General features: G+C 42.1%; 1 protein-coding gene across 3 annotated transcripts; it reads right to left on the minus strand.

Annotated features, from left to right (window-relative positions):
• Positions 1-954: 954 nt before the first annotated feature.
• hdac7a (histone deacetylase 7a) lies at positions 955-57,699 on the minus strand. Of its 3 annotated transcripts, none has more exons than XM_062391891.1 (26): positions 57,520-57,699; positions 41,047-41,115; positions 23,425-23,615; positions 23,199-23,289; positions 22,276-22,396; positions 21,653-21,753; positions 20,320-20,442; positions 20,017-20,126; positions 19,335-19,436; positions 18,780-18,945; positions 17,977-18,182; positions 17,084-17,287; positions 16,282-16,507; positions 15,660-15,793; positions 15,380-15,500; positions 15,157-15,206; positions 14,377-14,484; positions 12,583-12,638; positions 11,821-11,908; positions 11,545-11,664; positions 11,361-11,458; positions 5,869-5,987; positions 5,568-5,701; positions 5,057-5,138; positions 4,402-4,540; positions 955-4,299 (listed from the first exon to the last, which is right to left on the minus strand). In XM_062391891.1, exons 1-26 carry the CDS (start codon positions 57,536-57,538, stop codon positions 4,257-4,259), a joined length of 3,021 nt encoding a protein of 1,006 aa, XP_062247875.1. In that variant the 5' UTR covers positions 57,539-57,699; the 3' UTR covers positions 955-4,256. The 3 variants fall into 3 exon arrangements, with proteins under 3 accessions (XP_062247875.1, XP_062247876.1, XP_062247878.1); XM_062391892.1 differs by lacking the exon at positions 57,520-57,699 and adding an exon at positions 42,386-42,580; XM_062391894.1 differs by lacking the exon at positions 57,520-57,699 and adding an exon at positions 42,350-42,580.
• Between the last annotated feature and the right edge of the window lie 2,132 nt (positions 57,700-59,831).

Consider the following 59,831-nt stretch of genomic DNA (forward strand, 5'->3'; position numbering starts at 1 on the left):
CGTGAACTGAAATTGACTGTCTGACTTGTATTATGCATGATATATTTGTTGTTTTTTCCAGACATTTCTGCATTCAAGTTTTTAAGTTAGGATGCGTGTCGATTTTAACTTCAGGAGTTTGAGCCAGTTAGCAGCTACTAAGGCCGGAGATGTAGCTTTGCTGTTTTTAACTTTGCATATGTGTCCAGTGTTTTTAATTATAACTAAAACCTGGGAGTTGTGGTTCTGTGGTGTGCCCTCTGGTGGAATAATTTATTACATATTAGATATATATCAAAACTGGATGTAACTTCCGGCTTTGTTGTGGAAGAGCTTGAAATTGCAATGCCAAGGACGCCAACATAGTATCATAGCAAGCATGTGAACACTTCACATCATGATGCATTTGTTTCATCGACTCCGTTGCTAAACATCAAGTTCACCTCCAACCTCAGCATGTTGGTAAGTTAACATGCCATGGCAGCATTACCTCACTGAAAATGCTAGCAAAATACTGGTTTGTAATTTGTATGCTACGTCTCTAGCAAGCATGTAATGATCAGGTTGACCGTGTCTAAAGAGATTGAATTGAAACAGTTACTCACAGCTTGCAAGATGGAAAATGTCACTTAAAACACAAATAGTCTAGATCCAGGTGACTTTATCTACCTGGGATGCTTGTCCAATTTTTACTTTTTAGCCAAAACCCATTTCATACATTACATTATCTGAAAGAGGAAAATTGCTTCAGATTTGTTTCAACACTAACATAATAATACCCACTTAATAGTAATACCAATAACAATATTATTAATATTAATCAATAACAATAATAAACCCAATGCTCGATTAAATGCCCATCTATCTGGTAACTTTCTCTATTTATAGAAATATTGCTAACATTAAAATATAATCCAGTTTCCATTATTTAATTTTGTGATAGTTGGACAAGGAAATATAAAAAACAGGCTCATACAAGAAGTTATTTCTTTTAATCACGAGTAAAGAGAAAAATAACAATACAAAATAGAGAATCTTTCTATACATATACATGGTAGGAAAAGTGAAAGAGAAATAACACATACAGGTAAATACTAAAGAGTAGCATGAAACAACGATTTCAAAGTCATGTTCATACATACAGAGTTACCGTAAGTCCAGTTAGTTAAGAGTTACCAATACACACACTACTGAATGCATCAAGGCACATGTGTGACATGTGTATTTTGGTCTTGAAGTTTCTATTTACAGTGTCTTTCTTTAAGAAGAAGGTACACATGACATCATTAATAAAGGGAATTAAGAGTTGAGGCGGTAGTGGCCTCTTCATAAGACAAAAACTGGGAATATAATACAGGAGGTCACTTACAGTATTCAACAGGCACACACACAGAAACACAGACTAACACTTGTGGATGCATACACAAAACACATGATAGAAGTTTACATATAAACTAGTGCACATACAATCAGACACTCTATTTCTATCTCTCTCACAAACACACACAAACACACGCACACACACATACACACAGTCGTCGACATGGACATTTACTTCAAAGACATCACAGGCACCTGCTGGGCACGCTGTGTAAAACCGACACAGCATATTGTTCCTGCCACTTGTTGACAACACTATGAACAAAATGAAAAGAGTGACACACTTGTTTCAGTTGCATTCCTTTAAAGAGCATCAATCCTCCAGGCAACATGTCCTCGATAGCTCCGACTGTCATGGAGCAGTGGTGACAGAGGACCTGTGGTCATTTTGTCTAATGTAAAAAACTCGGAGACCTTCTGTTGGGCAGACGCTGCCCAGGGTCTGATTAAAGCAAGCTCAACACTACAATACATTTCCCTACCTGGAAGCTGAACTGACAATAATTCCTTCAGCCAGTCACATGAACTGCACATTGTCCTGATTTCAGTCGAGATTTTACAAAAGCTGCATCAAATCAGGTCTCCTTTCACCAAATCTCTGCCAACATGAGCTGCTTTAAATCCAATTATGGATGTACGAACCGCTTTCAGATAAAGGAGTGTAGTCAAATATGAATTTCATTTGTCCAAGTTTTAAATTTAAGAAATCTGGAATAAAAATGTAAATTTTGCAAAATCTCATGATACTGCAGCTTTAATCTAAAAAAAAGAAAAGCCTAAATTGGACCTAATGTGCATCAACACACGTAACTTTGCTACATAACAACTTAAGAGACACAATAAACTAAGAAACATGAATCTTGTTAGTTCTAGGAGGCAGAGCCCTTCCACGCCCCTACAGCAGGGCAGTCAGAAAAATTCCTCACATCAATGATCAACACGAGCACTACTACAAAGATGACGGATGTTTAGCATGGCGTTGTGTGCAGCTCGAAGAAGTGCAGATGCTAAGTTCACATACAAACAAAACACAAAGCATCAGGTTCCTTAATTAGATTGTGAATCACGAACATAGCATTCAAACGAGGCCATTATCAAAAGTCTGCATATATGATGTTCACTTAAATCCACAGGTTCAAATGTCGTCCTTTACAAATTAAGAGTCTCTGTGAGACCACTATCCATGCTGGTCCCTCGAGCTGCTTGCACACACAGCTCTGTTGCCAGACGCAGGCGGATTTAAGGCAGTTTTCTTTGGGTGATGTCCATTAAGTGCATTAACATTATTGCCACTACAGAACAATACAATGGTCCTCAGTGGTGCCACAGTGGAATGAATGCTCCTTTAGTCTCAAATATTAACAATAACATACAGTATTCAATAATAGTGGAACATCAAGAGTTCATCTTTGCATGTGTGTGTGTGTAGGTATGTATAAAGAGTGTGTGTTTGTGTGTAAGACTCTGAAGACGAGTTCATTTTAAATCTTGCCTACTTTTCAGACCTACTTCACAGGAACTACAGCTGTACAGTATTTCGGCCGATGCGTGTCCTAAGAATGAGTAACAGGCTTCATAAGACATCTCATGACGAGTGGGGAAAAAAATAATAGCAAACACCATTTCATCCAGATCTTCAAAAAAGAAACATTAAATAACCTAGAGAGAGGAGTTGTTTTTTTTTTTCCCCAGAGCTTTGGAATTTCTTATGGTTCACATTACGGAATGAACAGTGCAATTTAACAACAAGGACATTTTGCCCTTTTCTTTGTTTCTACAAAAACCACAGTGGTCCACTTTGTGTCTTCATCTTCTCTATTTCCCTCGTCTTCTTTTAGTGGTTATGACATCATTTAAACAGACCATTCGTGTCCTCTCTTGCGGTCTCTTCTCATTTCATGTGGTCACTTTTCATGTGGAATTTTTTTTTGCATCTTATCGATTAGGCCTGTATGTGTGTGAGTACAAGTGATGCGTGTATTTGCCGCTCATTCCCACGGCTGCAGCTCCTTGCAAATGGAATCTTGTGCATTCCTGCAATGCGCTGCAAGGGAGCGTTCATTTAGCGCAGCCGGGTGCATCATTGAGGAGAGTCGGAGTCGCCATAATCCTGGCACAATGGATGCTTCTTAATTTTTGGAATGTTCATGCGGTTGCAGGTCTCTAAATTGGCCAAAAAACGAGTCCTTTGGGTGGGTGATGGGTGGATGAGTGAAGCATACATCCGGATTAGGACGTCAGAGCCGATCCGCGCATCTCTTATGTGTACACTTCTTGATTTCACCTGATGTCATACAGTAGGTAGGTTCCGTGTCAGCCATTTTGGATCCCATTTGGTTGACAGCTGCTTCTAATACGGGAAGCAACGTGGCACGAGAGAAAACCTTTTAGAATCCAAAGTTGTCCCCTTTTAAAAAACAGTTGTCGGTCCTTTCGTTAAGGCAAAGGTAAGGCACCAAAACAGCTGCTGGTAGATAGTGCTTCAAGAAGAATCAGAGCTGGACTCTGTCACTTCCTGTAAGGTTAGAGGTCACAGGGCTCGGCCCTCTGAACGTACAAACAGCCCAATGTTAATCAGGAGATATGAAAAGTCCATAAAAGCTCATGTGTATTGCTCTTTGGTGAGGTTCCAGAAGGTTTCCAAGCTGCATGTTGTGCTGCTGGCTTCATCTGAGTGGTTACCAGCATTGAGGTGTTCACGTGGCAGATCCGTAGAGGTTCAGCATTGAGAGTCAGTGGATGTGCATGTGTGTGTTTGTGAATAAGGCGCATGGGGCTCAGTGGCATTACAAACGCGCTCCCCCCTTCATGGTGATGTGACCGCGCAAGAGAGCCGGGGACACGAGTTGGGCCCAACTCCTTAAAGCGAGTTCTGTGAGGTGATTGGTCGGATTCTTCTACATGGAGTCGCAGTCGTGCTCCATTGGCTCATCAGGACCGCTGGAAAGTAAGGTGTAAAATAGATGTGAGTGGAGAGTTGGTGCAAAAATGAAGCGTGATCTTGTGTGTTTGTGTGTGTGTATGTGTGTGTGTTTTCTGTACCTCTTGCTGGAGAGGACTCCCACAGAGAGCGAGGCCAAAGCATTGACAGCATCTGTTTCCTCACAGTCTCTTGTCTGAGCAGACAGGTGGGACAGACCCACTGATCCACTGTTAGCCTTCACACTCTGCCAGTACTGACCTGTAACATCCACAAACCATCACAGGTCACACCACAGGGAGATGGCTCTGGCTCTGATAGGCCACACTAGCTCATTGATCTCAAAAGAACGGTTGCGACATGTGACTCGCTGAAATATTTGCTTGAAAGGCAAAATGCATTATGGGAAATATTAGTTAAGTAATATAGTTTTTTTCACTTAGCATGTAAAAATGTTTTTAAAGAAGCGTTTCATAGAATGGCTCACAATGTAAGCAAGGGAAGCGATATGTAACAGTAGAGTTTTGTTGATGACAACAACGATGAAAATTACATTGAAGAAGTTTTAGTTGGAAGAAGATCTTAGGAAATTTGTCAGGATTTAAAAAAAACGTTTCAGGTTTCAGTTGATTTGTTTTCAAATGTCTCGATAGCTTGTATTGGCTCTATTGGTCTTAATAAGTTCAAATGGTAAGCAAACAGCAAAGGAGGAGAATGAACTCAGTTAACTTTCGACAGGTGACGGTCAAAACAACAACTTGAATAAATAATACTCACTTTGTATCTGTATCACAGTCTGCAGCGATTTGACTGCGTTAGCGTTGGGCTTCTGAAGAAGGACTTCTTCTGACAGTGGCTCCTACAGGACAGACAGGATTCAGTGGTTAAATGGTTAGTGACTAAAGAGATATGAAATATTTACATGATTATTTTCATGAGGAATCGCTTTCTACCGATACTGTCTAAAAACATACTGAATCCACAGATGTTAGTCAAAAAAATACACATTTGACTATATATGCTACAAACAGGCTCAATGACTTTGCTTGTATGCTTAGTTTTCATTCAATAATTGTCTTCAGATTTGTGAATACCCCAACCTTAATTGTACTTATTAAGGAGAAAGGTATATGAAATGCAGAGTTCCCAGGCCTGTCTTCCCTAACCGCCCTATTATCTACATATTCATATTCCACAAATTCTGTACAGCATTCCAGCATTGAACAGACATGTTATTCACAGATAATCTCGGATCAGGCAAACAATTCCATGACCCAGCATGCCTTACCTCTATGCCCAGGAGTGCACTGACGCAGGCTTCAGACGCGTCGCAGATAGCTGTAAGGTCGTGACCTCCCTCGAGGGCCAAAACCACACGACCTCCTGCTAGAGACATCAGCTGGTGGGTCAGGAAACTGAAACCTGAGGTACACAAAGGTACACATACAAAGTGTGAGTTCCAAGCAAAAGCCAAAAATAAAGCTTGGCTGGGAGGTACAGTTGCAATTTTGACACCACATATTGTAAAAAGTAGGCTTAATTACAGTTATAACATGAGAATCAAGTATGATGGCGAGGGCTATGCTCACATTTAGCGGACACCTTGTACCCTCCCAGAGGAGCCGGGTTTCCCTCTGCAGCATCGAATCCAGCTGACACCAGCACGACGTCCGGGGAGAACTCCTGAGCGATGGGCATCACCACAGACCTGCAGACACACAAACACAGACCACTGTTACTGACAAAACAGACCATAAAGAGATGTCTGTGTTTATGCAGTTCCTACTGGTTACCAGTTGCGGTTTATACAGTGACGCAAGTGCTATTCAACTTGACTTTTTTACCACTAAAATAATTGGTGATCATTTAAGATTGTGTTACACTTCAAGGAGGTTAGAAATGCACTTTTGCATAAAAAACTCCAATCCATTCTTTGAAATTTTGTATTGCTGTCTTTTGTCCAGATATGGAGCCTTAATTATACAGTACAGCTGCTCCAAGAATAGAAAGAGAGGAAATAGGCTTTTTTCTTTAGTCACATGCAAACCAATAACAAGTCTCAGAAATCACTCATGAAACTTGGATTCTGATATCTGACATGTCAGTGCCACAACAAGTTCAAAATCCAGAGAGCATTAACATTAGCAATTGGCTCAGATAGTTTACTTTCTATTTACACTGTATATATTATTTCCACTATATTTTTATATTTCCTTGTTTTGATTTTTTTCATGTCAATTCATTTTAGAGTCGGACTGACTTTCAGTTTGATGCTCAATGTGCAGGAGGGTGAAAGGACATCGGACAGTTGGAATTAATTCCTGACATGTCAGTGTGAGGTGAATTTAACACATAAGTACATTTCTAAAGTCTCACTGCTCCAGTCCAGTTTCAGGTATCACTGAGTGGAGTTGTTTTGACATCCTAACAAAACAGCAGAGTGAAATCACTATACGCATGAGAAAATGCATTTGTGTTGGAATGAACAAATCACTCACAAAGGCACATTTCAACACAATGTGCAAACCATGAATATTTACTTTCACAACCTGACTTGTTGCCCACATGTCAGGTGATGCACAGCTTAAAAAAATCAACCCTAACCCTAACCCTAACCCTTCATTTCATAACTAAGTTCCTAATATTTAGTAAATAGTAGCTGTTTAATTAGGGATTTCAAAACTGGACCAAACCCCCTGACATGACTAATATTTATGATCAAGTCTAAAAAGAGAATTTACATAAAAAGTGGAGCAAAGGTTTGGCTGATCCCAGACTCAGCAGCTTAGGCAGAACTGACAAAGGACCATTGTTTCTCCGGTGAGGCCGCAGCAGAGTGTGTGTGACAGAGTCATATTGTTTGGTCAGCTCTCGGAGCTGCACAGTGTTGTTTGTGAACTTCAAACACGTGAACGTTTCCTTAATGCTATTGTTGTTAAGAAGAGAGCGGAGCTGGCCCGAAATGGAAAGAGGCTCAACTCGGCTGTTCGATGCTGTCGGCGGAGTTCAAAGTCGGAGTGTGCGAGTCTGTTTCCCATTAGAGGCTTGTCACTCGCCTCACGTCATTGACAACACAGAGAAAAGAGGAAAAACTGCCCATCTGGGATCCATTTAACTTCATTATTCTGCCTGGGGACTTTGGAGACCTCCCTCCCTACCTCCCCTTCACACACAGCACACCAGCACACACGCACATATTCAAACACATACTGCTGTCATGACTGCATGCAGATGGACAACATGAGCTCACACACAAAAATGAGCCCACATACGTAAAACACTAACACACTTCAAGCATATACACGCAAATACACAACACAAAGACAAAGGCGGCACATGGATGAAATTTCATGCACACACTGACGCAAACACACAACGCGGAAGTGGTTTTACTGTGTCACACTTTTACAACGCTGTGTGTTGCATGTTGGGGTTGAATTACGCTTTAATTGGATGAATAATTACGATCCATTAAGCAGACCTACCCTTCATCATAAACATGCGGATATGAAGCAGAGCATGCACACACACTCCTCACACATAAACACACACACACACACACACACACACACACACACACACACACAAACACACACACACACACACACACACACCTTACCACAAAACCCGACCCCACCTCTCCTGTAGACCCATTAAAACTCCTGCGTTCCCCCCAGACAGTAACTACAGACAAACTAATGGAAAGATGGAGGGAAGGAGGGAATGTGGATGAAGGGGGGCGCTTATTAAAGATCAATCAAGGGAGGAGAAATAGAGTTTGGAGAACCTGTGTGTGTGTGTGTGTGTGTGTGTGTGTGTGTGTGTGTGTGTGTGTGTGTAGGGTGGTGAGGGTCAGGGTGATGGAAAAGAAGGGGGGGTGGGGTTGAAGGATAAAGTGAAAAAGCACCAAAACCCCCTCTCTGAAGTCGCAGCACTCAGACTTTACCTATTAAAACCTCTTCTTCTACTCTTTACCTCAGAGCGTTCAACACTTGCAAACTGAATTAATTACACAGAGATGCATGGTAAGTAAGTGATTGCATGAAAATGTTTGGGTTGTTAGACCTCAAACTCACGGGCTATTCATAAAACCTAAGAAATGTTCCTCTTGCTTCTCAGTGAGTTCAGTGCAGTTATTAACTTTCTCGGCACATTTACTCATTAGAAAATCCGGATCCCTCCCTGATCCAGATCAAAGTTTAAGGGGAACTTTATCGGAAACAGCGTATCTGGCATCCTGGAGGCCTCTGTATCTTAGATACTGACCGGTTCAATGTTCAAGTCCACTTTGTTGCATGCCTTCCTCTGTCCCTTTTCCCACCATGTCTCATTTTATAGTTCCTAATAGAAAAACGCTTTATCTGGAAACAGGGATTCGTATTCACATCACCTACCAAAATTAAACGATTCTCTATAACTGAGTGGGCAATCATCTGGAAATATTTGTCTCATCATCTGGGGCTACAGGCAGACTGACACAAATCAAATCATTACGTAGAACTTATATTAGGTCCAGATCTGAAGAGAAGGCCATACAAGTGGCATGATGTAATAAATATGATTCTTTGAAAAAGTTTGGTTAGCGTCCTTGATCATGAGGAGGAACTTCAATCTTAATTCTGGCAGATTGGTTCCACTCAATTTTGTAACTTGATCCTTTTTTTTCTTTTAAACTCTGATTCTCTGTTTTCTTCGTGTGAGTGAGCTGCAGCAGGTCCACACCTTCCTCTGTGAATACTGTTCTTGGACAACACAGAAGCTCTTCCACATCCAAACACTGAAGACGGTCTGTCACAGGAAAACAAAACACTGCAGCCAGCATTACATCGTTCACTGCACACACAACTTCTCCTGTGCAAACAGGGAGGAACACATTCTAAATTCTAAGCAGATGGATATGAAAGTATCAAATATCGAGCAGTTCAAAGCTGCAGTAAATTGTTTTCTACAGACTCCAGAAGGAGGGCACCATTTTAAGGTTTCAACTAAATCAAATATCTGGTTGAAAAACATTTCTCCACATGAAATACCATGCCACATTATGGAATACCATAAAATAAAATACAATATTCACACTGCAGGCAGGACATCTGCGGCCAGATTAACGTTTTGTCTTATAACAGCTCTCACTACCCTTCATGTCTATTGTCAGGTTCATGTCACTGCCTCGGAGGTGAACTGCTCCCTCTCAAAAGTACTGGGTGCACAAACCCCCACATACAAATGATTCTCATGGGTAAATCTGTCTTTCTGTTGCTCTGCGCCAAACAAAGGTCAGAGGTCAGGTTCACACTACTAGGAGGCAGGTCCTGGAGCAGCCTCTTATGGCCAAGGGCGCCTTTGCCTTGTTATCTTCTCAATCTTGAATCAATCTGTATGTGGAACTGTTCATCTCCACACTTGTGTATTGTTAAGAACCCCAAAAAGTGCATTGTCGATTTTGGTGTCGAGCTCTGAATAAAGAGGCGTCCTGCACTCCAGCAGTGAGTGGGTGTGCAGCTCAGACTAATCATCGCAACCGATCACAACAACAGCGTGTGTACAACAGTGGGCAAATTCACGACAACGGAAAACACCACTGATCCTTTAGTTTGGGCTTCTGAGTCGAGTTTCACAGGACTTTGAATAATAAGGTGAACAGGTCTTTATGCAGCAGCGGTGGTGCAGCTTCAGGGTCCCACAGCAGGCCTTCACTTTTAGAGTTTCAGAAGGACAGGTCATGCAAACACACTGCACTAGTATTTAAATATTTTCAAATGAGCAGAAATCAGCATGACAGGAACTTAATGCACTGAGGCAAATCATTGCTGTCTGGGCCTGTCTGCTTATTTTGTCAGTTTACTAATGTTCCGATCGCAGCCCACCCACCTGATGGGCGCTTGTGCGAGTGCGTGTTTGATTTTGTGTGTTTGTGCTGCATATAAACATATGCATGCTTGTGTGTATGGGTGCAGGTTCCCCCCCCCTGTCATGTCTGCGACTTTGCCACTCTTCCCCTTTTACAGTAACCGTGTGGTTACGGCAGTTCCCTTGGGGTTTGCTGCACCAGACAACCAAAAAGCCCACACTACTGAAGCTTTACTGGTGCCAAACACCCACCGACAACAATTACCCAACCCGCGAGCAGGAAGTAACAAGCTGTAGTCTGTCAAACACAAGACCTGGGCGCCATTTGCTGTAAAGCATCTGAAGTTACTGGAAACAGGCACCGGCCGACACATGCTCTCCAAATGACAAGGATTATTAACTACGCAAGAAGTACGTCAGAGGCGATGTGAGGCCGAGCTTCTGATCAGCTTCAGCGTGTTTGTTGTGGCTCAGTGTAGAGGAAGTGAGAGGGGTTGTTTGATTACAGCGCCACTTAATGTCCTTATCCTGATCAATAAAACAGCTGGTGGCAAAACTATCGTTGGCTTTTTTTTGCCAATACGACTAGATTTCACCTCCCGGACACTAATGAAAGCCAGAGGGACAGAAAAACGATTTGCATTCCTTGTGTCCTGGTCTTACTTTGTGAGCATGCTGATACAATGACAACAGGAAGAGCTATTGTGGCTCAATGTCTCCGGCGGCTTTTTGGGTCCAGATCTTAATAAACAAGAGCTGCAGTGACAAACACATACAAGATTTACAACTTTTAAAACTCATCTCGAAATAAGTTTAAGGAGGTTTTCTTAATGTACTCAATCTGAGAACTTCTACATCTCTACAACGTAACGATGGGCGACTAAATAACGAACAGAATATGAATAAGCGAAAACATATGCCTCCATAAAGGACACATGGGGTCAGTGAATACTTTGATGAGTATCAAAGTTATATGAATCACATGCTATGTCCTTCACAGTAACCAGATCTTTGCCAAACCTATGAACTACAGTCGATTTTGGATGAATATAGGATGTTGTTTCGTCCCCGCGGCGGACAGTGCTCCCACAGACAAGGAGGATCTGAATCAGGGAGCCCTCTCGCTCAGCTCAGACACTTTGTGCCAGTTTTTCCCCTTTGATTTGTCACCCATCTGTATGCATGTTGTCAGTTTGTGTTGCAGTGTATAAGACAGAGCAGTAGCCGTTTCTACCTGAATGCGGCGAGGTACTCAGCATCTCCCATGGGCGGGTTCAGTCCTCCCGTCCACGCCACGTTAACATTGAAGCCCTCACCTGCTCCAGAACCAACCTGAAACCAAAGACATGTATATTTAGAATTTAGCTTAATTCTTGTGATTCACAAAAGGGCTACAGAGGATTGTGGATGTCACACACCTCAGCCGGTGACCCACTGCCGGGAAAGAAGTTCCCGTCGTCGTAGCGATGAAGCGAGATGTAGAGAACGCTGGGGTCGCTGTAGAACACTTCCTGGGTTCCGTTACCATGGTGAACATCCTAGCAGCAGAACGAAGGATGACATGTAGAAATCAGCACCACAGGATGCAACTTCCCGTCAGAGTTTCACAGACACGCTCACACCAAATATCACATTAAAATAATTAACAATGGTGGAAATACCTAGGAGGAGTGAGAGTAAAGAAACCATCTTACCCAGTCAACAATGAGGACCTTGCCGACGCTGAGCTTGTGCTGGAGTTGCTTGGCTGCTATTGCCACTGAATTGAAGTAACAAAAGCCCCTGTAGAAGAAAACACAGTGGATACATATGAATATTCACAAGTAGTTTTCATTGAGCTCTCCCATAGATAGTTTATTATTGTTTGTTATGTGAGTGTTATACAGTCATTAAAGGTTCAAAAAGCCTCTGGTCAGACAGTGCCTAAGTTGACATGGACATCAATGTCCCAATATAAACCCCATTAATAAATAATAACACTGGCCGCAAACAGCATTTTATGATTGACCTAACCTGAACAAGATCAAACTCAGAATAATCAATAATCAAATAAAGACATGTGGAGTATTGCAACCTTGGTCACATTATGTAGACAGTATATATCTTAATCTTACTGTATTGCTACTTTTCATATCATTTTGCTACATCGACATATCGTAGTTACCAACTGCTTTGTGATGCTACCCTGGGTGTAAACAAGATGGAAAAAATAAATAGCATCCTACATCAAATTATTCCAGGTTGGGGTTTTAAAACTAGTGGAATAACATATAAATTGTTAATCTTACTTAATGTTTCCTTTTTCTTAAATATCCTTCAAAGAGAAGCTGCTGACCGTGCAGCACTCTCTGTGGTCAGGCTGAGCATGTGTCTGACTGACACACACCCACACACACACACACACACACAGACACACACACACACACACACACACAGACACACACACAAACACTTACATTGGATTGGAGGGGTCTGCGTGATGCCCTGGCGGCCTGACCACAGCAAAGCCGTTCTGTGCAGATGAAGAAGAGACTATTAATCACTGTGTGACTGGAACTTTAAATAAACCGTCTTAATCTGACTTTTATTATGGTACAGGAATTAAACAGAAAAGTTAAATTCTTCCTCAAAGGCGCAATACCGCTACCGAAATTCAAAAACCACAAAAAACAGACAACAACCATTTGCTTTTTGCTCCGTGTAGGGTTTGTTTACATCAGTGCCAAGTGTTATGATCTTAATCTTAAATTATATGACAGAAAATCCCTGTAATGTATATGAACACAGCTTCCTTCCTGTGGCCTCAACTCACAGCTCCTCACAGCAGCAGCACAGGGACACACTAGAGCCCATGAGCACTACCGAAAGACTTTCATGGTGCTTATTGTAAATTAATATATACAGTGGTAGCAGTGTAGTGGTTGTGTGTAACAATGGCTCATCATAGGTTGCCGTTTATTGTTTTGCACAGTTTGTTGTTGCTTTATTTTAGGGTTGAAACGTTTGGAATGAAGCTGCCGTCTTTGAAACGCTTTTAGCCGGTTGTATATTTACATTTGATTTCATGTTTCTCCCAGACTATAAAATCGTTGTGAGGAGGAGAATGAGGAAATGGAGGCATTTTCATAACAAGCAAAACTGAAACCCAGTCGTCTTTGAAGTGGCCTCTTAAGGCAGAGGGAGGCACACTTTTCAATTTGAAGTCTCTCTCAGAGTCTATAGTTTTCATTCAAAGACAAAGCATCGTTAGCTGTGGACACACATACTCCAGAATGACTTCAAAATGTTTTTAACGTTGGTTATGTCCCATTGCCCAGTGCCATGAAATAAGAACTTTGAATGTGGGAGTGTAACATCATTTTCATGTCTCTGCAAAATAATAAAATCACTTTCACACAATGTGACTCAATGTTTGGTGTGGAAGTAGATCCACCTTGTGTTTGAGTCCCTTGCGTTATGGCAGGAGCAAATTACAATATTGAAACTAGCTGTTTACATCCTTCAGATACTGGAGCAGTCCCTGTTCGGAATGGTCTGTTCTCTTGTCCTGTGTTAAAGCTCCTGAGCTACTTCAGAAGGATTCCTTGTCATTAGCGAGTCCTCCTCAAACAGTTCTAACATATACTGTCTGTTTTGTGAGGAGAGCTTCTTGTAAACAGTCTATGGTGCAGAGTGAAGTTAGAACACTTTGTGTTCATCCTACCTGTCCTACTGTTCATGTGTGTGTTTCATATATTCGTTTGAATGATTGAACTGTTGTTATCTTTCATACATATTGTGCCAGTTATTTTAGAGGTGTGTTAAGCAACCTATGCAAACTTCAGACCCAGGTTGCAAGACCATTTGCCTCAAAAGAAAGTGATCCCATTATTGTTGTTGCCCTGATGGTCGCCTGTTTATGTAAAGTGAACCTGATGTGAACACAGTGCATTTCCAAATTGTACCAAATTCAACAATGCACCTTTTCAGACCACTACGATCACACTTGCCAAGTGTTAAGCCAATAAGATGGTTTGAGGTTAAGTAAATGGAGACACTTACATACTCTCCTGTGGGGTGCACCCTTTTATATGCTAATGTAGATATCTGTGGTAAGTTTTGACATAATTTTTTATATGTAAACATAATTTATTACTTCAAAGTGAGGTAGGAAACATGCAGAACAATTCCAACAAGCTGCCTGTGATGGAGTTGACAGAGTTACTTCTGGTGCCCTTGTCCGTCTCTTTGAGGCGAGTTTAGTTTCTGACCTTCAGTTCTCCTTTGGCCACTCTGCTTGCCAGCTCCACCACGCTCCCCGCCGCCATGCGTGCCGCCGTAGAGGTGTGCGACTCGTTCCATATTGTGTCATTATCAACCTGCCGATCAACAGACAAATGGTGAAGGTCATTAATCTATTGATTGAAAAGAAATATCCGCACATATCCAAAAGTGGGGAACTATTATTATATGTGTTAATTATTGTTTAGAACTGTCGATAATCCAGACCTCAGACAGACCTCCACACTGATTCTAAATATGATTTCCACCTGTACATAATATATGCAGGACATGGAAGTAAAGTGAAGAATTTCTCTGGGGCAAGGATGACCCAACTTACAGCTCACTCTCTAATGTTGTGGTCAGACTCATATTTACAACTAATTTTATTTTCCTTTCTCTCTGCTGTTTGGTCACGGGCTGCCATTACTGTCCATCAGGCTTGAGCAAAGAAATTCCAGGCATTTCTTTTATCCTGGTCGTGGACATGTTGTTCCAGTTAGTCTGACTTGTCATGGTCTGACGCGGAGTGTCAGACCCACCTTAGCCTTTGGCCCAGCCAGCCCTCTTTTCCTCTTTAATATCCTGTCTTCCTCTCTGTCCTTCTTGTAATCCTTTTACTCTTCTTTGTTGCTTTTCTTTGAAAAAATGTCATCACTCATGAGTGAAATGAATGTGGTATATTGTATAGCTTTTATTAGGAGCTTTGTTGAATTATGATCAAAAATAGGGTTATGAGTGCTTGTGTGTGTGAGCATCTTTTCTCTTACCCCTACTCCTCTACATGGCAACATCACAAACATTCTCTGAGAGAGTATTCCTGAGGAAACAGAAATTAGTGTTATATTTTCAGAAATATATATATTTGTAAGTAGTTTTTTACTTTTTAGTATAGCTACTTTATGCCACAAAATGACTCGATAGGCATGAAGTTGAGTTCACCTTTATCGTTTTTAGATTTTATAAATCCATCACTGTGAGGTTTATACATACCGGCCAGTTTGCGGTTATCCAGCTTGAGTCTGTTGAGAGGATTTGTGCCATAGAGCAACACATGGCGCTCTGTGTGGACTGACTGCAGCTCCTCCAGAGTGGCTTTACGACCACGAATAGTCTGTTTGGACACAAAGGTATTATTTGACTCTCTTATTGTTAGAACTTGATGGTGCACAAAGATATGTTATTATTGATTTATTTTTTACAAATCAGTGTCTGCATCTTTCTCAATGTTATGCCACACATAATCTATGTGTGTGCGCGCTCATACTCATACCTCGCACTCTGCCCTTAGGCCTCTCTCCTGTAGTCGAGACCAGATGCTCTGTATCCTGCCAGCATGCTCCGGGTGACTGCTGTTGTCCCCACATGTACACTGGTGCTTCAGCATTTGAGAATCATATACCAGACCTGTGCACAAACACACACACGCTTCACATAGACATTTTCAATTTCCCACAGTTGTGACTGATCGATGACCTAACTTCAGGAAGTTCTCCCTCCTTTACAGAGATTGACATTTAAGGAAATACACGTATTGGCAATTAGCAACTAGGGGTAACCCCTGTGTGAGTGATGTTAATCTTATCCTTTTACTCTCGACTGCAATATAAATATGTGTATTTACTATCACTTCAAACTACTTATTTAAAAAAATAAATGGCACAGTTTGACTCCGGCCTTAAACCAAACTACACTGCTTGTAAACTTGATAATTTCACATAGGAGCAAGATGGCTGACAACATGCATCAAAGTTCACAAGCTTTATTCCAACCATGAGGTTGTGGTCGTTTAGTCAGGATCTTCACCCCCAAAAGCCATAGCACAATTTTAAATATAATTAATACAATTACAAAAATTTACCAATTTTAACATGTTACAGTCATGTCTGACTCACCAGTGGTGAAGCGTGGTTTGCTGCTGGTCTCCTGTGGAGCCAAGCTCAGGGTCTTCTCGGGCAGAGTGAGAGAGGTGGAGGCCGGGGATGACTGTGCCCGAGACAGGGGACGATGGATGCCCAGCCCGCTACCAACCCCGCTGCCGCCGCGCAGCATCGGCACTGCCAGCGTCTCCATCTGTCGATGCAGCTGCTGCAGCTGCTTCTGCTGCTCCCATAGCAACGACTACAGGAAGAGTTGGGGTGATGAGGACGGAACGCATTCACATTATGCATCAATTCAAAATAGATATAACACACATAAGAGAAGGACGTAGAACTGACGATATGATCTGTATATATCACTGCTCATAACAATCATTAAAGTTTGCAACATTACTGGTATTGTGGCTGATATTGTGTGATGGAGGTTGCAGAGCTTCTCTAGCCTAATATCATTAAACTTCAGCTGACATGAACCATCACGAGCAGTCTTCTCAATCTGTGCGTCATTTATGATTCTGATCTCTTCCTTAACTTTTAATACTTAAAACTCTCAGCTGTGTGCCTTGCGTTGTTTGCAGCTTCCACATAGGCTCAGCATTTACGTGCACTAGGTTATCTCATCATGCTGAAATTATCACTTTAAGGTAAAGAGCAGTTGTAAAAAAAACGATGTGGCTGCAACTAGAAACATGCAAGTGCAGGTGTTACGCTGCCATCTGCAGGACAATAGGATAAAGTCATATAGGTTTGACTCCATCTGTTGCTCGCTTGCATTGTTTAGCTACCACATGTATCACAATATACAATGTTTTCCAACCTGATTGAGTATGAGTGCATGTTGCAGGTTCAGCTGCTCCTCATGGCTATTGGATGTTGTTGGCTCCGCCTCCCTCAGTGACTCTGCCCGCGCTCTGCTCTGAGAGGTCGGCTCTGTGGGCGACATCCCACCACCGTCCTCTGAGTCCATGTCCTCAGAGGGGATCTGATGCAGTCTGGGCTTCTCGCTGGACTTAGACATCAGCTGCACACGCACACACACACAAAAACATTTAAGCATTTAAATTGGCATGAAAAACACGTGCAGATCATTTTGTGTAAATGCAGATGAAGACATTATCTAATGATAGTGAACACATTGAAATATACAAACACAGACCCATGCATAAGATTTACCATGCACATAAATCTGAAGAGCTTGATCGAAATAAAACGTTGCTGTGGTCACAACAATCATCATTAGCGGGTGCTGTTTATATACACAGTAGACATCACATTTAAGACTGCAGCCTTGAGATTATTATTGTTGTCAGAATGTAATAAATGTAATAAGTAGTGGCTCTTCTATAATTTCTCTTGCTCCTAATTATAATAATAGATGTTGGAGATAATGATATCCTCCATCAGTTTCACACTCTCAATGTGTGTAATATGTCTGTGTTCAAACTGGATCGTGTTAAGACTTTGAAAAGGTTTTTTTTCATGTTGTCTGTGAGACGCTATTGGAGAGGTGCAGCTCAGTTTGACAAAGCCTGCATTGAATCAATATCTTCTAAAATATATTCACAAGCTAAGTTAGTTTCCTACATTTATTTGGTTCCACAATTTGTCATTTAAAAGTCTGCAAAAGACAAGCTATAAGTTTCAATCAGATGCAAATGTGGAATAAGGCAGTGATAGTATGATTCCATTGTCCTAACTGAGATCCTATACCTTGCCCAGGTGGGTCTGCTGTTTGAGCCTCTCCAGGAGTTGTGTGTTATGATGTTGCTGAAGGAGGTGTGTATGAAGGGTCCTTTGGCTCTGGGGTAATGGTTCCGAGCGTGTCCGGCTCAAGGGCTTGTGGGGATGAGAGCCTCCAGGAGACAGGTGCTCTAACTGGGTGGCAAACTGCAGCTGGACGGGGTCTAGGCCCGGAACTGGGAAAAACAGGAAGAAAAAGGAGGAGAAAGTGTGTTACTCTGTGAGAGACAGACAGACATGCACGCACACAAACACATTCAATATTGATTGGTAAATTAATTGGATAATGTCTATAGTTTATCATTCTGTGAATTATGACGTGTCAAACAAAGTAAAGCCTCTGACAGAGAAACAGGAGGTGGATGTGTATTAAAACAGTCTGAAGTTTATATTATATTAGTACTGTAGTTTATTTACAGAAATAATCTGAATGTAGCCACTGGGTGGTGCTCTAGCCCTTAATAAAATACAATGAAAAGCCCTTCAATTTAAAAGTGACTGCTTCCCCTAGTGGTTCAAGTTAATGAATCTAAACTGTGCGTGTCCATGTGTATATATTTGTGTATTGTGCAGCCTTGTAAATGTTTGTCGGTGCAGCCAAGTCTGAGAAGTTAATTGGTAAAAAAGAGTAAAACCCAAAACTCTGCTTCCTTATCAGTGTTTCAACATGAATAAAATGTGGAGCTCTTTGTCTGTGTGCACAGTCACTGAGACTGTTTATGCAGGAACAACTGTCTGCAGTGTGTGCATCAGTGTGTGTGTGTTCGCCTCACCACTGAGTAGCGGAGTGTGCGGTAGTCCAGAGGACTCCAGGATGATGACGGGCAGGTGAGGGTGCCCGGCCTGATCCTCTCTGCTCAGGGACAGGAAGACGGACGAGCCCCCGGCTGTGACCACCGGCAGCCGGCCGACCTTCAGAGAGGACATCTCTCCTTCACCCTGCACACAACCGGAACAACTCAGCATCTTCGATCCCAACTCATTCTCATCATGAGATATTTGTGTTCCTGTTTAGCATCTGTCTTCAACATTCTCTCTCAGTCGCTGTGAACTTCTGGACATTTTCCTGCCGTGTTTCCAAATGGGTTCACGGTGACATGTTCCCGGTATTTTACATGGGTGCTGGCAAGAAAGTTTCCAGAAAATGTCCAGAGCAGCTGACATTTGGATTTTTACATCCAGCCCCCTTTGGAATATTTCAGGAAAATATCCAGACCTCAGCAGCTCTCAGCCTATTCAGCAGCTCCTCCCACTTGTTTTAGGGAAAGAAGATAATGTAAGACTAATCGAGTTGTTATGACAGACGTGTGGTGCAGCTCAGTGTTTACCCTGGCGTTGGCTGGTAGTCCCAGTGTGATGGTGGGCAGAGTGGAGGGGCTCTGGATGGTGAAGTTAGCCAGGGTGCCGTCTCTGAGCAACAGCTTCTGGGCCTGGAAATTCCAAACATATTTTCTATTAAAAAAACATCACATTTATTCTCACATCAGAGGAACTCTCCTCCATCGCTGCTCTGCTCTCGTTACATCAGCTGTCTTTGCCGTGTGCTCTGAATATGATTGAATGTCACATGTAGAGTAACCTAAACCCACGTCGTCTAATTAAACCTGAGCTAATGTTCTGTCCTGAGCTGAATCATGAATCAGACATGTGAAGCAGGTGTGGCAGAGGCTGCTGTTCGTATTCTGTGATTAAATGAATTATGCATAAACGGCTGACCCTCATTGTTCCTGTACTCTTGTGTCACTGCTTTAAACATGTCATTACTCAAGGGCTCGGCACAGTTCATGTTCATGAAACAAATTTTTAATCAAACCTTGTGATCATATGTTTAAATGTCTAAGAGGCTAAAAAGTATATGCTTCTATTTATCGTTGGTCTTTTATATTGTCTTAATCGTATTTATCATAAAACTTCAATGTTATTTCTTAGCTAATGTCACCGGAGCAAGACGCCTTCGCTTTACATCAACATGTTAATACTCTGAAGGTGTGTGTGTATATGCACGCTGACCTCATGTGAGAGGCCGCCTGCAGATGGCAGTAGTCCATTTTCATTGGGCAGACTGTCATTGGGTGAACTGCAGCCAGAGACTGGAGTACTGCTGCTGCTGGGGGACGAGTCTGGAGAGAGACAGAGACAGACAGTGGGAGAGTGTAAATACAATTAGGTATCGGGATCATAGTGTAATTACAGTAGATTATATTACGTCTGTGAAACAATTAATTAAGCTCCTAATTTATGGTGTATTCACAATCCTGCTCATTCGTGTGTGTGTGTTTGTGTGTGTGGGGGGAGGTTTGTGTGTGATCTTACCCAGTGTGTCAGGTACTCTGTGTCTGACACAGGGCGGGGCACTCTCTTTGCGGGTGAGCGGGCTCTTGCGGGTGTTCAGGTGTTTCTTCAGCTTGTGTTTCACCTTCAGATTGGGCTCGGATGCTGACAATTTAAAACAACAGCAGGAAAGTTACGTAATGTGATCGTGTTTAACTGGTTTACTTTATTCTATTTCAGAGTGTTAGGTCCTAACAAAGATTTAACATAAACATTGACTTGTCACAGCAGATATATATACAGGTATTAACATTATATTGTTTGGTTGCATTCATTTCTCCCAGTCAGTCAAGGTTCACAAAACAATCCTGTACTGATTGTTTACATTTGTCTAAATCTCATCTGTGAAAAAGGCAGTGGTTGGACACGTTGTCAACAAAGTAGAAGAGGTGGTTACAATGTATTACTTTGGAATACAAAGGTAAAGTATTTCGCTCCCTGGTATACTGCATGAAGTCATACTTCTTCGGGTTCTACAATATAACAGTAAAACCTTGTAAAAACTAAACTGGAGTGCGTTTACTTTAATTTGCAAATATTTATTTTTGTAACTTATTCGACAGATACAGATTTTCATTTTTACGTCTATTTGCTGTGAACTTAATGCGGGCACACTGAGAAAGTAGTTGAGGCTGCGACACGCCTGAGACGTAGACAGTGTGGCCACTCTAGAGAAATACATGATCCTGTCTTACTCCCAGTCATTCATGCATTGTGTCCCCTCTTAACTCTTTTGTGAGACAAATGCCTGGTCCACACTGCGTTGTTGAGTGTCTTCGTGTTAGTCATTGCAGAATGCAAACATCCTAATTTATAGTAATTTGTCACTTAATCTTGAAATACAAATTTTATTATGAGCACCCTAAACATTACGAATATACTTTTTCAGACCCTGTCTTTTTATAAATGACAACAAGCTAGTTCCAACCAGCGTTTGTTTAAATACCAGATGCACTGACACACAAAGAGTCGGTCTGCCTGTGTACGAAGTTAAAGTGTTTCCCCTGCAGAGAAGTGTTCTATCTTACTACCTCAAAAATAACGAAAATAATCCAACAATGTGTACAGGCACTGGGCTTTTAAAGGGAATAAAAGAGCTCGCTGATAAGTTTAGAGTTTGATACGCCCAAAACTCAACCATGATTAATTGAGATACAAAGTGCAACCCTTTCAAACCATGAGCCTCTCACCGCAATCTTTTCTTTCACCTGTTAGCAGGTGGTTTTTGACACACCCTCATTGCACCTGCACCATGTACTTATATCATAAAAAATTAAGCTCAAAGTGTGATGTGAGTATCAGATGATGGATTTACCTGCTCTGCGTAGCGGCGTCCTTTCTGAGCCCTCCGGGGGCGGCTGTGACGGTGACGACACCAGAGGTTGGGAGGATGCACTCGGGTCTGGACCCAGATTTCTGAGGAAACACACAGACACAAATAGATCAGAGTTAAATTATAAACTTAAAGGGCATTTTAAATACAGATGTTATTAACAAATAAAGCATTCTGTTAAAGAGAGTTTGCTGTAAAGGCTGATTTTGTATCTGTTGTCCTTATAGACTTATTGATATCATCCAAACTAACTGTACAACAAAGTAATGATTAAAACACTGCAGCTGCACATCAAACAAAACAATGCCAGATACACTACAAAACTACTAATATGCTTTTTAAACCATCATGGTCCATCATAATGGTGTTATTGTAAAGTGTAATGATGAACACATCATCACAAGTTGTTGCTGTTTAAAGCCATTTCTTTAATTTGCATTTAAACGTCAGAAAATTACTACTGTCAATAAGTAAATCATTTTTATAGCTGGAACTGTGACCTAGACATCTGTTTGCCCAAATATATTTTGAGTTTTGTTATTTCCCTTTCCTGCTCATTGAAAGTTTGTGTGTTCATGTGTGTATGTTGTGTGTATTTTTGTCACCTGTACGCTACAGGAGCTGCAGGCAGAGTGTTGGAGTTTGTTCTCTCCTGCGCCGCCTGTTTCCGCTTCTTAAGAATCACCTCCTGCAGTTTCTGTTTTACCAGGGAACTGGCCACCGCGCCTGTCAATCAACAGCACCACCGATTAAAATAAAATAATGACTCACAAACCGTTTCATCGTGAGAAGGAGGAGCGGCCAAGCCAAAGGCACAGGACGCACAACCAGCCGTTGTTGCATATTTGTGCAACACATAATCAGTGACTAATAGTAAATCATATAACAGAGACAGCTCAACAAAACTGTGGTTGACTTTAATGGCAAACATGCAGTGTGAGAGTATGGATGTTTTGTTGAGTATGAGACCGGGAGTTTACCAGTTTGAGATTAAGTTTGCTATTTCTGTTTGCATGTGTGTGTGAGTGTGTGTGTGTGTGTGTGTGTGTGTGTGTGTGTGTGTGTGTGTGTGTGTGTTTGTGTGTGTGTGTGTGTGTGTGTGTGTGCGTGTGTGTGTGCGTGCCTGTTAATGTGTGCACGCGCACAAGTGTGAAAATGTGTGCACACAGAGGTGATGAGAAGTCAATATTGACCGAGTGACTTTATGTGCACAGACCTGCAGCTATATTTGACTCCACTGTTGCAGCTCCACTTGTCAGGTTATATTTAGCTCTCATATCAAAGCAAACAGCCTTGAAAGTCGAGAAACACAGTTGACTAAAGATGAAATAAAGATCTCTCACGGGGACTTTCCTCTCCACCCATGATCAGCACTCTGGGCCATAATTATTATAACAGACGCAGAAATAATTGAAAATGAAGAAAAAAAATACAACAATGTGAACAGAGACTTGCAGCAACATGTTAGTAAAGAGTGTTTGTGTGTGTGTGTGTGTGTGTGTGTGTGTGTGTGTGTGTGTGGACTCACTTTGTTGACTCTTGTCTTTGTGTTTTAGCTGCTGCAACTCCTGCTGCTTCTCATGGTGCTCCTGCTCTCGTCTCCTCTGCTCCACATTAAACTGAAACCACACACACACATTAACATGCATGAAACAAGTGGCTTGTACCATCAACATGAAGGAAAAATATAATGAACAGTATTGTTTTCTTCATTCAAACAATTCTCTTTTTTTCATGTTCTTAATATCCGTTACCCGGATTTGCTGGTGCAGTTGCTGCTGGGAGAAGGAGGTGCAGGGCTGAGAGGAGAACTGGGTGAGGAGTATAGGTGGGTGCAGCGGCGTGAAGAGCGCCGTGTCCGAGCCGGGGCGCATCCCCCGCTCTCCCACCCTGAGGTCCATGGGAAACAAGGCGGCACACAACACTGGCACGGCCACCGAAGGATCTGGGAAAAGAAAGGAGGGAGGGGGAGGAAGAGGGGGGAGGTGTTCATTTAATTCATCCCCGCAAAGAACAACTGATTTACCAAAACACCTGTTAGATCCTAAACAAATATCTTACTTCTGGATACACAAAAACAAAAATGTAATTTGGAACATTGTTGGACTTTGGCTTTTAAAACTGTGTATTTCAGTTTGTGCTGGGATTTTGTAGTATACACTGGAGGAGGATGTCAAGCAAAGTAATAATATGCAGTTCAAAAAGAGGCAAATACAATTGTTTTCAAAAGGTACAGTAATGAGGAAGGAGAATGATGTTAATGGTGACAATGTAATCGATTATTTCTATGCATTTCATTGTTTGTGTTGGGTTTCATGGACAAGGACGAGGATCATTGTATTGGGTGAATATAGAATTTGAATAATTGTTGGGGCTCCAGCTCCTTTTTGGACAAGCAATGTTTACTGTTTACTTAACGAGGGTCTGTTGGGTATTCATTAGGGATGTATGTGTGCATGCCTGTGTAATTATGAATTGTGAATGTGTATGAATATCAGCATATAAACAGGCCTACAATGCCATAATCATTTGATTGAATAAGGTTATCTATCTGTCTGTCTGTCTGTCTAATTGCGTATGACTACAGGTTCAGTATATTAAATGAAGAACTCTGGTTTTAGATCACTCGGGCTCTGCAGTACCAACAGACAATGGGTGTGCCATGCACGACACTGGACCACACACTGCCCCAGAAAAAAATGATCCACAACTCAAAATGAAACCAACCAACACCAGTAAAACCCTCTGCTGATAGAGATGCTGAAAATATGAGACGGGGGTAAAAAAAAAAAAGAGCTGACATGTAAACTAATAATAACACAGACAACACACAGTCTTTGTTTTCTTTTAAAGTGCTGCACATGAACTCATACCATCTCTCACTCTCTCGCTGTCTGTGTGTGTCTAACACAGACACACAAGCATACACACTCATTTCCATGCTCTTTGCATGCTTCTGTGGCTATTTGCATTGCAGGGCTGAGTCAATGGGAAAGATTGCCTCATGCGGCACTAAAAACAGGATTCAGGAAGGAAACATCTTGGGAAAAGGCTGGAGGGGGTTTCTGTCTCTGAGACACATAAACAAGTATTAGTGCACACACACAGACACATACACACGTGCACTTGCATATTCAGACAAAAATGCACACTTACTCACAAAGAAACACAGCTGTAATCACATGCCGACATTCACCAAATAAACCTGATGATAAAATAGAGTGTGGGACACGTTCAACTGCAGAAAAACAGCTGCATACAAAAGTCTGTGAGCACTTTCCTAACTGTGGTCTCAGACTAAATCGAATTAAACCCACAAACACAAACTATCACAGATACTCACTTACACATTCACAGGTCGGACATTTATTCACAACTAATAATTCAAACATAACTTCAAAGATAGAAGTAATGAATTACATTATTCTTTGTTTGTTTCGTGTATGTATTTATCTAATCGGAGGTTTAACGCAAGTAGTTTTGGATTCAAGTATTTTACTTTGTTTCGATTAAAGTAGAAAACGTTAAGAACATTAGAAGAAGCTGCTGATTTGATGCACCAGCAGGAGAACACGTCTCTGTCCCAAAGCAATCACCCCAGCCTGCGGTTGTGTGACCCACAGGTGCATGCTGGTTCTGGCTTAAAACTAAATGCTAAAATAGTGGATCCCTCTGAATAGATATCTTCATCCACTGCTACTGTCAGGGGGTGTGAACCACCTCTGTGCTGTGAGTGCAGAGTTCACTCCGATCAGCACATGGAAAGGAGACAGTGAGACTGAGGTCGACTGGTTGTGCTTCACACTCAGAAGGAAGAAGCAGAGAAGTTGGATCTGACGCAGATTCTGGAGGACTTTGCATCACGGCAATGTCACCTTAACTCAAATGGTGATGCTTATGAGACTTATGTGTGTGTGTGTGTGTGTGTTTGTGTATGTGTGTGGATAGTGTCAGTACTCCTCCATATTAGGAGGCACGAATGCAGAGTCTGCATGCCGACCATGGCTGGAATAACAGAAACCCTTGGTAAACACACACGGTGTCACAGACACACACACACACACACACACACACACACACACACACAAACACACACACACACACACACACACACACACACGATGATGCACATGTTCTTGGTAATGACAGCATAGAATAACAAGGCTATTATTCAGAGGAAAAGGAGAGGAGAACATGCTTATACAAGGAAACAAAGGCTGCCACAGTTCACACACACACAGACGCACACAGCCGGGAACACCAGTGTCTCTCTTCCCTTTGCTAAAAATAGCCAAACACACACTGGTCCAACATTTACCTACACAGGGCCTTTTGTTTCTACAGAGAACACCAGACACACACACACACACACACACACACACAAACACACACACATACCATGTAGTACCAACCCCAGTTTCCAGTTGTTGGTGAAGTAAAGGAATAAATGTAATGTCTAGAAAAGTTAAAGGGATTCAGAATGGTACTGAGGATGTTACATGTTTGTTATAATCGGTGTATGACTTGGTGGAGTCTCACTGGCTATTAACGCAAAGTGACTTTTATTGACTTCCCACTGCCATTGACTTTTTGTCGATACTTCCTGTGACCACTTGGATAAAGACATTTCCGCGTTTATTGCTCACGGCTCATAACTCTAACAATGTGTCACTTGTGGACAAGAGTGAAAGGGTCAGTCACTAAAACATTGGTAACTATATTCTTGTCTTTTAAAGTAGTGGGTGTTGCTGCATGGCACTGTGTCGACAACTAGTCACAAGGTAACACTCTGGCAATGGGGTGACATCCAAGTGATTGTGATGATGTTTGAGGAGGTTAAGGGGTAAAGTTAGGGTCTTGACAAGCAGTCATCCCCCCCAAAAAAAACACAAAACAAACACAAATGGTGAGAAACCCAGAAAAAGAGAGTGTAAGATTAATAGCAGTACCTAACGTACAGTGAAATGAGACCTCAGCAGTGGACCTGCATGCCACCAGGTCCTTCAGCTGTTTCTTTGACCGATGTCTAGCCAAATGTTGACTATTCCACACTAGCTGATCAAAATAATAAAGTTTGGTATGTACCCACGGTGACCTAGAAACCTTGAAGTGGTTTAGTCCTGGGTTGCGGAGCTATATAAAACAGCGTCTTTAGTTCTCTTAAAAAGTGGTGTCATGCAAGAGTTCATTAACCCTGTGTGTAGAACTCAGAGAAGAATAACACATCGTCGATCCTGTGAATGTGATTCTGTGTTGATTTAATTTAAACAGAAGTTGATTTTCTTTCTGCGCAAATAGAGCTGGGAACGCATGTACTAGAATAACACACATGTACACACTAAGCAGCAGTAGCATGTGAGATAATATGTTTGCCTTGAGAAAGCCTACAGGAAAGTTAAATAACAAGTACAAAAGAACTGCTTAAACTTTATCAGCGGTGGAATGACAAGGATTTACCGGATCTACCTGCTGAGCTCAGAAGCAGCAGGACTTCATTGTTCTCCAAAGAAACTGTTTCAACATCAAGAAGTAGGCAACAACTGAGACTGGTGGTATTTTCGGATTTTCGTAACCTGAATTTTAAAGTTGCAAATAGAGTTTTGGTATAAGTGCATCAAGATGTGGCAGGAATTGTGGGAAATGCGTTTTTTTTAACTTTGGCTGTTTGGCTCTCAATTAAACCAACAACCAAGACCTAGTTTGATGACGTTGTGAAACAGCGAGGAATCACAGGAGTTGTTTACTTGACGCGACACTGGCACAAATCCTGTTCACGGATAATGTGGTGTATTAAAGTTGTATTCATGTGACACAGTGAAGAACAATTATCAATTGTGAACCATTACAAGCTACCGATACCAACAAAGAAAAGAAAAAATCATCCGACTAGCTAACTAGCTAGCAGTGTGTCTTTCAGGTGAGGTGGATATAACACGAAATGAAACATTCAATTACCATGAATAAAATAAGATTTCTCTGCGTTTTAACATAGCTGGAAACATTTTGGATAATGTCAGTGCACAACAAACCTTCTAACAAAGGTCTATACATATTCAAACTTGTTACTGAAGACTTTGTATATTACCTAAAAATTGTCAATTGAGTCAATTCAGTTGATCATTTTTGGTTGTTATTTAAAGGAGTCAGAGTTGGTGCAGTTGTGTTACAGTTTGTATGTTCTTCCCACAAGACATGCAGGTTAACTGGATACTCTTACTTTGCATGGATGTGAGTGTGAGTGGTTGCTTGACTCTGTGTGTCGACCCGTGATGGACCTGTGTCAAATGGGATTACCACCCCCCCTCCCCCCCCACACCTAACCGCTCTCAGGTTGAGCAATAAAGATGATAGACAATTTGCATTATACCAAACCGACGTTTGATCCTATTTGTGGCTGAACAACGATATTTCATTTTGTAACTGTCTCTCCATAAGCCTTACTGTTAGTGGAGTCTTATTAAATGATGCACCCATTTGTGTAAAAGGATGAAGATGAAAAGATGCAGTCACCGGACAGGATGCATGAAGAAGACGACATTAGTTTAACTTTGCAGTACTGGATGACATTGCAGACTTCTTTACTAAAACACAGTGAGGCCTACATCATGTTGTCAAGACTTGGGACCAGATGTGCCCAGAGACAACTGATATTAGGCATTGCTATATAACCTCTGACTTTAATAACCTCAGAACAGAGACTAAAGGTGAGACTGTACACTATTTGCTGCAGTATTTCTGATGGGGAAACTGCTCAGTGTTCTTACAATGTTATCTAACCCGTGTGTGTCTGTGTGTGTGTGTGTGTGTGTTTGTGTGTGTGTTAGTGGGTGTCAGTCTGTCATGTAAATCACCAACGACGCAGTATGATACAAACTGTCTGGCTAGAGACTGTTGGGAGAGTATCACCTATCAAAAAGTTGATGCAGATGAGGATTGTGTTCTTGAGTGTGTGTGTGTGTGTGTGTGTGTGTGTGTGTACGTGCATGTGACTGGCTGAAAGGCAGAGCAGTAGACAGTCCATCATCTGATCTGGCATTTGGTTAATTCCCTCCCATTCATTCCTCCCCTTTCCATTCTATTACTGTGAACATGTGCTCTGCAAAGTAGGGACTGGTTCTACAGGTAAGACAATGACACACAAATGTCGCCCTTCCTCTTTCTCCCTCCCCTTCTCTCTCTTTAAGTTGTCTTCCTCTGTCCCTCATTCCCTCCAAACCCCTCTCACAGATAGAGAGCAAGCTGGGGCGACAAAAAACGACACGACAGAAAAACATAAAGTTGAAATAAAAAGAAGAGACAAGGACGGCGAGTCCGCCACAACCTGCAGAGGAGCCTCGTCACTCTCTGCACACTGAGGACGAGCTGACAGCCAGCACTGGACCACTCGTGACAGCCACTTGAGCTGTGCAAGGTCAACAACCGTCCGAGCAGACGCCACCACTTTGTGTCTTGTTACACGTCCCTATCTAGCTGCACAGCCTCCCTCTGTTTTGACTGTACAGTGTGCATGAGTGTGTCTCAATCAGACAACACCTTGTTTTCTATTAGTGCGAATTCAAAAACAATCACACACTTAGAACAATTCCTGACAAATTGCCAATTACAGGAGTTTATGAATGGCTAAGACGTTTCTGTTGTTTTTCTTTTGTTTCTTCGTCAAACCTGATTCAAATTATTTAACACTGTTGACTTTTTTTGATGAGTATTTGATGATTTCTGACGAGTCAGAAAAGAAAGAAGCAGGTCTTAGTTGGATGTTAAAGTGACTTCTTGAAATTCCTTTTTTAGTTTAACCATTCTATTTGCACTGATTTAACAGCTAATTCTTCTATTTTTGGAGATTATTTTTAATCGTATATTGAATAAATCTTACAGCACTGATTAGTGTAATTCAGGCAGAGCCGAGGTTAAGGCTATCATTGAGAGTACTACATTTGAGAATTGGGCACTGTTGAAATTTTGGTATTCATCACTTCCTTATTAAGTAAACCAGAACCCGAACGTTATGCTGAAAGTGCATTTCAAACCATATTCTATACAAATGACACAGGGATTCGATTAGAAAGATTAACAATACAACTCATTTGCAGAGAGTTGATTTTGATGATTGAGAGTGATCATGAATTTACTGTGCATGGAAATGTACAATTTAATTTTCTTCAACATTTATTTGGACAGTTTGAGTCAATTTGTCAATGTTGTTCATCTGATTGAATTGTGCTGCTGCAGATAGATCAGTCACATGAGTTAGACGCTCCATTAACACGTAGGATATATGGCTGCGGCCTAAAAGGAACAAACAGGATGCTAAACAAACTCAAAATAGCAGCAATCCCAAAACAGACACAGTTACTGGGCCCTAACACACAGAGCAATGTCAGTGGCCTCAACTCCCACACTCAATGTTCTGGTTCACACTAAAGGTGCACGTCGAGTCATCGTCTGTATCCTGATGAACAATGTGTGTGAGAGCAAGTTTGAGAGCAGTTGAGATGTTATCATGGATTTTTAGTGTGTGTGCATTTATACATACATGTAAGACTGAGGCGACTGTTTGTGAGTGTATGTGTGTGTGTGTGTGTGTGTGCGGCAAGGACCTAAATCTGCTTACACAGTCACACTATGGTGACTTCTCTTCCTTAAGGCAACAAAAAGCAAGTCACCATAATGTAAATCATTATATTTTAAGATGAAGACTTTTTTAGGTTACAGTTGAGGGTAAGTGTTCAGCAGCTAAGGTTAGGGTCAGAGTAAGACTCCAGGAAATCTATGTGAGTAAATGTTCTGTCCTCTGTGTGTGTGTGTGTGTGTGTGTGTGTGTGTGTGTGTGTGTGTGTGTGTGTGTGTGTGTGTGTGTGTGTGTGTGTGTGTGTGTGTGTTTGCCCACTTCTGTAACAGAGGAAGGTTGATGTATAATGCAGCGCGGGTTCGGTTTCCTAAGTCCTCGCTGAGTTTCCATAAACATCCAGGACCACTGTGTGTTATAGGACAGCAAGTTCTCTCTCTCTCTCACAGACACACACATACACACTATACAGGTATGTCTTCTGTATAGTAATATAAGCTAGGGAAGAATATAATAGAACAAGAAATAAAATCTGTGTGTGTGAGTTTGTGTGTGTGTTCTGCCTCTCTCTTGCAGACTGGACTGACGAGGCAGACGTTTGTCACACTGACAAACAGCAGGTTTACAGTGCTCAGTTCAGATGTGAGAAAGTTTAAAGGAACGGATTACGGAGATAGAAATGTTCACAGCGGCGACAAAGAGCTCGCACACACACAAACACAGACACAAAGGCGTGAGCCGTAAATAAAGTCAAAGGCACATACCCGTGTTTGTCTTGTAAATATCCGGCTATGTGAAAACCCCAGTGGCACTTCTGCATCAGCCAGCTAACAGCAGGATCTATAATTAGACAGAGAACTCCACTCCCCTCCAGTCATCTTTTACTGTCGGCCACATCCTCTTTTTCTTTAACTCCTTCTCTTTCTTCTCCTCCCTCCCTCTTGCTATCTCGGCCTCTGTTTGTTGACAGATGTCTGACGCCAAACTGTTGATTTCACCATTTCATTCACACAATAGCACCTTGCTTGGGTGCAAAAGGGCATGTGGCAGAGTGTCTGCAGACTCCAGACAGAAAAAGACTTTCTGAAGCACCCCCTTTAAACGCAGGTAGGAAATGCATTTTAGACAGAATGTATTGGAAATCGAAATATAAACGTTCAGTCTAAGGAAATGTTTTTTATAAGAAAGAAATGAAGTAATGATAAATAAGACCTTTAATAACACTATAAGAAGTATTAACATCTTCACAGGCCTGAACACACAAAGGGCCTGTTGCTCAACAACATTTCAACTCCTCTTACACTCTCATGTATTGAAGTGTCACACTTTGACAGTTTACGGTCGTCAACTCTTGCCACTGAGGAATCCTTGCAATCCATCCCATAAACAACAGGCACTGTAACCATGGCAACGGGGGCGGTCGGGCCAGCAGGAAGTTGAGTCTATAAAAGCACAACAATGAAAGAACCGGGGTGGTTTCCTGTGCTAGGGCTCAGTTTAGACTCCCATTTCCTCCCCTCTCCTCCCCCTGCTGTCGATGGGACACTGCTGCCGCAGTGCCCTTGAGCCCTACGGCAGTAAAGTGTCCCACTGGAACACTGGCAGTCAGTTAGACTCAGGCTCACTCTCTTTCCCACATTCGGCTTTAAAGAAAAGTTGAGTGCTTTGATATGGGACTAAGATTGATGACTAAGACTGGCCCTGAAGGCAACACGCTCCCAAAAACACCCATTACACTACCAGGTGGCACAGGGATTGACAAGCCAGGAAAATGTGCATTCTTTTTTCAGTTGTTTGTAGAACTTTATGGACAAAACTTACAAGTGTTACCTAAACTTGGAGGAACTATATGCATTGTTCTTGTAAGTAGAATGAGTTTCCTTAGCTTAGAAGCAAGAGGAAACCGACTCAAACCTTATCAGCTTCAAATCAATTTCCCAAAATATTTAAATATCCTTGAAAGCAGCTTTTACATGATGTGAGGAGTTTCCCTTTTCTTTACAAAACATACTTCAGGTTCCAAACACAGAGTATGTCAAAGTTTATATTGTCTTTATTAACACAAATAGCGGCCTGCATTAGAAACCAGAGGGAGAGTGACTTTTTCTAATAGTTGTTTTCTACTGTACTAATCTCAGAAATGCAATCTATAGGCTCAGTAACAATCAGCGCCTAATGGCCTGTCAGTGAAAAGTCTTTGACACTATCTCCCAGCGTGACTCAATAGACGGTGCTTTTGCGACGCTTGATTACTTTGCATTTTCAGGTGTAGAGATGCGTTCCAGCAGATATAACCTGTTAGTCAACCTTCTTGCAGAAATGTGACATCTGTCTCCCTCTAGAAATCCTCTGTCTGAATAAGTCTGATTAAGTGTCTGATGCTGCTTGTTTTGCTTTTGTCTTCAGCCAGAGGACTGTGGTGAGATCCAGCTCACCCCTAATAGTTACAAACAATGATCTGTATTTTTACATGAAATTGTAAAACTCATCAGAACCAAAGTAAGTTCGCCAGAAAGACCTTCAGATGTTTGTCATCTAGAGCAGCTACATAGAAAGCTACTGTTTGTGTATGATGTTTCTTATAGTCTTTCTAATTTCACTGTTTAATGAAAATATATATTTATCAGCAGAGAAGTGATTTTTCCTCATACAGAGTAAATTGCAGGGTAAGGTGTATTCACGAAGAAAATCTACAGAGTTGCTAAATTGGTCTTGTGTAACACAGGATCTCTATGAATAGTCTCATGCTGACAGTTAGAATCACGTGTGTGTGTGTGTGTGTGTGTGTGTGTGTGTGTGTGTGTGTGTGTGTGTGTGTGTGTGTGTTTGTGTGTGTGTGAGTGTATATATGTCTGTGTGTGTGTGAGTGTGTGTGTGTGTGTGTTACACGCTTGGTCAGCCTCTTAAATCACTCTCAAATCAGTCAATGTGTGTTTTTAAGGAAAAGCACAGTTATAATACAAATATATAACTACACAGTCTCCTTGAAGTCTAATCACTCTTTTCCTTTGAGTATAATTACATTTGTTGTTGTCAGTTTAATCACATTAAAAGAATTAAAGCCTGATTTTCTTAATCTGGTTGAGGAAGAAATAAGAAATAAATCATCCATGTTCTCTCTCTTGACACACCACACCTCTTTTTATTCTTCCTTGTCCGTGTATTTCTTTGTGATTCTCACAGACACACACTCGTTCCCTCTCAAACTTATCGCCCTCGTTCGTACACATCTATCTCTCTTTCTCTCCCTCCTTCATCCTGAGGAATCCACAGCTGTCACTCCCATTCAAAACCCAAAGCAGCTGGCCAGGCGCTGGCTTGTGTGTGTGTGTGTGTGTGTGTGTTTGTGTGTGCGTGTGTGTGTGCGTGCGTGTATGTATAGGCCTGCCTGCCTACAACTGTCGCAAAACTATTTCTATATTTATGATGTTGCTTGGTTGGTGCACACTCAAGTGCTCAAGTGTATATGTTGTGTGTCTAGTTGTCAACAAGCACCCTTTGCTGTGTGTGTATTTGTGTGTGTGTGTGTAACAAGGTTAGCTTGATCGGAGTGACCCTCTTTAGTGGGAACATGTTGCTGGTGCTCAGATCTACAGAGGGTTAAGTGAGGACACCAGCAACACCTAAATCATCCACATGACTTGTAATTCTTTGGCTACGGGCCTTCATGTGAGACCTCTTTGAAAGGAAGGTGGATTCTTTTAGTTCTCATCACGGAGAAGGGCTTCAGCCATGGAAAAGCTTTTCTGCTTTCTTCACACTTTGATTGCTAATTACGTCATATTTTTGTTAACCTGTTTGAGCTGTCCTATTACAGAGGATGTGGGCTTAAAACTTGCTGTATGTAATTTAATCATGAATATTGTATTGTTTTCTCAAAACAGAACGTGTTACAGTGAAAAATGTTATGCAACATCAGCAAATCTTTTTGTTCAATTTTTTTTTACCATTTCCACATCTTATGCTAACATGCTAACTTGTGAACTTGCACTGAACTCAAATCCCAGATGAGGCTGAAGGGAACATGTTCTGGATTAAATGAATATTTTAACAAATTACGGCACGACAGGAATATCTTGAAATCCAAATGTGCTCCAATTCATCAGAGAAATGAATGTAACCATATTACATGTCAATGCATCCACTACTTGCACAAGTAGGAAAAACTGTGAGGGTTCATCCTCTGAAAACCACGAATATCTGTACAGAGTTTAATGCCAGTTCATCTCATATTGTTTAGATTTTTCAGTATGGACAGATCAACCCATTTTCCATGAATGCCTCTGCCTAACAGAAAATGTCCATGCCATTATTTTGGAGTGAGAGTAGAAGCTTCTTAAGGTGAAGTTATATGAAAAAAAAAATACATGAATAAATATCAAATTGATGCAGCGATGCAAAGTGAAAAGAAGCATTTCCTTTCAGCCTCACTGTTTCTGATTGAAGCAGACTTTTGGACAGTAATTACACTTGACACGTCCGCATCACAAGCAAAAGGGTGGCGTTCGTAAAAATTACAGGTTCATTGATGTGGCTGCTTTTCCTTCTTCTCGGAGGGTTTTATGAACACCCTGCAAGATCATAGAAAAGGATTCTGAGGGAACTATTCCATCCTGCACCACTTCAACTAAACAGGTGCTTTAGGATTCAGCAGGTCTGCGTGCCAACAACATGCCCATTAACAAAGCACTTTCATAAACATTCCATGTGTCCCTGTCATCTTGTGCTTGACGTGCTGTTGCAATTTGCCTGAAGCTGGAAACTTTAGAACAGCTCATTCATTACACACAGACCCACAAACACACACACACAAGTTGCTGTTTGTGAATACCTGTGTCTGTCAGAGAGGAGACAGCAGGTGTGCGGTCGTGTTAGACAAATGACAATGAGTCGTCTTTCTGCAGCACAGACAAAGAGTCACGGCTAAGAGTCCAACTCTTACCTCGGTTTCCTCCCTGTGATACTCAAGAGTGTGTTCTGCTGTTCACAACACCACAGATACAAACTTATCATTGTCTGCAGCTGTGATTGAACCTGTCCATTTACAGGGAACATCATATCGTGTAGAGAGCAGAGATACAATCTGCCTCTGGTTTGTTTTGAACTAAACAGTGGTACCAAGAGCAGCAGCACCTGTCATGACCAGGAAAAGAGCGCTGACAGTAAATCGTCCCACTCATGACACACGTCAGAGCAAAGTCTTTCATTATGTTGCGTGTTGCATGCACCATCTCAATCTTTCAAAAGCTAACACTAAAAACCAGATTCTTTACATGGAGGAGTCTTGCTTTGATGCTTTACTGCTCCCTGTGGCTAAATTCTTTCATTTGCCCTGGCGCTGCCCTCCTCAGGGAGGTCAGAGGTCATGATCGGTTACAAATATGCTTCCTGAGACTGAAAGCAGTATGTCTTGGCCTGTGGACATTTTAAAGCATGAAGTCAAGTGTCACCAGTTGGAAATAGTTGAGATACCATGCTCTCCACACACAGTGTAAATAATTATCCTGCATGTGTGGCAATGAGGAAAAGTGTAACAGGATGAATATCTCTTTTAGTGTCTAATCGTTTCGCTGCGTGTTTCATCCATCAGGAATGTGAGAACTTGTGGGACACCTGACAGGAACAAGCACTGTGTCGATACCCTTTGGCAAAGCGCCGTTTCCTGCAGCTGCTGCAATACAGCTGCTCGGCGGCCAACAGCAGCACTTGTCATGCAGCAGCTACAAGTGCAAATGTCCAAAACAAATACACTTTTGGTTTCAATTTCTGCACTCGGTCAGCCTTTTCTGGGAGTCTTCAGACATAAATCTGCAGGTTCCACTCTCACAGATCTAAAAACAAATTATTTTGTAACCACCGCAGGGAAGAGAGGTCCAGAAGTTATTGTACATCTGTCCGAGCTTTCCTTTTACGTCTCTCCACACACACTCCTGCTCTCCTTCACATCAAACGCATTCTTCACATTTCCCAACACAGATAAAGCCACTCAACACGGGAGCTCACTCAACAGGATCTCCCCCTTTATCTTTTATAAGACACAGACGCACATCTAACGCAGACACACAAATATCAGTCCACCTCTTCAAGACTTCACACATGCTTTACAATATCAGAGGCGGAATGATTGGTTATCAGCAGTGAAAACAGGGGGTCGTGAAAACAGTGGCGACTGACACCCTGATAGCCTGTGGTAGCAGCGGAGAGATTGGAAGCTACATCAGAGACTCTCGACAATCTGCAGCAAGGGCTTTTCTGCTGATAAGGACCAGTATCTCTGCTTATCCTGCTGAAGCCTCACTTTAGCCTGCTGCCAACTCAGCAGAACTACACATAAACATTTTGTCTAAACGTACTTCAGAACAAAGACATTGCTGCATGAAGAAAATACAACGTTTCGTCAACGATTCAACGTTATCATGTTTCCAATTCACTCCAATTCAATTAAGAGCTTTGGTCAGTCCTGTGAGTAAGAACGTGCATCTTCTCTTTTCCAATCGACTCATCATGGGGGGTTTCATACAGATTTCAAATTATCTCTTCACATGGAGACTTTGTACTGCAGCACCTTGAGCTGGCTGACTGCAAGAGCACCTAACATTTAATAAAAACATCTTCAGTTCCTCTGGAAATAGAAAAACATTATTGAACTGATGTGTATTTGTGATGGGATCGGCTGACAGGATCTCTCACTTCATGCTTTTACATTCTGATACAACTTTCCAGCACCACACCCCTCTCCATTTCTAAGTAAACACTGTGGCTTCATCAAACCTTTTTGCTTCCGTTCAGTTTCTTCATCGTACCTTGTTTTTATATATATATCTGCTCTCTTTTCACGGTGAACATTAACATGTTCCAGGAAGGCCGCCTCATGAATATGCACAGTCACACTCAGCTGTCTGCACGGACAACAAAGAAAGAAGACATTAACATTCCTGCACATGCTCCACACTCTGGTCAGGGATGAACACACACACACACACACACACACAGACACACACAGGAGGAAATCCAACAATATGCAGACATGGACAACCACAAATAAACTCTGTACCTCTGAGACAAGCACACAGAAACAGGTTTCTCTCTTTACAAATAATTGAAGATGTGTGCAGCCAGAGAGCAGAGACAACCTCCGTTATATGTCATATGATTTTTTTTTATAAAGCCACAAGCTGAAAAACAGCTGACAGCTCTTTTTCAGACCTCAGATCTATCAGCTCTATGAAGTAATATAACCAACACCAGCTATTCTTATTTATTAGAAAGTAATTACTACTAATAAATCTACTTAGTGACATTTATGAGGATAATACCAGTTTCCAGTCCCAGTTTCTCAAATTTCAACTCTATATATACTTATTGAAATCTTAACTGAATAATGTGTGTGTTTAAAAACATGGTGAAATGAGAATTAGAAAGATGTAAAATAATATTCTAATTAGCTCTATTTACATTTAAAAGAAGAAAATTGTGAAAAGCAATTTTTTGTATTTTTACAAGCTGGTAAATATATATAAAAAAAGTACAAAAGTAATGTGAAAGCAGCTTGTGGTAGAAATAACTAAGTCTACGCAACTTCCTTTATTCTCTGTGCTGAGAGTGACCTGGTTTACAGTGTCTCAGGCCACAGGCAGCTCACTGTTAGGTTTTTTAACTTGCATCAGCTTGCCAGGAAAACAGAGACAATGGCAAGTCCTCTTTGTGATTAGACATAGTCATCAGTGCACATTTGGGACATATTCAGCCTCTCCTAATTCCTCAAACTTTAAGTCTTGGCTATTCTCTTATGTGTCTTCAGACATCTTCTGCGTGCGCATCTCAAAAAGCTGTATCTGAGAAATCTGTCTGAGTCCTCACCCACAGACAGACAAACACAGACACACACAAAACAAACACACACATTGTGTCTCACTCCTACTTCCGAACACAGGGTTTTTGGAATCAGCCTTGGTCTGTAAACCTCACTGCAGACCATCCATCACACTCACACACACTCACAGTCAGATGTAAAGTCGGGAGTCAATCCTGATAAAAGGAGATACTGTTACATGTGCGATCACAACAGGCCATCTGATCTGAGGTCAGTGTCAGTCCCCCCCGTGATGCAGAGTGAACGTGAGCCAGCCATTACTCTCGGCTGCGCTCTAGGTCAGACAATATCAAAGTACGGCAGGGAGTCTGGTTCGGAGAACTTCAGGCCCCACTGATATATGTGTCTAACGCTAGCCCTTTATCAGACATCACATGTCAGACATATATATCACACTCATGAACAGAAGTGAAGCCAATTCAGTTTCATTATATAAAAAACATAAATACTTCATAGCATATAAAGCAGGTAGGATTAACACAAAGTTTCCTTACTTCACTCAGCACCATCGACCGTTTACGAAAAGGCCATCCAAACAGGCAGGTTTAGAACTTCGTCAGAATCAGTTTTCACAAGCCTTGAGCCTTGAGCAGTAGTTTTTGTGATCCTTCAAAAAGTAGAATTTGCAAAAAATTGCTAAAAGTAGCTTTATGATAGAAGGAAAAACGCTGAGGTGGAAATTTAAGGTTTTTCCTCCCGGAAACACCACAGGAATAAATCTTAAAACTCCACCGACAGTAAATTTCAACGGGATTGCGTCTGTGTGTAAAAAGAGAGTCAGAACTCTCGATGGGGATACAGACTGTGGCTTGAGGGCGATCAGAGACCAGCTACACCACAACATGGATTCTCTAGCTAGAGGGTTAATGCAACTCAAACTGATTTGACACACTAATAAAATATTAAGGACTCTGTTACCTCAGGCCACACCACACACACTTCACAACACACAACACACACATGCACAGTGCTGTTGGGCCCCTTGGAGAGTATAAAATAACATTAGTGCGAACGTATCAAGTGATTTCACGCACCTAGAAGCAGGACAATCAAGCCATTTGTTCAGCAGGTCAAAAAATAACCACCCGCTCAAGTGGCGTCTACTATTACTAGGATCACTACCACAACTACTGCCCAGCTTGTGTCCGCTCTGCAGTTTGGCTTTAATTGTCCCCAACCTTCTAAATGACCCTAATATATCAGCAGAGGTTAATAATCTGGTTGGTGATCATAACAAATAATAAAATCAATCTTTTCAGCCCAGTGGCTGAGATTTAACGACTTTCTACTGTTCAGGAACAAAAGCGCTACACACACTGGACGTACAGGTTGGGGCACAATTTACTGTTGAATAAATAGCATTGAGGCTGCAGAAGCTGTGCCACTCCAGAGTGTTGTTCAGTGATATATTACCTCTGTACCCAATGAACACTAAACCTATTGATTAAATGTTAAAGTGAGGTCAGGTTACTCCAGGTTAAACAGTCATATAAAGAAATTAGGAAGATTAGTGGCAGAAAAAAGAACATTAAACCAGAGTTAAGTCATGAGGTCTGTTAATCATGTTAGATAAAAACATATATTTAACATTTATAGAATGGAATTCATGTTGATAGACTTCCAGTGGATACTACTTCTACTTTTTTGTGTAACAATAGATTTTTGAGGCTGACTTAAAAAACACCAAGAGGAAGATACATCAGCATAAGTGATACGCTCTGAGTTTATATGTGGATAAATAGAGAGAGATTAACGAGGAAGACAAAAGGAGACAGTGTCAGTTGCCCTGTGGACAACACACATGTAATCAGACCCTGTGGCCGTGGCCATGACCTCACTGGGTTTTTCCACAGGCACGAACATGCACACGTAGAGACACACACAGGACACATAGTTGGTCCACGGTGTGCGAACAGTCTGCGCAGCCGGGCAAAGTGAGTGCAGGCTTCCAGTCAGAGAATCATGCATTGTAATCCTACACAGCGTGATCACACACAGGCATGCCTCACAGTGGAGAATGCTAATCTAAGGGCACAAAGAAACAGCCTGGTGACTTGTGTCTGGTTTGTGGAGCGGTGTAACAAGTACTTTCTGAGCTCAGGGCGAAGAGGAAAGAAGAAAGTTTGCCGAGGCAGAACAAACCGAGCAAAGTTACTGCTGTCGCGCTGGAAAAAACGTGTTTATTCTGATATAAGAGATCCTGTCACGCCCATCTTGGTCACTCCTTTAGTTGCAATCACATTTTTCTAAAGTAAGGGTTTGGGTTAACTCAAGTTCACATCCCGCATCACAGTCTACCCGTCAGAAGCATTTTTATAAAAGTGTATCTCATTTGTTAAAGAGACAATCAATGACTTGAATCCTACTGTACCCTGTGTGTTGGCCCTCTTGTAGGATTTAAATATTCTTGTAATAGTAACTTACAGTTAGATAACTTTAAAATACAATAAATTGATGTCTTACAAAACACTTTATATCACGTATAAAAGTTAGCTTTCACGCATGTTTTGCAGGCTCAAATTTCTTTAAACACACAGACAACTACGTATATGGCCTGCAGCAAAACCAGACTTTTAAACCTACACATGAAAAATACTGCGGACCTAGATCTTCTTTCCAACTAGGCCAACACCTGTTCTGTGCTTCACTGTAGCTCTCTGAGTCAAACAGCTTAGATCATGCCGTACGCTGCCCCGGAAAAAACGCTGTCACATAAAAGTATGTTATATGTGTGTGTGCTGTAAAAAAAATTGTAAAGACCACAAGATGTAGTCCTGAGGGGGCTGGACTGCTGACTGGCAGCATTTTTCCACAAAAATGTCACACTGAAAATAGCTAACAAGTCTAACACACATCTGCAAAATGTCATCTGCCCACAGCCCAACAGCTTATTGAGATGGTTTTAATATATATTTCTTCAGGTGTTAAAAGTCCTACCTGCCACTGTACGAAATATGAAGTCCTGTCTGTCTGCCTTTAGGATGCTCTCAGAGGTGCTGATTCCATCTGCAGAAACAGAGAATAAAACAAAAAAAAGTTAAATTTAACAACCATAAAACATGAGGAAAGCAAGTTAAATGAGCAAATATCCACTCAGAGCTTCAGAAGAAAGGACAATGTTTTTGTTCCTTTAATAAAACTCTGCTCTTGGATTATAAATGTCAATAGCAAGGCCCCCATAAACCCTGAGGTGTCCCTGCGATGCAGGAGCAACTGTCCAGTCTTACTTGTGACCCAAGTCCGGTCAGAAAAATCCCGAATGAGGAAGAGAGTATGACAGTATGGAGCCGAAATAAATAAAGACAAATTAAACAAAGTGGGCAAATTCAGTTCAGGGGAGTAAGTCTCCAGAAAATGAAACTAGTCAATGCAATGCACTCTGAAGTGATGAAGACATGAATGTGTGTGTGTGTGCGTGCGTGCGTGCGTGTGTGTGTGTGTGTGTGTGTGTGTGTGTGCGTGTGTGTGTGTGTGTGTGTGTGTGTGTGTGTGTGTGTGTGTGTGTGTGTGTTGCTGGCCAGATACTGGCCAACATCTGCTCAGCAGTAAAAGCCTCATTGGCAGGGTCGGATCCAGGGCCAGGTCAGAGGGGCACTGGCCCCCATCTGAAATCGGATTGGCCCCTGAAGTCCCCCTTGTCCACTCTCCTAATTTGTTGTGAATTGTAATATTATTGTCTCGCAATGTGCTTGAATAAGGAAACATTTTCAAAGTATATACAATGGTGTGTGGGACCCCTCTGCGTAGACTGTGGCCCCTTTAGGACCCACGGTAAAAGTGACTGCTAATGACTATAAACCACTTGATCACCTTCATACTTCTAGTTCTATCATTCTCTTGATAGTGACCTCACCCTGGCTCTGGAACAAACCGCCTGATGGTCTTAGGAGTGATCCACCTACTGCAGCTTAGAAATCCAGACCGAAAACTTGTTTTATTCACAAGTGCATTCAACTATTTGTCAAGATCATACCATCGTTGTATTCTATTTGTATTTTCCTTATAAATAAACTAACTCGCCTGTGTGGCTGTAGTCAGGTAAGTAACCTACAAGTGCGATAAGATAACCTTACAGAGAAAACAAGTCAAGCTGCTGTAGAAAACATATAAGTGCCGATTTCTTCAGCTTATTAATGAATAAAGAGTTGAGTGATTAACCAGCTCCCCGTCGCTTTACTGATCAATTCAAAAGTCCCATTTAGAAGCTGCTAATTTAAGGATCTAAGGACGGTTCTCTTACTTCCAGCCGCTCACCACACAGGACACCGCTGCCTACCTCGTCCGACAGAGCTCCGCTGACACCCGGCAGCCTCCCGGTGAAGTCTGGCGTCCACGCGCACGCAATATACATCCACCTAACATCCACTGTAGAGACTCTGTGTGCGCAATAAACTAGTCCGTGTGCAACCCAGAAAGAGTGATGGAGAGATGCGAAGACGGTGCAGAGGAGGAGGAAAGAAAAGAGAGAGAGAGAGAGAGAGAGAGAGAGAGAGAGAGAGAGAGCGGAGGCAAGTTGTAGAGAAGAAAGAAGAAAGTCCGGCCCCTAAGTCCTGCCCCCCACAAACAGACACACACACACTCACACAAATACTGACAGAAATAGCGGGTGAGGCGGACCCCACCAAAAATAGCCTCGACTTCGCATAGACCTTCAGGACTATTGTTTTCCTGCTCCGCCTGCCTCTCACTCCCATCGGCTGCTCACTACACTGTGGCACCACCTGCTGTCAATAAGTCCCTAAAACCACTACTGCTGCTGCACTGGGTCGGGTGGTGCCATGATCACCTGTACTGCTGCTGCACCGGGTCAGGTGGTGTAATGATCAACCACCTCCCTTTTGCTGCTGCTGCACTGGGTCAGTTGGTGTCATGATCAACCACCTCCCTTTTGCTGCTGCTGCACTGGGTCAGTTGGTGCCATGATCCCCCAGCTCCCCTGTTCTGCCGCTGAACAAGGCAGGGTGGAAAACCTGGAGCAGTTAAGTTTCCATTTTTAACCCTTGAGTGCTGCAGACTTCTCTCGTAACTTTACTCACCGGACTCTGCAGAATATTTGAGGATATTCTACATTAAAGAACCTTCATATGTAAATGTTTCCAAAACTACAAACAGTGTGTTGCCAGTGTTCCGCCCTGTGTGCTCAGGTGGAGGAGACGATACATCCATGGAACGAGTGAGCTAATGTCTAGTTTATGGCCAATCAAAGAACAATAGTATTGAAGAAACGTAGATTATCTTGATGTGGGTTCAGGTGAACCATACAATCAATCAATCAATCAAATTGTATTTGTATAGCCCATATTCACAAATTACAATTCGTCTCATAGGGCTTTAACAGGGTGTGACACCCTCTGTCCTTAACCCTCAGCAAGAGTAAGGAAAAACTACTAAAAACCCCTTTAACAGGGTAAAAATATGTAAAACCTCAGAGAGAGCCACATGTGAGGGATCCCTCTCCCAGGACGGACAGAAGTGCAATAGATGCCCCAGCATCTTTAAAAGTTACAAACATGGGCACAGAATACAGAAAACTCTGGAACATACTTCATGATTTTCTGCCAGTGTGCTGGTGTCCAGATGTTACTCAATATTATACATATATGTATGTTGGGGGAAAAAGCCTCTATCCACAAGAATTGGGTTTTTCCATGACCCATACTGCATCTACCAAGTTTCATGTAAACCCAAACCATCTAACTGACTAACTAACAGACAGACAGGGATGAAAAGATAACCTCCATGAGCAGCCGAGCTAATTATTCACTGAACAGAATTCCATTAGGCTTCAGAGATGAAGATCAACAGAGTTAAATAAACTGCCAGGCTTGTTACACACCCTGTTGACTAATAAGATTAGTTACAGTTTGTGTAGCAGTCATTTCCCAGGAACTTTGAAATGTGATCTCACTTTTGGAATCATTTCCGTTAAACACTTTCAATTATGTTTCACAATACGAAAAAACTCACAGTCTCACATGAACTGACGACCACACCAGGAGAGCTGACCGTGGAAAACTGAGAAATGACTCGTTTAAAAACAACATTTTCACATCCTTCGGAGCAGCAGGAGAAAGTCTAAGAAAGGCCCCTCACTAAGGACAATATCCAGAGAAGCTACAGTGGAACTAACAACAATGACATTGTGTACTGCTGAGCAGACACTGTTGAAAGCTTCACTCACTGGTGCAGTTTAAATAAGATACCATACCATACGTCAAGATGACAGCAGAACAATACAACATGATACGATAGGAGGAAAAGAGACAGGACACAAAACGACAAGACACTACAACACAATCTACTCCAACTATGTTGTTCGATATTGTTGTTGTTTTTTTATATTGTTGTTTTCATATTGTTGTTTGTACACTGACCAACCACACCAAGGCAATTTCCTGTATGTGCAAATAATCATGGCAATAAAAAGAATTCTGATTCCGATTCTGATGTACCGTGTTACAGCAGCATAAAGGGAATAGAGACCTATACACATAGTCAAGGTAATACGTATGTAAAGATACAATATCAACTCAGGGAACTGTGAAGCATTATTGCAAATATATGATATTGAAATTGCACTGGTCACAAATGATTATTGAACAGCTGAATTTGAAAAAATTAGTAATATATATATATATATATATTGAGCTATATATAAGGTGCAGTGAGGGTTGTACAATTCACCGTATGACCTAAACTATGTGGAGTTGTAATGAGATTAAAACTGCACTTACTTGGCAGCTTTGCACATGTATTGTAGGATTAAAGATTAAATCACGATTCTAACCAAGTCTGTTATGTAACCACACACACACCCATGTTCTCCTGTAGTATTGAGTGTAGTCTGTGCAGCACACTTTCTGCCTTTTGATGAGCGGATCAGTTTTAAATGTAGCAGGGGATGTTTTGGTGAGAGAGAGGAGAGCAGCAGCCGTCCCAGGAGCAGCCCAGAGCTCCTGCAGCGTGTATGAACCAGAGCGTGTCCGGCATGTCGTGTACGGAAAACAAGGGTTGGAAAAGCGTTTGATTAAATGTGGAAAACCAGATGGTGATGCTCCCAGCTCCCAGTGGAGGATTCGACTGTATGGAAAAGCATTGTGATATCTGTAACCATGGTGCAGAGTGCGCACAGTCCCCGAGCACACTGATCACGAGAAGCTCTGCTTGTGACAGAACATATTAATCCTGCAGTAGTTTACCCAGATCTAATCTAATCTAGAGCGGTATGTTAAGTGTTTTCACAGTTCCAAATTACATTATCACAATTAGACTTTACAGTGGATTTATCACCACTGCCACATTTATCAGGAAACCTTACTGTACATGTTTTTACAGTCATTTTCTTGACAGTTGCTGCCAGTTCATTATTGGGGAAAACACAGTCAATTTAATACAATGTATAAAGAGTGCATAACTGTATATTACATGTGCAGAGTAGTAAAGAAACTGATAATTCATAGGACGAAGCTCTGTCTGAAAATAAGTAAGAAGATTTTACCAACAGAACCAGAAACCTGGTGGAAGGCTGCAAAATGGATAAATAAAGAACCCAGAAAAAATAATGGTTCAAACCCAGGATTTTTTTTTTACACTTTCTTTCAAATATTCCCCTATTTCCCAGAGAATAATTCATGGGACTTTATTAAAAAAGAGCCACATTTAGGGACGTAATGTTAATGAAGGTTGAGTCATTATAGACATTGTCCTTAGTGTTGGGGAGTTCAAATAAAATGTTTTGAATGTTTCAGATTATTATTATTAAAGATCCATTTATGATCTGTTTTATTCTTTAACACTTTCTTTCTTTGCAGGCACAAATCCGACGCTCTTCATTTTGTCAGAAAAGCAGGAAACAAAGCTTCCTGTTTGTGTAAGCGCAAACGTTATGCGTGACGCACCACAGGATCATTCTGTCAGTTTCACACGTCCAAAGGTTCCCTAGAATCTTGTCTGTAGCCACTCGTCCATCCCTGCAGTCACATTCCCTACCCTGAAGTGGGGTCATTACGATATAAGTAATTACACCGTTCTCTGTTTATTCATAAATCATACATTTTTTGCTAAGTTAAATTCTCTGATATCCGTAAAAAATGTATATAGAAAACCTACCCAAAATGTCCATAAATTAGCATTTTTACCCCCAATAAACCGTTTCTAAGATTAGTTGTCTAAGATTAACTCTATTTGCATTGTATTCTTTTTTCCAATTTGAGGCAGAAACTGACATTTCTTGCGAGTTTCACCGGCACTTCTCAGTGTTTTTCCCCTTTTTTTTAACGGTCCTTTTTGTTTCCACCAACAGAAAACAGTTTGTGTTTTCTGTTCTCAGCGACAGCTCGGTCAACACCTGATGTTTCCGACCAATACTGAAACCTAGAAGCGTATGTTTGCCTCTGCTGGCGGCCCTGCAGCGGCCGCTCGCTCACCCTCGGGTGCCTCTGAGAACAGGGGGGAACCCAGCACCCTTCCCAGAAACCCTCAGTGTGTGGGTGTAAAGAACTACATATCCGTGTGCTTGCATGTATGTGTGCAATATTATATGTGTGTGTGTGTGTGTGAGAGTGTCTGTGCACGTGTGTAAGTGTGTGTTGTATGTGGGGTGTCCATTCAATTACACAATCTACCATGCAGTCTGAATCACATCCGGTTTCAAGCTGAAAATAACAAAACCACAGTGTGACAGAAAAGCAGTGCAGCAAGCAACCGCCCACAGGAGAGTGGAATAGAGAAACACAGACACACAGGCACACACACACACACACACACACACACACACACACAGTCTGGCCCTGGTCAGTTGGTCTTCTCCACAAACAACTGTTATTTTAAAGTCGCTTTCTTTAACAGAGATGGGTCTTATATAAGTTTATTTACTATCTTCAAATTTCGAAAATCGAATGCGTTTTTCAATAAGCATAGACATGGCGTCCACAACTTAAAGTATTTAGATACATTTCTATAGGGGGAAAACAAAACTACAGTATATCGTATCGTAAGTAACTGCTAAATGCTAATAATATAATATTTATATATTAATGACTACTAATAACTCACAATAATCCAATGTATCTCAGTATTTTTAACAAATTCTCATTTCACTGCTCATCCCTTTTAGGGCTACATCAACAAAAATAAAGCATTATTAGTATTAGACTAATTTTCTTGATCTGCAGCAGTACCATAGCCTTGCTTGACTACACGTATGGATATATTCACACACACACAACAAACAACCACCTATCCATGCATACACTATATGCACATATGGTGTCTATATGCATACAAACACACCCACCTTCCCCCAAGCCCCTTCATGTGACTGCAAGATTGATTAACCTTTAAGAATTTCCTTGAGTTTAAGTTTTGGTCTGTTTTAAGTTAGATGCATTCCACGTATGCTGCTTCAATTCAGAAACGTCTGAATCAAAATGGATTTTTTATTTTTTATTTCCAGTCAAACTTCAGAAGTCAATTTTTACACGAAGTTAAAAACAGTCCGTGTGAGGTACTGTATGTAGATTTTTTTTCTTTTGAACTTTATAGAGCAGGATGTGGTCGTGTGCTACATGACCGCCTCCCACCTGCAGAGACGTGCTCCTGCTGCAACACAACAATCCACACAAGAAGTGACTGAAGAACAAAACCAGTTAAAATTAACAAGTGCAAATTGACACAATCAGAACGCACAAGGCAGGGGTCTGTATTTTGTCTTTTTTTTTTTGCGTCGAGTGACCACAGCTGGGTGTGGAACCTGAGCCCCAATATTTCTTTCATATGTGTCTGTGGAGCCAAATATTGAACCTATTATAGGTTAGTTTATGATGCATTCAGAGACACAGGCATTCTCAGAACATATAGTCACTTCATGAAGAGCACAGCCTGGCTGGCTGAGTGTGTGTGTGTGCTGAGCACTGAGCCTTTTCCATTAGTGTGTCTGATACTTTATCTCCCATGTGCGGACAGTATGGCGTTGTTAGAAAACACAGCCGATGCTCTTGTATAAACATGAATGAGCCTCTTTTACGTAACAGTGCGGGGTATGACCCTTATTTCCACTAATAATGAAACAGCGGTCTCAGTAAGCTGTCTTAACACAGTTAAAGCGCAAGCATACAGCCGCTATCTGTGAAAAGGAATTAGCGGGGATAGAGGTTTTAGAGCGAAGGAGTGAGGGAGTGAAAGAAAAAGGGAAGGGGCTAGAAAGATAAATTAGCTGTGGAAGAATATAGCAGAAGGTTGGGAAGAGAGTACGAGGAGTCAAACAGAGAGGAAGAGAGGACAAGAAGACAGGAGAAAGGATGAGAGAAACAGAGAGAGCGGGAGGGAGAGAGGGAGACAGGGAGAGAGGGAGAGAGGGAGGCTGAGGGCACTGTAATAATGTTTGGCCTTGGTCTGCCAGTGGGGTCCTTCCCCTTAAGAAGCCAACAGGAATGTGAGGAATGCTGCATGAGAAGAAAAAAGGAAGGAGTGGAGGAGAGGGGGAGAAACACAGGAGGATGATGGGAAAAAAAGAAAAGCCAAGAAGGAAAGGAGAAGTAGGAGGAGGAGGAGGAGGAGTGGGGACTCCAGGGTGAGATGAAGATGAAGGCAGAGAGTAATATGAGGAGGGGAGATGGGTGGGGGGTAGGGCGTATTATCTTTAGTGGGCTGAATAAACATAAGAACAAAGAGGATAAAAATAATAGGGCTGGAAAATATTTGGGAGGAAAAAGCGAGGGTGCTCTATTTGTGTGTTTTTATTTTTTGCGCTTGCGGATATTCATGTATGCACGCGAGCATGTGCGTGTGTGTGTGTGTTTATGTACTTTGTAGTCATGTGTACTGGTGTGTGTGAGAGAGAGAGAGAGTCTCAGGGCGTGGTACTAAAACTCAAACTTTTCCTTTCGAAAAGGTCTCCTCGCCAACAATCTCAGCAGCAGAACATTTTACAGCTGCAACATCCTACAGAACTTTTTTTCAAACGTTGGACAGATTCTTTCAATAATCTGCCTCGGTCTTGTGGACGGTCAGTTGATAGTCATGAGACGAGCACACACAGAGACTTGCTCATCAGCACGTAGGCACTCAAACTGTGTGATTCTCCTGCTGCTTCATGCAAGATAAGGTGGAGGCTACGGGGGTATTTAAAGAACTGAGGGAGCAGAATGCTGCGATTGTAGAAAATTACACATTTCGCTTCCAGAGAATGAGCTCATTGAAGTCGTGGCTGCAGCGCTGACCTACAAAAACAGAACCCAGTGACTACAAACACAGTTAACACTAGTGTCTATTGTTTTGGCATCTGCTTGAACACATAACAGGTATTTATGGTCCAGAAATGTGTCATTTATGTGGCAACAATAACATCTGCAATAACTCATAACATAACACATTTCTTACAATTTGTCTATCATAAAAAGACAACCAACACAAATAAACAATTTATCAATATCTTATGGGCCATTTCTGTAATCTGTATTATATATTGCTTCTATATAAATTCATATATTGTCTATAGATTGTGTTTATATTGCTGCCCTGTCCTGACAATCTGAGACTCACAGAAATAAGCTCTAAAAAGATTTTCTTTCTTTCTGGAGTCAGTTGTGTTTATCAGTTGTGCTTTTTTATTAAAACCCTGATACATGTCAGTGTGTTTAAAAGAAGCTCTGACTGGTAAAGGTCACGGTGGGATTCAGTGTTACTGACGCATTGTGACCATAAATAGCAAGTTACTCAGCAAACACAAATGGAAACAAGACATTCATTCCCTTACAGACTGCACACATTGCATGCTCAAAATGTCTCCAGTGTTTGTGTGTGTGTGTGAGAGTGTGTTATGAGTTTTTTATGTGTGTGTAGGTGTGAAAAGCAAAGACACAGCGATCGTCTGAAACATTGGCCTTGGTGAAATGTGCAGTCCACAGTAACACAATGGATCCGCTGACGGAAATTTTCTACAACGGAGCAACAGTGTCATGTGTGCACTCAGCACAAACCAGAGTTGAGAGGTTATGAATAAAGACTTTTTTTTTTTTCGACGCCACGTAGAATAATTATTAATGGTCTGCAATATACACATATACCAGTGAGTCATACAATATAAATGTTCAAATGATATTGAATTATCTTATTGGAAACTCCCCGCGTAGAAATAAAAAAAAGTCCTAACACATTTCAGTCGCGCCAAGAAACTGATGAGCTGACGGAGGATCTCTGGGACGTGTGGTGCAGGACCACCACAGCAAAGCCGGAGATAATGGTTGCACCGGAATGAATTACAGCCTCTTTACGACATTCGATCTGGCTCAGTTGAATGTGAACTGAGGTCAGTTCCAGCGACGACACAGGCGGAGTGTGTAATGACGGGCTGAGGATCCTTAACACCGTACTGATGTTTGGAGTTAATGGCAAGTTGTTCAAAACACGACGAGAAACCATAGCAACCACAGGAAAATCCCAGTAATATCAACAGCACACACGCAAGAAAAACCGCACAAACAAAAGAATGCACCCACGCACACAGGAACCCTCAAAGCGTAGAGTCAAATCAAAACTCACCCTTTTAACACCCACCGTTCTGAACAACAACAAGCATGAGAAGTGTGAGTGTGTGTGTGTGTGTGTGTGTGAGTGAGTAGAAACACCCAGACGGGCCAAAAATAGCTCCACACTCGTACCCCATCTCTCGCTTTCAAGCGTTCACTCTCATTCTCCGTCTCTCTCTGTCTCTCACTTGTGTCACCGTAAATCATTGGTCGGAAAAAAAGAAGAAGTTCCCATACGGAAAATATCACCCACTTAAGAGCCCGCTCCAATGTGAGAATATGAGACTGAGTATATGATTGCGTGCATGGAGGGGATAATGACTATTTTGGCTAAACTGTTGCAAGAGGGGAAACATAAAGCTTCTCACAAGAGGGAAACATTAGTGGGCTGGAGTTTGTTTACCAGACATGTTGAGCTGATGAGGGAAGTCGGACGTTCATTGAGATTATTGTAGACGGAGAGAAAGTAACGCTCGTGTCCAAAGAAGTAAAATAAACCCTGATCTGCTTTAACCATGGATCTTCATCAGGCTGCATATGTCTTTTTTTCAGGCAGCACATTTTCCAGATGCTGTCCCACCTACGGACTTGAGGCTTTGGCTACATCCACCTTACTATGTTTTCATTTGAAAATGAATAAATCCTCAGACAGATTCTCCTGGCCTCCCAACTACTTTAGAGATTTAGAGCCCCTAAAACAGACACTTATAAACTGTTGCTCTTTGGGTCTTTTTGGTCACGACGTAGCCATTCGCTGATTCTAACGGGATTATAACTAGGGTTAGGGTTTTACAATTGTTGTATTTTGAAAATGCCATTTTCAAACTAAACCTCAGTGGTAATGATGTAGCCTTTGGTCCAAACCATGCTGGCAACCTGTGTCCCTTTGTTTACCTTCAGGATTCCCAATTACACGTGAAGCAGGGCGTGTAAACAAAATCACACGGACTCACAAGTCGCATGTTTACTGGACTGGCTTCAGTAACCTGTCATCAGATTTTTAAACAGATGTAATTGCAGCGTGTGTTAAATAAGCAAAGCCTGTTGTCTGGGACTTTTTGTGTTTCCCTGTGGCAGTGTCAACCTGAGCTACTTCAGGTCAGCTGCTTAAAGGATCATTCTGATTAATGAAGTTTATTTTCCTAGGTACAACAACACAGTAATCACTAAAGTGAATGCTGAGAGTTGAGACTTTAATGGGCAGAGAACGGTGTCCTCAGACGACCAGGCAGGATGTAGAAAAGCCAACGATGGTAAGTATGGGAGGTCAAAGTCCAACCAGGAGATCAGGCTGTAAACCGTGATGGCAATAATTTGAATTACCTTCATTTTGAAATAAGTTTGGTTGTTGGACTGATTGTAGAGCGTCTTTGTCATTTTCTTGTCTCACTTTTCCCATTTGAATGAGAGGATGTACGGGGGACACATCCAACAGATCAGTAGATAGGAAAAAACGAGAGAAGCAGTAGGAGCTGTGCACAGTCACATATCAGAATGTGTCACCTCTCGTTCACTTCCATCCGGGCGAGCGAAGAGGCGGATGAAACATGTGCTCCCTCTGGGGAGGAAATGGCAGCATGGCCTCACGTCTGATCTGCTGCATTCACTTCGCATTCACGTGTGTGTGACCGCGACCCTGCTCTGACTGACTGTTGAGTCGGTGACCTGTTCCCCAACAGCAGTTCACCAAACAGCCTTGTGAATACAGAGTCACAGGTTCCTACAGCCAATTCATTTTGGTCAAAGAAGCAGATTAACTGACATGTAACGATCAAATTAAAACCTTATTTGTATGATGATTTAAATCGCCCTCCTATGATTGGCCCATTACTGGCAAACAAATCAAGCAAATCAAAAATGTGATCTTTCTTTGTTTAATCGGTTTATTTCTATGTGAGGGCATTTTTCAAAATAAAAGTACAAGTATGTTTGCACTTGAGAAAACAGAACCAGCTGATCTAATGGACGGTGTTGGGGGCTTGGAAAAAAAAGCTTGAGCGTCTTCACCAGCGTAAGACAAAGACGTGCGCTGTCACATGAACTAAACCAAAGTCTTGTATTTCAGGTAGTTTTACACTATACGCCCGTCCTCTGCCTTGATAAAACTACAAGACTATTTTCTTGCAGTTTCTGGAATCTTTGTTTCATGATTTGACAGAGAGGGTTGTTTTGTCCTTCAATGCCCCACAAAGCACACACATCTACCACACACTACAGCAGCCTTGAGCAGACGGGGCTACAGTGCATTGCTCAAAGACACTTCAGCAGGACAGGCAGCCGAGGAAAGGAGCTTACACTACAAGCTACAACTTTAAGGGATGGCACTAATTGCAGTCAAGTGTTGAGCATTTCACACAGGAGGTAAATATGATTTTTGAATCCACAGCTGGATGACAGTGTTTTCCCAAGCCTCAGTGGGCTGATGTCAATTTGTAGCTATTAAAATATAAGGTGCACTTTTCATAATGTTCACAAGATATGTCACAGTGACGTGAACTTTGTGGAAGCCCCTCACTCTCCGTTTGAGATGTGCATGTCTGCAGCCTATCTCCGTTACCGACGATTTATGGGGTGAGGCTTCACTATCAGGAACTCGTGTTTTCTCTGGTGTTTTCAGTGAAAGGTTACACCTCTGCTCTCCGCCGTGCCCTCTGTGGGGATTTAAGAGACGCAGCGAGGAGGAGAAAGAGAGACAGATGGCCTTTCCCTCGCAGGATATCCTGTTCTAAGTAGAGCTGCTGGGCTCGGTCTGACCTCCTCACCCCTCTTGACCTCTGACCCACTCGGAGTTTAGGCTCACATCTTTCGCCCCAAATCTCCCCGTGTAAGATCTTAGTTTTAGTCTGGCCACTTCGCTTTCCCTCCGTCCAAACTCCTCCATCACACTCACAGGTGTCACTTGAATTTTCTCTCCTTCTTTTTTTCTCTCTGCACCTCTGTCTGCTCCCACTCAACACTTCCAGCCTTCTTCATAAACATACTTAACCAACACAATTTATTAATATGGGACATTTGGTTGTCACTGGAAAACCACAAGTAAAATATTGATGGCGTTTAGTGGTTTTCGCACTTTTCTACGAACTAAATTCAAGAGCTACAAAATAAAAATAAAAATATTTGACCACTTTAATTTGATTTAGAGACCACTGAGCATGAGCAGGGATTTAAGTGGTCACACGGTCTGCAGAATCCAACCAGATATTTAAAAACAAGTAATACATTTTTTAAATACATTTTCAAAACAGATGTTATATTTGGAAATATATGCAAAATGATTTCAATTACAATCAAATAGGAACAAGATACTGTAAGATACAAGGTGAATTATTTCACGTTACACAGAACCCATGTGATGCAGTGAACCAATAAAAACTAGAATGTGGTAAGTCATGTCTTCATTACGACCAATTGAAGGTTACAGAAAAGAGACTTGTTCCTTTTGTGACAGCCCACTCCACAAATCGGGACCAATGACAGCTGATCGTCCATAATCTTGGTTTTTAAATGGTTGCATAGAATGGCGGTCAGTGATTGGTCAGCAGAACTGAGGGGTCAGTGGACTTAGGGACGTCCGTTTAATTTCTGTACAGATTTGCTCTTTCTCTGGTAACCAGTGAATAGAGGGGAGATTATTTAAAGATCTGAGAATATTTGACTTAAGTTTTAACACACAGCTTTCATCCTTGTAACATACATTCAGGGTTTTTGATTATTTACTTTTTTCTAAACCAACCAACATTAGAAAGACAGGACATAAAGCGTGTTTAGATGAACGTTTGTTTCTTTCTTCCTTGATCTGTGGAAAACTTTTCAGTAATTGGATATGCAATTGCACATCCATCAAAACTGAACTTGTTGTTCTAACCACGTGTCTAACGCGATAGTAGAATCTCATATCTCTTGGAGCAGACCGTCTTTTCCTCATTTTCCTGAATGGATGTGTAATTGTCTCTGTACTCTTGCTGTGCTTCGGCCATGACAATAAAGACATGATTACAGCTAATTTATAAAAGATGTTTTGATGACGTCACACTTCCGGCAGTGCTAATATGAAAACCACAGAAATAAACCAGCAACATCATTATAAAAAACTCTGGACTAGAAGAAGAAGGATGGCTCTTTTCTTTTTTTGTCTCCGGCCTCTCTTTTTCTCTCACGAACCCTCCCATCCCACAGCAACACTGGAATCCATTAGCTGATGAATGGTTGTTTGTGTTTTTTTAGGCTCAACAGCGCCACCCCTGTCAGTGCGGTCAAAGTGGACGATGAGAAAACATTTGCTGTGATTAGAGGAGAAATTAGCCAATCGTCCTCTGACCTGTGAGCCAACCCTGAGGTCAAAGAAACACGGAGTGGACGACTTCCCAGGTGGTTTCCCATGAAAAGCAACAGGTAGCACATGTATAGTGGGGTCATTGTATGCAGACACAGGACACACACACACGCGCACACACACACATGCGCACACACACACATGCAGGTCTGTAGCCATGTATCTGTGTGTGCTGGTTGTATAAAAAAGGAATCCCTAAGAGGCCGAATGCAGAGTTTGCCCGGATCGGCTGCAGTGGAAATCAACACTTCCTGCTTCCTGTGGTGAAAAGGAAGTGCTACCGTCGCTGTCCCCTTATCGCTGAATACACAGGCAGCGCAGAGGGAGGAAGGCAGGGAGCGAGGGAAGAGGAAGAGGAGGAGGAGGAGGAGGAGGGTGGCCAGACAGGCTAGAAAACAGGGGAGACAGTTAAAGAGGCCGATGAGGCTTTGTGTCTCATTTTTAGTCATGTATTTTTGGAGTTCTGGCCCAAAATTATTTTCAGAAATAAATAAATGAAGAAGGGAAATAATAATGATGAAGAGGAGGAGTCAGTAGCTTGTAGCACAGCATAGTACATCTAATTTACGAATAATTTTATTATGTGTTCACGGCTCTTTGGCTTATTTATCCATTGGTGTTCATCTCTCCTCTAGAATATTACAACAGCATTTGGTGATATCAGCCACTTGTTAATATCAGCCACTGAACTGCAAGTAAACGAGATTTATTTTTTAGATTCACATTTGCTCCACTACATAAATGAGCAGATATCTGTTCTTTTTACTCCACTGGCTTTTTACAATACTTTGTGTTACACGTTCACGTTGTGTTAATCAATATCGAAAGAGAGAGGAGAATTCGTTGATCCAGTCAGAGCAGGCAGGTCACATTAGGCCCCTCCTAATAACCAGTGATGCAGCAGCATCACTGGTTATTAAGAAACACAGGTACTTCTGTTTTTAATAATTGGAGTATTTTTAAAATCAAGTACTGAATTACTATGTCTATGTGGTGCTTTGACTCTGACTGTACATTTATGACTATTTATTTGCACTAAAATAAAACGTTTGAATACTTCCTCCACCACTGCCTACAGTTTCCTCTTCCATTCTCCCAACAAACCAGGATACAAATCACCCTGAGGCTGCATCCTACCAATGTATGACAGCACTATCACTTAGCTGCATGTCAGTGGGATAATGGGAGTTCAGACTAGCAGCTGAAGTGAGACTATTTGTACAGAAAGCGTGCAACAAAAGTTTGAAGGCCACACAGATCGATAACCTGTGTTGTGTGTCATTGTGGCCGATACAGGGGGAGTCGTGGGCCCAGAGAGAAGAGGAAAGAGTCAGACAAACACAGATTGTCAGGAGAAGAATATACAGTAAAAATGAGGATAGAAATAAAACCAAAGTATGCAGCATGCGTCTGTGAATACGAACAAATGCAACAGGCTGGATGAAATTTGCAGGCGGCTTGTGAAGGAGCACCAGAAAGACGACAAGAAAGACAGAAGGAGAGGAAGGAGAGAGATGTTTGGGATCAGGGTGGAGAAGCTTTCAGCACTTGGGTTTGTCCCAGATGGACACAAGCCGCTCCCTCCCTTTATAAACAGCCGCTGGCTTCCACCTCTCCTCATCCTCTCCCCAATGTCAATCTCTTCTTCTTCTCTGCTTTAATGTCAGCTCTGCAACTCAGCTGCCACTTTGCAGAGTTTCCTCTCATGGACCCTCGGCAGAAAACAAATTGTCACTCACTTTTTTTCTCCCCCCCCCCCCCCCCCCCGTTTGTTTCTGACAACTTCATCTGTCCCCACCACCGCCGACACCCCCCAAATCCCTGACATTTCCAAAGTCAACACACCACTAAATGCTGGGCTGACTCACTTCCACTGTGGGTGGCTCTGTTTCCAATTTTCTCACCAACTCAGCCGCCCCACCACCTTGAGAGAGAAATGCTTTGTCCAGAAAACAACAAAAAGTGTCGGCAACCAGACGCGCAGAAGGGGAGACACATTTGTCCGAGTGGCTCAGTGTTAAAGGGACAAAGGCGTGCGTAGATGCCGGGAGGAGATGTGGGGCAAAAAACCCAAGCATGTGTCTCCCACTTCTTTTGTGGCTCTGAAATGGTTATCGCTGTTTTCCTTCCTTTCTTTCTCTTTGGGAGAGCGTGGGAGCGCCCTCGGAGCACTGGGAGAAACCACAGGGCTCATAACAACAGGAGGAAGCCGGTAACTTGAGAGACTCTGACCAGGCGGAGAGGGAGCGAGAGGGGGGATGAGGAGGAGAAGTGGAACGGGGGAGCGGAGGCACAGGAGGACGGCTGTAAATGGGACAGGGAGCCCTTCTCCATGAAGCGGATCACATCTTTACACGTTTTCCACATCCTGAAAACATGACACGTGAGCTCACATGACAAAAGCCACACTAACAACTAACCTGTTGCATTGCTGACTTCACAAACACACACACAAACACACACACACACACACACACACACACACACACAGAGTGGCATTCTCACACACCCCAAGCAGGACAACTTTTCCCAAGCAGAGAGCCGCCTTACCAGTCTGTGGTGTGAACATCCAGCATGTTAGAGGGTCCTGTCAGTCATGTTCACATACAGTCATGTCCAGAGAGAGATCGAGGGCGATGAGGACGACACCCAGACTGCACACATACACACACACACACACAAACACACAGGCACAGGCACAGTATCAGTTCCCTCTGTCCAACTGTTGAGAAAGTGAGGGGCCGCAACAAAAGGCAACAGAGGGAGGGAGGGAGGGAGAGGCCGAGGTAGAGAGAGAGAGAGAGAGAGAGAGAGAGAGAGAGAGAGAGAGAGAGAGATTAACCCTTAAGATCTGACTGGGGTACTCTCTCTCCCTCTCACACCCACACACACAAAGACACACAGATACACACACACACATATACGCACACATACACAGTTGGTTTGCCATATCACTGACTTCTAGTGTTTTCTCCCATGTGCCAAGAGGAGGAAGGGAGAGCAGAGAGAATTGTGTGTCAGTGTGTGTGTGTGTGTGTGTGTGTGTGTGTGAGTATTTTAAAGGTAGGAGGGACCACTTGGCTCACTTCCAGACGCAGCCAGCCTGGTAGAAAAAAAAGACAATTGCAGGAAGCGCTATATCAGGAGGAGGCAAAATACCAGCACAAAAATAATTAACAGACAGAAAAACAATGACATCCACCATGGAAAAAACACAGCCTGCAGCGTGCGCCGAACAATCACAGTGGGAGCAATGAACAGGAAAAAGAGGCTTTTCTTTTTGTTACCACAGGATATAAAAACCCCAGCAACAAGAAAGATGTGAGCAGTTAGTGTCAGAAGTGCTGGTGTTCCTTTTGGAGCTGCGACATCAGATGTAAAAGAAAGCAAACTGCTTTTCTGTATTACGCGAAACGATTCTGTTTTAAAAACAGCAATATTGCATTTTGAATTAATCGTCAGTGTTTATTCTTCCCATCGCATTTCCTTGTGTGAAATCGCAGGCATGTATAGACACGCATTCTCCATGCAATCAGTCAGCCATGACTCCCACATGAATCTCACCAACCACACAAACACATACACACACATTCCCTCGGCTGTAATCATATCTGGTGATAAGGACAGCTTCCCCCTGTGGTCGCTGGCTCTCCGGGCTCCGACCACTCTGACTTACAATGGCCCTGTATTCTAAGCCTGCTCTGATTACACACACAAGGAGCTGCATTACACCCCACTAATTCAATTTCCTCCCCTCCGGGTCAACCCCTGTGTGTGTGCGCCAGTGTGTGCTTGTTTGTGTGTGTTTGTGTGTATGAGAGAGTGCATAAGGAGGAACTGATTAAGCAGTTGTTGAAGAGAACAAGCTGCACACAAGCTGACTGTAATAATCTGGATCAGGAAGTTGATCAATATGTTGTTGTTGTTCAGTTGTGTGAATGTACGGCTGTTCTGTGCTGGAAGTCAAACTTATTCTACTGTAGTGCAAACTGAAAATCAGCTGCTGATTTCTCATGCCGTGAGAAGTGAACTGGTCCGGCAGCATATTTCAGCCAGGACAGCCGATGTCGACCTGCCATTAGAAATCACTGTATAAATGAGGCTGAGATATGAAGAGGCTCTGTGACAGCTGGATAGGAAGGAGGCTGCATGTCAAGTCTACCAGTGCATATAGCTTATGAAGCCATTTCATGGTTGGTTTTCACTATAGTGCACTGCTATTCTAAACCCAATATCTTCTATATTCACGATTTGCATTTATGGAGCTGTGTAAGAGTTGGTATAGTTGACAGCTAATAATAATAATAATAAAAACTTCCCCTAACAGTATGACAAAGTACTTGACAGAAAGACCCCCCCCCATCCCCCAAACAGATAAAAAAATCAGACAAAGCAGGTGACTAAAAGGACGTTGGTCACGTCAGAGATAAACAAAATAGGCTTAAAAGGCTTTAAGACAAGATATAAAAGGAGCAGTAATTGGTCTGAGATCAGTGGGTTGAGCATTTCAAAGTGTGGGGGCCTCGAGCAGAAAAAAAACATGATCTCTCTGTCGCCATTGTCAGATACGAATTCCAGAGAATGTCCAGACTGTTGGGTGCAGACATTCTCCTGAGTTTGACTTTCTCACAAACAACTCCTCAGATGTGTTCACAATAACACAGCAATCTCTGGAGAGTTCAGGTGAGGGCTGGCACAGCGGCCTGAGGCAGAACGTAACATAGATTGCATCGAGGTGATCACATGTTTTTTTTTGCACATCGGTTTTGGCCCTCCTCGCCAAAAGCTCTCTGATCTTGTTGTCTCTCCGAGTTGATTTATTTCTCTGTGTCTTCAATGTGTATGGCACCTCTTTTTATCTT

The sequence above is a fragment of the Platichthys flesus genome, chromosome 7 (genome assembly GCF_949316205.1).
Source record: "Platichthys flesus chromosome 7, fPlaFle2.1, whole genome shotgun sequence".
Lineage (NCBI taxonomy): Eukaryota > Metazoa > Chordata > Actinopteri > Pleuronectiformes > Pleuronectidae > Platichthys > Platichthys flesus.

Bases quoted from the DNA above. Each gene is read 5' to 3' on its own strand.
- hdac7a (XM_062391891.1), bottom strand. The intron at 16,508-17,083 runs GTTGGAAAACAT...CTCTTCCTGTAG, and splicing joins ATGCACTCATACTCAATCAG to TCGTTGCTATGGGAGCAGCA. The intron at 4,300-4,401 runs GTACAGAAAACA...CTTACTTTCCAG, and splicing joins GGAGTCCTCTCCAGCAAGAG to CGGTCCTGATGAGCCAATGG.